Below are 54,254 nucleotides of genomic sequence, written 5' to 3'. Positions count from 1 at the left end.
CACATTTTTTTCCCATTATTTGGTGAACCCTGGTCGTGTAAATGTCAGCCTTTGGACTTTTTTAAGGTAAAAATATATGTGCATAACAGGCCATTTATTATCAGTTCCATGGAATTTACCAAATCCTTTATATTTCACATTGAAAGATTTCGGGTATAAATGAAATTCAGCAAACTTTTGACTATTAATCATAAACCTCGTATTGGAAAGAAGTCAGTTCCTATCAAACCCGTTCTAAACTGCGGGGGCGATTTATCTCAAGTCGATTGGCTGAAGTTCTTGTCAATCAAAATATATTATCTATGATTGGCCGCTGCTCTTGAGTCTCGGAAGTGTATTTTAGATGTGCAACATTTCGGTCTATTTAACGGCAGTGTGAGTTAGCACTCTCGAATTGTTTCAAAACTTTGGTGAAGAAATGACCGACAAAAAGCACTGAAACGGGTAAGCGTTTGAATGAGTCCTCGAAGAATCAAGGCGTGTCATGTTGCGTGTTAACTGTTACTTTAGGCCGTTAAACTTGCTCGTCGAAGCATGTCCGAGTGTCATTATCTTATGGCCACTAGCTAAAATATAGCTTTCCCTCCGGTTCCAAGAGACCAACTTAACGGTAAACTGCAAGGTTTTTGTGGAGTCAGTTTTGATCATTGGAGAATTTTTAACCCAATCACTTTTATCGACAACTTTATTTACAACTAATATTGTTATTATTATTATTTTTGTGTGTGTGTGTGTGTGCTAGTTTGCGTCTCAACATCCTCAATTAAAGTGCACCCGAATGGAGGGCGAGATATTTTTTTAGGTTGACTTGCACAAGGACGTTGTTATGGTGGGCAGTTTTGTACGCTTGTTTCGTCTTTAGCTAATATCCGTGGATCTTCGTTGTTTTCATCATCTAATGTCAAGATCTGAGGGTCCAACAAAATAGAAGTGAGATATTTTCAAACAGTTCTGCAGTCAGACCCTGACTGGTTTTCCAAGTAAGCCCTCTGTGACACAGTTGAACTCTCGAATATAAGCAAATCTGCAGCCTGACTCTTTCGCTATTTTTTTTTTTTTTTTCAATTTTACTCTTTTCTGGAATATTTAATTGTGGCAGCGGGTGAAGGGGAAATACTTGAAGATTGAAAAGAAAATATGGACTCTGTGAGCTAGTGAAGACATGTCTGGTGTTGTCATGTCAGTGGCCAGACTAATAATAATAACTATGGTTTGCGACTGAATTCCTTCCATAACGTTCTTGTTAGTCAGAGTTTGTCGAGATGCATTCAGCTGTTTAAAATGCTTGCAGCTCTTATCCATACTGAGATGTTTTCTTGTCATTCTGGCTCTTAAATGTCAAAAAAATAAATATGTAAATGTATGAGTTTTAAAGGTTTATGTTGCAGCTCCTTTTACAATTGTCTGTAAGAACAAGAAAACAGAAAAATCTAAAAACACTTGTAAAAAAAGGCACCTAAGACACACCTAACATACTTAAGCTGTGATAATTTCCCTTGCTTACTATTACATATTGATCAATGAACGCTGTAAGAAACGTATTGGTTCTAATAAGGGTTTTATGAAACTTATGTGATGACTTCTTTTTTCATCCCTAACTTTATTCATGTATGACTATTTGTCCATAGATATTTGTCAAATTTACTCTTGCACTGTAAATTAAATGGAATCACTAAACTTAAAAAGCAAATTTTCCATATTTGTGTGGCTGCAGTTGTCAAAACCTAAACAATAGATATTTGCAGATGTATCAGTAGACATCATTAAACTTATGATTTATAATATAGTCGCTCCTTATTTTGATTACATTAGGAATAGATATAAAAACATTAATTTAAAAACTTAACTGACAAATTAAGACAAAGAATTAATCACCACCTAACCAATGCTTGTAGTATTTGATTTAATCTTTGTTACAAACTGCAATTTGAAAATAACAATTTGAAAATAATTGTGTTGAAAAATGCCTTGCAAACTAGGGGTGATGATGAAGAGATTCAGAATTAGGTGTTAAAGAAAAGTTAAATTGCAGTGGACATGCATCATTCACAGCTTTCACACATTGATTTGAATTCTCCACATGCAAATTGGGTGACCTAATATTCCCAGCTTTCCCACCTTATGCAATATTCCCAGCATGCTTTCCTATCTTGCCATGACTTGCATGCACATTGTTCGGAAACACACTTCATACACAGTGCACTGCCTGTCAGATGGCAGGTCATCTTCCCATGCAGGTTGACCTAAATACTCAGAAAACACACTGCCTACTATTATCTGCCTGCTTGTTTACTCTTGAATCATGAAACAAGAGAAAACGTACCGGGGAGTGCTGTACGTTTGTTGCACCCTTACTGGTATTATAGATTTCATCATGTAGGACTAGTGGCTAAATGTGGGCTTGGCAATGTGCCCTGTGTTCGCTGTCGTCCCAAACAGATTTTGGAGTGAAGGCATTATAAACTGCAGTATTAAAGAGCAAGAGAGGACAAGAGCTCTTTTTAGAGGTTTATTCAGAAAAAATATGTACAGTGGCTGGACTCGGAGGATTAAATGAGTTTGAGAGAAGGGATCATTGTTAATTGTGGGTGTTGTTGATGTCACTATGAGAGTGCATTCCTGAATACTTCTGCTTATTAGTACCCCCGTATCAATGTGTGTGTCCTTCAATTAAGAGCATGCATTGCCTAAAATATCGTTTGACCCATCACAAAATGCAAATCCATCTCTAAAAATGCAACTCTAGATCACTTCCTGTCTCAGAAGATGCTTTTGTAGCTAAGAGGAGATAAAAATATCAGTTCAGAAGCACTGCTCTTTTCAACAAAGTATACAAAGTGTGGAGCTCACGGGTAGAAAAGGGAATGTTTCATCCAAGTTTTTTCAGAACCAAAAGTGAAGTGATGACTTATTGAGAATAATTACTGTTATTGTGCAAATAAAGTAGCGATGAAATTTCAAAATAGATCTGACAAAGACTCAACAATGCAACCGTTTATTGAAAAATAGATGTATTCAAATAAGATAAATTTATAATGTTAAAAATGCTTAGTGAACATGTTTTTCCTAAATGCAATTTTAACTTTTAATAACAAACTGTGGTGTCCATAGTTTTGTTTTTTTCTCCTCAACAGACCTGCTCTGTTTATGCATATTTGTTACCCAGTAACTGAAGAGGCTGTTGTCAAGTATTCAGTTCCAGTGTGTGCTGCTATGTCTCTGAGACTGTCTGCAATGCATACGTCTTGAGGCTGTTTAAGCAGAAGGAAACAAAATGTGTGTGAATTGTGAAAATGATCACATAGCTAAGCATCCAGAGGCCTTTACATGCATCTTACTAGCCTCAAGAACGCCCGAAGGTCTCCTGAACCTGAGCTGAGACCCCATGTTAAGAAATGTAAGAAATCCATCTCAACCACATGCTGCAAGTGATGAAGTCTCTTCGTTAAGTTCCTCTTTAGATGCTACTCAGGAAATGAAACCACAGAAAAGAGGCTGATTGTGGTATAGGCTCTAAGAAGAAGTGTCAGCTGAGAGAGCATAAATTAATACACGTTCACATTATTCATTGGCATTATTCATGTGGCATCACCGACCACTAGTACAAGTCGGTAACAATGGTTTTGCTGTCAGATAATATCAATGGTTCTTTTCAACGTGATTCACAATTGATGCCAAAATAACCCAATTATCACAGTGTCCTTTTTATATTACTTCCAGTTGTTTGTGTACAAGTTTTCTGTGTACATCACAGACCATTAAGCATCAAAAGAAAGGCAGGCATGAGAGAAAAGACTTCCACATGAAAAAAATCCAAAGTGAATAAATCAATTTGCACAATTTTTAACCAAGTGTTTGTTTTTATATCAGAGTAGCAACGGTTTTAATGGAAGCCTGTTATTTTCTTATTGACATGAGAAATGGCATGCAAAATAGGAATAGTTCATAACTGACTCATATTCTAATTCACCCATCTTCGCTTCAATGGGAATTGTGTCATTAAGGTGGTTGATTGTTACACCAAACATTCATTTTAACTTCAGTTCTTTTGGTAATTCACTCGGCTCATATACCTTGATATTGGTGTAATAAAATCATTGAAATTTATTTTTTAAATGTTTTTTTTTTACTTTTTATTTGAATGATTTTTATCTCGATCATGAAGTTTTCTTGAGGTGTGCATGTCATACCATTTGGAGCTAAATCACAGTATGTAGTCTCTGACTGCAGTGACGTTCACTCTGACGTTAATGCTGTTTTTCTAACATCAGACTTGTTGATGTAACTTTGTTCTGTGCTATCAGTTTCCCTCAGCTCAAACGTTGTAAAACATTAACATGCAGCCAAAATAACCAAAGCGTAGAACAACAATTACATTATTATAGGTATCTATGTTAATAGATAGCAGGTCACAGGAAAGCATCGTCAAACTCGGTCTATTATATTTAGTTTATCTAACTGGGCAATCAGAGAGGGTTCACTGTTTGCTCTGGGATCACCATAGTTTGACACTTTATCACCACATCTACACGTCTAGTAACTTTTTATAATACTGTATGGAATCTGAGATATAATTTATGCTGTATATTTAGTCCAGGGTGTATCCTGCTTTTCGCCTGATGACAGCTGGAATAGGCTCCAGCATCCCCTGCGACCCTGACTGCACGATAGGCGGCAGAAGATGGATGGATGATTCTGATGTAGTGTAGTTTTAAGTGGTTACAAATGTGAAAAATTGACATTTTATACACTATATATTTGATAAAGTATTATACAGTGTATGTATTTGTCTGGCATTTGTCTGGACATCAATATGGGTGGGACATTGGTTTCAGGACATCTAACAAAACCAGAATACTGACGATGACTAGTATTTATTTTCAGTGTCAAAATGTTTAAATCCTCATATATCATGTTTTTTCATCAGAAAACATGATATAAAGTTTTTTGTACACTTCCCTCATAGTACTTATTTGATATCTTGAAAGAATATCAGCGCATATATACCTGTGCTTTTTTTTTAAATCCTTAAATGCCATTATCAGAAATACCATTATTGGCATGAGGTCCATTAGGCTGTATTTGTACAGCTCATACATTATTATTGATTGGAATGACTACAATTCATATACAGTGATACAGACTTGACACAGTAAAGGTTTTTGGCTACCCAGTGAGGTAATGACAATGGTCAGCTGGTGGGTAGATATAAATGAATACATTTGGATCACGCTGACATACTGGGTTCTCCCCAGGGCCCAGAGGCTTCATTGGAAAAATATTTCGGAAAATCCCTTCCCAACTTTTTCCATAAACCAGCTAACAGACAGAAATTTCCTGGAGCCCAGAGCGATGCTTTCAGCCATCTTGTTTGATGCCCTCACCAGCTGTAATTAAATATTGATATGTAATTGTCCCTCATTTGATGAAACTGAAAAATAGCACGAGGAAAATGTTGCGATACACGATCCTTTATCTTAGGCTCATTTATAATCTGCTAGTTGGTCAATATTCTGCTCGATCGCTGTTTGCAGCTGAATTTCTGTAAGAGCTTCGTTGTTGATTGCTGTCTGGTGGGAAGTGGTTTCCATGTTGACACACATCCTCTGTCAAACAGCTTACTTAGTTACCGTTATATTGTGCAGTGCAGGATGCAGATGAGTAAGACTCGTGGTTGGCATGCCTAAATTACTGTCTGTTTTTATTGTAAAACAGTCCCACTGTGGTGATTTGATTATCCTCTTATTGAGGAAAAAGTTAAGCTGAAGCTTCAGCTCACATTTCACTCATGATGTGACCCAATTTAATGTTTCACCCTCCATGGGATCTCTCAAATCTATGCCCTGATATTGCTTGTCATTTTTATATATTTTTTTTTTTTTCGGCAAACCAAGGAATGGTAGACAAGTCACTTAATAAAATGCAGAACCCAGATGATGATTAAAATTTTCATTAAAAAAAACAGCAACTGTCAATTATAACCGATTGGCATTTCCGTTCTGCCCTGTGTGCTTGCATCAGGAGGTACAAGGATGTCTGTGGAAGTGGACATGCTGCTGCAGGAGGCGAAAGAAAGCATCGAGGCAGCCCAGAACTATCGCAGTGAACTCCAGCAGCGCCTGAATGGCCTCAACCAAGCCCAGAAACAGGTACCACATCCTCAGCACCCATATAGGATTTATAAATTACGCTTCAAGAATTTCCAAACCTCCACTGAATTTTAAATACTCGGGAGACAGACTAATAATAACCATAATAATTTAGCCTTTATTAATCCCTGCGTTCTCTGCAATTAACCCATCATGGATGAACCGTGAGCAATAGCCTGCGTCCATCAGCGCCAGTGGAGCGGTTAGGGGTTCAGTGTCTTGAATGAGTGACCACAACCATGAAGTTTGTGTGAAACCATATCACTCCAATATCTAATATACAGAGACTTTGGATTTCATTGGCAATACAATGTGTTGTTGTGGTGTAAAGGAATGTGGTCTAAGAAATTTGAAGTCACCATAATTTTCAGCATAGATTTTCTGATAGTCTCAAATAATTGTGTAACCCTTCATCCCGTAGAGATCGACATCCACCCTGGGTCTTACCTGGATCAGTGTCTGTATGGAACTTAGTTCAGATCTGTTGAAGTCGTACATTGTATTTGTTCATACTCTAGTGAAAATAAAGATAAACCAGAATTTGGAGGTTATCTCACATTATCTTTGTCTGCTGTTTGTGAGTATTATGGTTGGTCCATTAATGATAATCAACAATGAAGGTCATCAACGTTAATATTCCTGCATTATGTTTTTCATTTGTGGTTGCACTGGAGCTGCTGTACATTGAACTTGTGGTTTGAGAATATATTCTTGTGGTATGAATATGTCGAGGCCAATCCGGGTCTTTTGTGGCTTTCCAGATGTTCATATAGAAATCATTCTGCTTGTCCACCAATTTTTTTTTTTTTTCAAGCTGCAGACTGTTGTGGTGGTGATTTGAATTGACTTTGGATTGATCCCATTTACCAAGTTCAATTTATATCAGTTTTTTAAATGGTCTTATGTTATTTAGAGACCACTTTACAACAATATCACTAACACATTCACAGCACTAAATTGGGGGCTACATAAGGCGTCAACCTACACTGTCACACATGTTCATACACTGATAATGAAGCATTAGAAGTAATTAGAGGGTGAGTATTTTCAAAACAGCCTCTTAAGCAGGAGATCAAACCAGTGACCTTTTAAATTAGACCATCTTTCTACATACTGAGCAATCCTTTGGGGAAAAATCAATGGTTGACTTACCACTTTTAAATTTGTTTATGGTTGTAAGTAAAAGTAATTTTCGTATCAGTGGATTGACACTTGGATCCAGCCTATGAAATTTTGATCATTTCTGCAAATGCCCTCACACAAGTTTGTCATGATTGGTGGGATAGCGCTAAATTCTTCCTGATTACATTCTTGTTTGCAGTCCTATTTTGGGAAACGATCCTGTTCGACTTAAACTTACACAGGTTTATCTCTTGTTCAGTCTTGTTCAGTCGACAATTTGAAATGACAGAGCAGTAAATTTGATATGATTTACTTATTGGCTGATTGTATGTGCTCTCAGGACAGCATATTCTGTCTCAGCTATCTTATCCTTCCTCCCGCTGTCTAATTTCCCCGTCCAGCTGCTTGCAGTAAACAATGCTGCTGTTTCCTGTTGTATTGGCCTCAGAGGCGGCCTCATAGCAGAGAAGGCCAGACTCTGCTTTAAAAAAACAACACATTTTAAGATATCATTTAATATTTGTAGAACAGAATCAACCAGAATTCTGCCATGAATGCATTGGTTTCAAACACATTAACAATACAAGCACATCCAAACACTCATTTCTGTGGCAGGCAGGAGAGAATGCTACTTGTTGACTTTTGATTGAAGAGATGGAGAGGACAGATTCTCAAGGCCTCTGAACAAGAACGGATTCCCCTTGAAGAAATAATTTGAACTGAAAACGGTTAAAATGAGATATTTCTCTTAGAAAAGCTAAAGGTAGGCACTTAAGAGACCCTTTTAATATATCTAAAAACCCAGGAGTCAAAAGTAATTTTTAATATTAAGATAATCTTTTCTTCAGCTTGCATGGAACTATAAGTTGGTATGACTTGTAGAAACTGGGAAAATATGGGTCCACAGTCAGAAATGTTTAGATCTTGAGTTGATGTCTGAAAAACAAAAACGATTAAAAAATGACATTTTTGCATGAAATCTTAGTGATTGGTTGAACACATTTTCCCTGCAGAATATTATTACATTGGCCACAGTAATTGCTCGGATTTTTGTGCCTCCCCTTTCTCTTTCTCAGCTGGTTTGTCATACATTCTCTGTCATCAAGTATGTAGTGGGGTCTCTTACATGACCTCCAATCCCACAGCATGGTAAAATTCACAGAATCAGAGTTTAGGAATCATAGAAGCTTCACAGGCACATTTACACACCCTAAAACTAAGTAAATAATGGAGAAGACTGCACACTGTTTTTGTTATCCTGGACAATAGTATCACTGCAGCATCTATCAAACAAGCCCAAACATTAGCTGAAACTGTCTGATGTTCTATTTTTAGGTTGACGGGGCCCAAAATTTTGATCCCAGGTCCGTTTTGTTGGACAGATTGTCATCAGGAAATGATGAGTTGTTTCCAACGGAAAATGTCCTCCGTTCACCTTGCATGATAAGAGGAGGTCGGACTGTATTCTGTTCAAATCCCAGTGTGTTTTTTGTTCCGTCCCCAGCTTTATCAGTACCGCAGTTGTCAATCGGCCTTCCGCTTCCTGCCGTATCGCTTTCGCTAGCTACACATTGTAATATCGTACATTATCTGTGTGTATGCGTGAGCGGCCTACTTTGCAAAGAGGAACAGAAAACAGTTCGCTTCCTGACGAGCCTCTTGCAAGTATAGTAGCGGTAGTGATGAAAACTCCTATTTCTATGAAAACACAGAAAACTCCTATTCAGCAAATAGGTGCCTAGCAAAACTAATGTAGATGGCAACATCAAGTTTTACAGGTGAGGATGGCTTCACCTTTGAGGCGCTGAACGTTTGGTGAGCTTTTAGGGGTGTTTGGAGGCTTGACACTTTTCTATCAGTGGTTGTATCTCAATGGAGCTGGTGCTTCACAGAACCTTTGCAGTGCATCAGCGGAGCTCTGGAGAGAGCGCCCTCTTTTGGTGGATACTCTGCATTACAATACATCGCTGTATGGCAGCAGTTTGAACAATTCAATTGAGGAGGAGCACCTTGATATCTGATGAAGATAAAAAACGCTCTTTGAGATTCTGTCACGGATTCACCGGTCCGTCAGCAAGCTAAGATTAAGGATTAAAAAGGCAGTGAGAAAAATGAAGTCCGATCTCCGTTATAATCTTTGTTCTCTGGCTCCCAAGGTCAGGGGCAGCTCAGGTCAGGCTCGGGAGGTCCTCCGGAGGCACTTTGCAGAGTTGCAGGCAGCTGTGAGTCTGCTGCTGACAGAGCGACTGAATGCCCTGCTGGCCGAGGTGGACAGTATCGAGACAGACAGCATTAAACCACTGGATGACTGCCAAAGCCTCATCGAGCATGGGGTGAGCCAGGCGGATGAGCTGCTGAGAGAGGGTGGGTCTCTGTGCACATACAGTCATATTTCATAATTTCTCATGCTTATTATTTGATGATTTATATTCCTCAGTAATTATAAAGCTATTCGGTTGCTGATTGTTCCAAGTCTTGAATTCACAGGTAATATTCAATGGTTTTCCCCAAATTTCCACTTTTGTAATTACCCAGTTCCTAATGACTCAATCAATGAAGCCGGAACCGGAGGCATCATGTGTCGTTCGATATGAATATGTATAATTCAAGATTTCTTCAAGTTTTACCTTTTTGTGAAACCATTTGTGATTAAGTCCCTTTTTTTGGTTTTCAGACATTGAAGAATAGCTTTTTTAGCCATTTACTTGCTATTGAAAATGACATTCTTATACTACTGTAGAACTTACAAATTCTTAAAAATTACAGCAATCAATAACCAATACTTGTGAAGGTGTCTCTGTCTCTCTCTGCCCCCCCACCCCTTTTTATTTCCCTCTCCACATCCCTCCTGTGTTGGGTTCAACAAAACATCCTTTGTTCGTCTCACAAAGTCCTTGCCTGGATGTATTTTAGCAGCGGGGCTTCTTCCCGATGTCTCCGAAACAGTGTTTGGGTTGTGTGTGACGTGAAAGTTCATCTCTCCGCAGGGGAAGCTGCTCTGCGTTGTGGTCTCGGGGAAAAGGAGGACAAACTCGGCAGTTTCACGAAGAAGGCTTTGCATATCCAGCTGGACAGGTAGGCTAGAGGCGCTCTAGCGAGAGCTCTCAAATCGAAGCCTTTCATGAGCCGCTGCTCGGTAACCCTCTTATTTCTCATCGGCTTACCAGTCTACCAGAGGTACCGGCGCTAGTGGACGTCCCTTGCGTTTCTGCTCAGCTTGACGACTCGCTGCTTGGACTCCTGAGGGAACGGGTGCCTCGCCACGGCTCCGTCTCCTCCCACCCACCAGTCCAGATCGAGGAGCTCCAGGAGCGACCGGGCAGCATTCTTGTTCGCTGGTGTAAGGTTAGCTGTCACTCATCTATGAGTCATAATAAACATTAATCAGAGGGTTGCTTTAAGTGCTTTCCATTATGATTAAAAATGGAGGTCAAAATAAAGTACTGTAGTACTAAAGCACAGAAGTGATAAAATAATATGCTTCAAGGTAAATATGTCATGACAATGTGACAATCATTAATCTTAGGAGTTGTACTATATCCGTTGATCAGGTGGATGAGGACTTTGCCGCCGTAGATTACCGGCTGCAGTACCGGCGGTCTGGCAGTGGGGGAGGCCAGTATGAGGACGCCTATATTGGTCGGGACTCTGACTTCCTGGTTCTCCATGTGGACCCTCACACAGACTACTTGTTCAGGGTGTGTGCACGTGGGGAGGGTCGTACAGAATGGAGCCCCTGGAGCATCCCACAGACAGGATACACAACGCTGGCTCCGCACGGTAGGTATAGGATCTGCTGACCCGTGTGGCCCGCATGGCTTTTTGGTGGTCTTCACTTGGATCAAACATTCTTGTTGTTAATCTCTTTCCAACGGGCAGAATAAAGGTTTTTTTTAATTTGCTTGGTCTGAACTTTTTTTGTCAGTCTATCTATCTTCGTTTGGATGACAGTCATCATTTCTATGCAAACACCAACTTTGTTAATGAGTTGTGTGTGTGTGTGTGTGTGTGTGTGTGTGACAGAGTGGTGTCCTGGTACTGAGGGCTACATTTTAAGCAGTAGAAGAAACATGACGCTGCGCAATGACTCATCTCAATCCCGATGCCCTGTGCTCTACTCCAATGCCCCCACCTATTTCTGTGGACAGACCCTTACCTTCAAGTAAGAATAAAGGAAATTATACTTGCAGTTTTTAAGCTTCAAATGTCAGAAATATTTACTTTTACATTTTTATCCAAAACTGATAATGATTTGTGTGCCTATGCAGGATCTCTGCCGCCGGTCCAATGGATCAGCGGGATAGTCTAGGCGTTTGCGTGGACTGTGACAGAGGGGCAGAGTCTCTCCAGAGGGACCAGGCTGTCTGCATCTCCACCAATGGTATACAGACAATGATTGTTTGTTTTTGCCACAGAAAACAGTTCAGACTTCACGATAAATAAGGAAAAACCAAACAGGACATACAAATTATATCGAAGAGTAGATTCAACAACACAAGAATGAATAACACAAAAGAAAGCATCCAAGTATTTTTACTTGTTTTCGACAATCTGCATTAATTGATTTGACTTATTATTCTTGTTTTCCTATCCATTTAAGTGCATTTATTTTCCCATTTCACAACTAGAGCGGGTAGAATGATTGTGTTTTCAGATCATTTTTCAGTTGACACAGTAAAAAAACATGACCGTATTTTCTGCACTATAAGGCGCGTCAGATTATAAGGCGCACCTTCAATGAATGGCCTGTTTTAAAACAGTTTTCCTATATAGGGCGCTCCGTATTATAAGGCGCATAGAATAGAAACTACTGTAGTGGCTGGGGTTGCGTTATGCATCCACTAGATGAAACTGCGCAGGAAATTAAAAAAAAACACTCAGATAAGTCAGTTAAACTTCATTAATGGAATATAAACCAACGTTCTGACAACTCCGTTCACTCCAAAAAAAAGTTAGTGCATTCACAATACGATACTGTATGTAACAGTAGCTCTTACCGGTATTTGCATCGCCTTCGTTGAAAACAATTTATTTCCAACTCCATTTGTCACAGTTCAAAGCGTTTTCATAAAACGAAAGCACCAAGAATGACCGCCTCTAAATTCACTGATGTTCATGTCGCTTGCTTGCGCTGTTGCCGTCATTCGAATAGTGACAGTAGAGACGCTTCTACTTGCCGCTCTCTTATCAACAACACACTGTTCCAGTTTATCCTCCAACTGCGGCCGTCTCGCTTTGTTTTCTCGGAAACTCTGTTTAGTCTTCTTTACTCGACGCAGGTCATCTTGTCGCCTCCTCCACTTCCGTACCATTGATTCATTAATTTTGAATTCTCTCGCTGCTGCTCTATTCCTGTGTTCTATTGCGTGACCGATCGCCTAGAGTTTGAACTCTGCGTTGTAAGCGTGTCTCGGGAAAGGTGCCATTTTTGGGTCTTTATACACACAAAAGCTGTGGGACTGGAATTCCCATTTACTGTTTTTACTGCAGCTACTTCAGCGACGCCCCCTGACACCCCCAAGATTGATATATGTACAAGGTGCATTGGATTATAAGGCACACTGTCGGTTTATGAGAAATTCAAAGGCTTTTAGGTGCGCCTCATAGTGCGGAAAATACGGTAATCCTATTGTTAATTCAACGTAACACCCTCTAATATATCTGCTTCTTCTGGTAATGACAGTGCTGCTGCACAATTGAGCTAATGATGGGCTTGCGTTTTGCTGCAGAATTTCTTAAATTGAAGCTACAGCTAGTGAGACTGCCACCCTTAGTTAATTTTTAGTGTCCAAATTTGATGTGTACTTTGTCTTGATAGGCTTCTCTGCAGTTTCCTCTCACACACAAATATGATGTGGCAAAAGAAGACGGTATTGTCACGGCTCTTCTGCCCGGCAGTTTGTAGTCATTTCTACTCTTTCCACTCTCTGTAATCTGAACGCAACCAATGTCTTTGAGTTAAACGGCAGCCTCTGCTGAATCAGTAGCTGCATAAATATTTTTTCCTCTTCTACAGTGCTGAAGTTTGTTGCAGGCACTGAACTGAGGGGTTCACTTTCAGTCGTATCCTGCACAGGGAAAAATCTCTGGATATGTTTTTGTAGTGCAGAGATGTGTCTTTTGATACATGGGATTACTGTGTTTTGCAGCATGTTGTCCTCACTGGATAATTTCAAGCTCTCAAATGAGTCTATATTATCCCCTGCCACGCATTTCCCTCACATTGCTACCTTTCTTGTGAATGATGGGATTTTTTAATGCCTGCTGTGAAAGGTGTGTTGTGCTTCACTGAGTTTTCCCCAAATTTAATCGAGCTATTAAAGTTTCCTGAGAGAGTTGTTGTTAAACTTGTGAGCAGGTTTTTTCAAGAAGATTCTGGTTTCTCCCCGCAGTTTGACACCCTGTATAAACCGTTATCACATGACAGCTGTTGGGTCTAGCTAGGAAAAAACAAAACAGCTGTGTGGGCGGGTACTATTTCCTCAGAGAGCTACGCAAATCCAGAACGGGTCTTTTTCACCAGCAGTGATAGCAGGCATTAATTTACATAGCATGGGACTCAGCTGTTTAGACACTGTCACTTCTCGGTTTATCATACATCGTGTCCACTGCACATTCGGAGAAACGTGTCTGACGAACGCTCGCAGCCCTTATTGTTTCCCCGGCGCCGTGCAGATTCGCCATGTAGTCCTCTCATATTGTGAGAACGGTAGTGCGGCGAGCGATCGGCTCTGTCTTTCACGTTTCCCGAAAAGCAAATCCTCCGAGGCGTCAGCATCGGCGAACTTGACATATGATATAAATCGACATTCTTTGTTACAGGCAGTTGCTTCATCCACCTGCAGGGCCAAACAGCTGCCTCTAATTTTGTCATGAAGCTGTTGCTATCTGTCTTTAGACATGTCTCGTATGCGCCTCCCTTATTATTTGGCAGAAAAAAAGCCGACAGTTTATTTTTTTGTCTGCAGTTTCATCAATCATGGTTGCAAACCTGTCAAGATCAGTGTAGTATTTGTGCTACTTCCTCAGAAAGTGTTTCACTTTCTGTACTTAGCAACTATGTAGGCCATTTTTCTAGGAGGCAAATTGAGCATTTGCAGGTTTAGATGCCTCTTTAGTGTAGCAAATGTGTCGTGTGTGTGTGAGAAAGCGGAGTTATTTGTTTTATTTGGAAAAAAAAAAAGGTATTTGCTTTTCTCTGTGTTCAGGATCTGCAGGCTCTAAATGCCGTATTATCTTGTTCGGCTTCCTGCTGTGAGAAACTCATATTTTGCGACATAAAATGCCGTGGCATCTCTTCACAACTCACAAATGTATTTGTAAAAATGAACGGCGAGACACGCCTTGTCCTATTTTCTTGTCATTGTTTTGCCAGTTGTAATGTTGGTTTAAACTCTGTTAGCAGGGTTGCCAGAGCTGCATCTTTACTGCTGGAATTAGATATTTCTTTTATGTGCTTCAGCAGGATGATTTTGTGTCCTCAGTTGTTTGGAAAGGGCTCTTTTAAATGAAAATTCCATTCATACAATTATTGAATGTATGATGAATACATGGCCATAACTGAAGTAAGCTAATTTTTTCTACCTAAGTGATGCCAAACTCCAGATTTTACTTAAGGAAGTTTTTGCAGGACTCTTCAGAAAAGACTTCAGTTTTCTTGGTGCTTTGCAAAGCTGAATTTAATGATCACCGTGGTAATTCTTCGCCGGCGTCGCACCTGATAGCAAAGCATCCGATTGATGTGAAAGAAACAGGACGGCTCCGTCAGCTGACTCTTCAGCAGTGCGAGAGGGACGCCGCTTTCCAGGCAAACTAACGACAAACTAGAGCGCACCATTACAAATCAGCATCCAAAGTTGACATGTATCAGTGCCCATTGGAACTGTTATCAAAAAATTAAAGACTCTTGCACGCGAATCTCTTTCAACACCTTCAACCACTCGAGCCTGTGAAGGACCTGCCTCACTCTCAGACCACATTAAGAAAATAAGAGCTGCTATTCTGTCCTCTAGTAATGTGGAAAGACTGGTGCGTCTCTGCAGCCGAAAGTAGAGGGGCAATAATGATGAGTATCCGAGCAGACCGGATATTTTTAAAGTTTCCGTTGTACTCAGTAAGTCTAACAAAGTGATATTTTAGTGAATTTTCGGAACTACAGAGCAGATGTATTCACTTCAAAATTCCAGTTCAGTTATCGTGGTTTAATTATTATGTTTATTATTCGAAATGGACTAACCTTTTCTAGAGCTTTTCTAATCTATTAATTATGTAGTCCAAGTGTGTCATCAAATACATATATATATACATATATATATATGCAGGACTGTCTCAAAAAATTTGAATATTGCGATAAAGTTTTTTATCTTCTGTAATGCAATTACAAAAACAAAAATGTCATACATTCTGGATTCGTTACAAATCGACTGAACTATTGCAAGCCTTTTATTATTTTAATATTGCTGATTATGGCTTACATCTTAACAAAACTCAACAATCCTACCTCAAAATATAAGAAAAACATCATGGAAAAGTAATTTTTCTTTTTTTAATTGCATTACAGAAGATAAGGAACTTCATCACAATATTCTAATTTTCTGAGACAGTCCCGTGTATATATATATATATGTGTGTGATATCTAGCTGTTTTAATCGCATTTGTCTTGTTATTTTTATCCCCATTTATTTGATGATTCGCGCTTTACTTTTCGCTCTCCTCAGGCGCCGTGTTTGTTAACGGCAAAGAGATGACCAACCAGCTCCCTGGCATCGCCGTGGGCTCAGCAGTGACCTTTGACATGGAGCTGGTGAGTCTGTTCCCCCTCAGCAACAACAACAACAACCTGAGCGAGGGCGGCAGCATCAAGCTGCGGGTCACCATCGGCTCCGGCATGAGGGAGGTGGTGTTCGACTGGCTGCTGGACCAAGCTGTGGAGTGCCTCTTCTTCGGCTGCTCTTTTGCCCACGCCGGCTGGAAGGTGCTCGTCTTCTAAATACCCGATTCTCACCTTCCACGAGAGAGGTTCTCGTGGCCACGGTGGAGAGTCCGGATGCTTGTCATTCCTTTTTTTTTTTTTTTTTTTTTGAACAGCTGTTCATCACAGAGACGTCAGAAAACTTAATTTCCGTCTTAAGAACCGACAGAAATAATGCAATTTAGTATTTTTGAGGGGGGAGGGGGGTCTGATCTTGTCGTTCCTGAAGCGACAGAGTACCTTTGCTTAAACAAAGTGGTTTCATTGCGTTTTTTTTTTTTTTTTTGTCCTCATTTAGCAGCCCCGAACTGCAAACCCTCAGACGTTTTTCCGAGTAAGTTCAATCTATTGAGTGAGCAGAATAGCTGATGGGGATCAGACAAAAGTGTCATAATCCTGCTATATTTTATTTACTCTTTATTTATCATTTTTCCTTTCTTTCAACCTTTTAACGGCCACAGGATATCAAATGAAAGCACAAATACCCAGAACAATTTGCCCTCGATTAATATACAAATGAGTTAGGAAGTACTTAAAACAATTTCAAGAAATTGGGCTTCCATATAACGCACCTTTCATATAATGTATCTTGGAGTCGTTTGTGTCAGAACGTAACACACACTTTCTAGGACTGTAAGAGACGAATGCTAACTATTACCATTAGCTGTTCAACTCCGGAATCTTCATACCACAATCAAACAGTGGGAAAACACATCATTTTCGATTCCAATCTAGTGTCAGTGTTCCATACTTTTCTTGACAACTTTTACTTATTTTAAGCCTCTAAAAGGGGGCTATAAATGGATAAATGGTGTTGTGATTTTTTTTTTTTTTTTTTTTTTTTTTTTTTGCAAAAAAAGCCCTGCAAGAAATACCTTTATTTGGTATTAAAAAAAAAAAAAAAAAAAAAAGGAATCCGATGTTTAAACAGAGTTATTCCATGCCGGGGTAAAAATGACCACCAATGGTAACCTTTGCTAGAAAGTTACCATAACATTAAAACAACAATTCACTAAAGAAGGAATCCAGAAAAAATATTTGGCTCGGAAAGAATTGAACCCAGTCAAAAAAAAAAAAAATCCCACTATTGAGTTGAAAATGTTTTCCGCTTCGTCCCAAAGAGGGAAACGTGAGCGGGTTTCTTTTGGGGACTTTATTCAGTCAGTCAGTGTCTGATTGAAACAGAAAATCAAGCATGTTGTTCTGTTTCCGCTCGGGACGTGTTGTTATAGTCTCATGTTTGTTGTTGTCGAGTTGACTTCCTGTTTATGATGACACCTGATCAACAAGGAAGACTCCGGAGTTCCATAACCCTCTGTCACTTGCCACATCTTCTCCCAGAGGAGGGTTTCTACTGTTTACAGTTTTGTTTTTTTTTTTTCCCCCACACAGACGCACAGAAAGTGTATCTATGCAAATATCTTGACATCCTGAGCAATGGAAGGCCGCAGCTTTGCTTTCAGCTGTTTTGATCAGGAAATCAAACATGCTGCCTCTCGAAAAGGTTTGATCTCCCAAACCTGCTGGACACTGTGAAAAGTCTCACATCACTTTTTTTTTTTATTTTTTATTTTTTTTATTTTATTTTTTTATGAAATGAAACTATTAGGTCATAACAAAATCACAGGAGAGGTCAAAAAATTGGAATCCTCTTTAATGACCCCCCCGAAAAAGCTACATGTGCTTTGATGTAAAAAGTTCAGCATTGTATTGAAGTCATTAAGAGTCAGATATATGGTACAGTAAGCCATTATTAGCACTTAGGTTTGATGATATGCACCAGTATTGAGAAGTACATGGAAAAAAGAAAAAGTGTCCACACGGCCTTAAGTAACCAAGCTCAAAGATTGATGAATCATTGCCTTTTTGCTCTGACAATCGGAACTCCCAGTGGTTTTATTGATAAATGGGAGTCATGGCTGCTGTGATAAGAGTCAGCCCAGGTCAATCTGAATGTGACTGTTGAAATACTTTTTTTTTTTTTTTTTAAGCCTTGCTATTTAATTTTTTTCAGCATTTGAGATTCATTTCTATCCTCCTAAGAGGTGCACCCATTTTTTTTTCCCCCAATATTTATTTATGTATATTATTTTCAAGATTACATAAGAAATTCACTTTGATCTACAATACTGACAAAAAACGAACTGGAAAATTAACGCAATATGGCATGACATTTGGAGAACTCCAATACAGTACTTGAAAATTAATAGGATATTTTCTGACATTATTTTGGTCATTCTTTGGTCATTTTTACACTCCTGTGTGTTGGAAAAGTACTCAATTGGTTTTATGATTTGAAAAAAAAAATCTGTGGAGGATAGAAATGAATAAAAAAGCAAATGCGAAATGGTGTTCTGTTACAACCAACATTTTCAAGTGAATTTTTATTTTATTTTTGTCCTGTGTATCTGAACTAGGGCGGCGCGGCGGCGCGGAAGTTGGCGTTTCCACAGTACGAAATACCCCGGTTCGATTCCCAATTTTGGGGCCTTTTCAGCTTGCATGTTCTCACTGTGTCCACGTGGGTTTCCGCCAGGTTGTTCACTTTCCTCCCACAGTCCAAAAATATGCAGGCGAGTTGGAAAAAAAACTTTGGAAAAATTGCCCAAATGTGTGAAAGACAGTGAAAGGTTTTATGTCTATATGTTGCTGTGCGATCGACCGGCGACCCGCCTCTCGCGCAATGATAGCCGGGATAGAGGCTCGCGCCCCTGAGTGCGATAGATAATCGATGGATGGATTTGAACTCTTGAAAAATAATTTAAAAAAAAAAGTTAATGAATGAAATATGCTTGCTTTTTTTTTTTTTTGTTTTTTAAATCTTGTTGACCAACATTAAACCTTTTAAAAGTGCAGCTTTTCTAGCGTTCATTTGTGTTGTTGTTTTTTTTTTTTTTCATTTTCAAGTGCAAACAATATAAACTTTGAGGAATATTCATCACATTGTGCTCTCAGTTGTGAAAGAACATCGGAGTTTCACCGCTGCTTAGAGGTTTTGTTTTTAGAATCTCCAGTTTGATCTCTGTGGAACATCTCACCACTTGGAGGCTTAATGTAGCACATAGAGCAGAATTTAAATGTCCTCCTGAAAGAGACAAAAGTGGTCATTCAACCACAAAAATGGAAACCTCCGTCTTATTTATGCTATTTGTTCTCTGGTTTACTTTGCGTTTCAACGAAGATTTGCTCATAATCTTGGCGAAACCATGACACAAACAAAAAGGTCAGCAACCGTTGTGGACCCCCATCTAAGGTGGATTTTGCATTTTCTTTTTTTTTTTTTTTCCATTCTTTAATCACATCACAGACCTTAGGTTTTAGGACCTCCCAAGAAAATGGACCAAAATATTTATTAAAAAAATCTGAAGAATTGTAGTTTTAATTAAGATTGTGACATTAGCGATGGAGAATATATAAACACACTTACATCCGGTATGTTTATTCGGAGTCACCTCGCATGCAATTTGAAGTACAGTCAGTTTTTTTTCTTCATCTTTATCCAGCTTTGCAATGAGGATTTCAGGTACTTGGGGTCAAAAGTCCAGACCAGCAGAGTGAAGAGACGGTGTGAGGGAGTAATTCTAATTCAGGCTGGTCTAAGTTGAAGCCTGTAAAGAGGAGACTGAGGGTATCATAAGAAATAACACAGATAAGCGTCTATTTCTGAGCTCTGCAGAAGGGGAGACTCAGCGCGTTCTGTGGAGGAAACATCCAGAGCAGTGGTTCTTAACCTTGTTGGAGGTACTGAACCCCACCTGTTTTACATGCGCATTCACCGAACCCTTCTTTATTGGATGGAGGATCGTTTCATTGATGGGTACAAAGAACAGGCAGAGTAGCCCTTTCATCGAATCTGGCTCCCTTCACCTTGAATTCAGCAAGCGCTATGTTCTTGTAGTTCCCATCTCCATGCAGCTGAAGGAAGCCTTCCCTTAGTTTTGCCGGTGCCGGACTAGAATTGCTCATCTTGTCTTTGCAAATCATGCAGTTAGGACATCGATTCCAATCGCGTTCCGTCATACATGTGAATCCGTATCGTACGTATTCTTCCGACCGCTTTCTTTTTTTGCCCGACATAATCAATATGAAGGGATTAAAATATGAAGAAAGAAATCACATGACGTACCGTCACGACAGTCACAAGTTACTACAACTGAGCGCGCCAAAATCCCCGCAGCACGGATAGGCCGAGCTATGTAGCGTGATCACCTGCGGCCGGTGATGTCATCACCAATGTGTGTCTTGACCTCCGCCGAACCCCTGAGACTGACTCACCGAACCCCCGGGGTTCGATCGAACCCAGGTTAAGAACCACTGATCCAGAGAATCCCACCGAGTTCCTCCTCGCTCGGCCTTATATTGTGTGAAAGTGTATTGGTGGTGTTGACAAGTTCATATACAGGGAGAGGGTAATTCCTGTTTACATTCAGCGGGGGTAGGTTCCTCATCAGGGGGTAGGTTCCTCATCAGGGGGTAGGTTCCCATTTGCTTTGCAGTCATTTGGCAGACGCTTTCATCCAAAGCGACTTCGAGTGGAGGTGGCGGGGATTGAACCCAGGACCTCATGCATGCGCTCTACCACTGAGCTGCGACACCTTTATGCTTATTTGAATTTACGATCACGCGGGTAGATTCCTGTTTAAGGGCGAAGGCCATTTGTGCTCACGCGTCCTGCTGTCTTCATGTGAGTAGTCGAAATAATATAGCTTTGAATTTAGCGAGGAAACTCTTAACAGATGAGTTCAAGCAGGTCGGAATGGATGGAGAAATTGTCTGGGAGATAGAAGACTATCAGCCAGAATGAAAGGAAAGGTGGACAAGACAGTGGTGAAACCAGCGATGCTGTGTGGACTAGAAGCCGTTTCAGATGCTGAGGTTCTCTTTGGGAGCGACCAGGATGGATAGGATCAGGAATGAGTCTATCAGAGGAACAGCACATGTTAGATGTTTTGGAGAGAAGGTCAGAGAAGCCGGACTGAGATGGTTGGGTCATTTACAGAGGAGGGATAGTAAATATACTGCTCAAAAAAATAAAGGGAACACTTGAACAACACAATGTAACTCCAAGTCAATCACACTTGTGTGAAATCATAGTGTCCACTCAGGAAGCAACACAGATTCATTTTGACTTGTTTTAAGGACATTACATCAAAGTTGGATCAGCCTGGAGTTTGTTTTTACACTTAAATTTGGAGTGTGATTCCTAATCCAGACCTCCATGGGTTGATACAATTGATTTCCATTGATCATTTTTGTGTGATTTTGTTGTCAGCACATTCAACTGTGTAAAGAGCAAAGTATTTCATAAGAATATTTCATTCATTTAGATCTAGGATGTGTTTTTTAAGTGTTCCCTTTATTTTTTTGAGCAGTGTATATTGGTAGACGGATGCCGGATTGGAGGTCTTGAGCAGGGGCGGGCAATTTATTTTGACTGGTGGGCCACATTTCTTAATTTTTATGCGCGGGCCAACTAGCTATCATGTAAACTGATGAAAATTGCAATTAAAATATTTGAAATAATTTGGCATTTTATTTCAACTTAAAAATCATTCATGATCACATAAATGTCCCGACATTATTCTGTATGTGATCATCCATACAAAATTAAACAAAAAGGAAAAAAAAAAAAAAAGGTGTTTCTAAGTTCAATATTGATTGAAAATACTTGTGAAAATATTCAAAGAAAATAGTTTGGCGGGCTGGATAAAAAAAAAAAAAAAAAGCAAAACAGGCCGGATGTGGCCCGCAAGGTCTGGTTTAGAGGAAGACCAAAGAGAAGATTTATGGATGTAGTGAGAGAGGATATGAAGGTAGTTGGTTTGAGGGACGAGAATGCAGAGAATAAGGTTAGATGGGACTGTCTCTCGGCCGGCTGGATCCCCTCTCTTTGGCTGCTGCATAAGCTGCGAAAACGAGTATATTTGAGTAAATCAACATTCATTTCATAAACTGAGCAACTCCATTTATTGCAACTTAGTCTTTCACAAGGAGGAAAATTTCAACACCGCAAAATGTAAGGACTTTGATGATTATCTTTCTCTCAGGTTGAGTGTTTATTTTTTTTAAATTGCCGTTACTATCAGTAGTTTTAAACTCTGGAAACACTCACAGGCGTCTTTTTGACATCCGCACTAATGCACATTTGAAAGTCACCAAGCTCAGGGCAGCACTGCAGTTCACTGATAAAAGTATTAGAGATTAATTTTTCTGTGATTTTTAAATTAAAATCAAAACTAAGCATAGCTTCAAAATTCAAACTGGAATGTAGAAATATGCTTAAACGGTCAAAAAAAAAAAAAAAAAAAAAAAAGGTTTCGATCATCAAAGGTGCAAAAGTTATTTTAATAGAAAGCCATTCAAATTCAAAGGTTTCACAACATCCAGCTGGTTGGACAATGATGAAGAAAAGTCTGTCAACATCTTGTGCAAAATTCTGCTGGTGTTGTCTGGAGAGAAAATCCTGACAGACAAAAGTTCTTCTACGCATGAAGCCACAGCAACTTCAGAGAACTTGAAGCTTTTGAGAAACAGCGATGTCACATCTAAAGGTCCGTTCACGTGTACAGCAGTCTGTATATTTTAGTCGTGGGAGGGAAAACAGTTCATGGCATTTGAAGCGTCAGATATCAGCCGTGGATGAAAACTGCAGAAAAGGCTCAGAAAAAAAAAAAAAAAAAAAAACTCAGCAAATTCATCCCTTTTGTCCTATAAACTAAAAAAAAAAAAAAGGATGAAAATCCAACCGGTGCTTATTTCACATAAGAGTTCAAAGTAATTCATCACTCCTGGAATTTTATGTACCGACACCCAGCTGAAAAATAAAGATAGCGGGAGACGTTTCCCAAAAAGCATCAACGAATCGGGCTTTTCATAGTTAATTGAATTCTGAATCTGGGCCACTGCTGCCTGTATTTTTAGGAAAATGAGACATCTTGATACCTGAATTAGAATGAGACATGGTTGCCATGGCTGCAAGATCAACCATATCTAAAAGATACCCTGTGTTTTCTCCAGCTCTGAATAAAGAGCGCATTTTAGTGATTGACCTCTGTGCAACACAGACGCAGACTTTAAACAAGCAACTTAGTGTGCAAACATGATGTGAAATACAAACTTTCCCCTTAAGAATGTCTATAACCGCAAAGTCATCCCCTGCTGGTTGTTGCAAAAAAAAAAAAAAAAAAAAAAATCTACTTTATCGGTTTTTCCAACCACTTTACCACTTTTTTTTTTTTTTTTTTTCTTTTTTTGCTGGTGTGTTTCGTGTCATCGTTTTTCTTACTTTTAATTTCACCATATCTCATGCCTTGCTTTGGTTCGGTTGAATCCAACCCTGGAATGTTTAACTGCTTGCATTTTTCTGATTTTTTTTTTTACTGAGCATCACATAAAGGTTACTATGCATGAACTTGGCGTAACATGGGGAAGGAATTTTAAAGCCTAGTCCTGGTACAGTATGAATGAAGTCTGGTTTGCTATATTTATGGAAACCCCACTGTGACCCCAAGTGCAGGTTAAGCAATTCAATTAATTCATGGAAATAGGGGAGGAAAAAAAATTAAAAGCAAAAAACTAATCTGGACCTTTATGTATTTACAGTCCCTTCACCCATGCCCTCAATACTCAAGAAACTAAGCATCCTCATTTGCAGAGATACACGTTGGTTCGCTTTGGTCTAAAAAGCAACAAACCAAACAAGTGGATGAACTTTTTCTAATAGCATCTTATTCTCAGATTTAAAAAAAAAAAGCAGCCCTGGAGGAAGTCTGGTTTGGAAAAGAAATCATGTCTGGCAGTCATTGTAAGGTCTCTGTTCACTTAAAGGAATAGAGAAGTTGGGTATTAATGGGTCCGTTTTTACTTTTGCATTGTTGCTCTTTGTGAGTTGTGATTATTAAGTTATAAATTAAACTAGATTAAACCTCTGTGCGCTCAATGATGAAATCATCGGGCTCGGAGGTCATTATGCAGCTGATCGGCTAAATCGGACATCGGCAGGCGTCCCAGCGATACCTCAGGGGAAAAAACTCAGTATATCAATAAATAAATAAACTGACGGGGGGAAATTGGGTTGATATATAATTATCTTGACCAAAAAAAAAAAAAAAAAAAAAAAAAATCCCCTGAATTTGTTATTTCTGTTCTTCCTTATTCAACGTTTTGCACGTGTGATATTTTTGACATTTAGGTAATGAGTTATTCGTTAAAGCGGCATTGCAATCGCTTCGAATTTCCTTTCGCTGGGCAGTAACAAGGCATCTTCCTTCAGGAGGCCTCACGCGTCACCTGGTGGCAGTAGATCATAAAAAAAAGTAGCATTTGATTAAAATAAATAAGGACAATAAGATTTTCCATCATACTTTGCGGGGTGACCTCAGCGTTAAAAATCGGAAGTGCGGCGGCTCATGACGCAGACGCTGTGACTCAGAAAACAGACACTAGTTATTGTGTTGAAGGCCGTCTATAAATGTTTATAATGTCATTAAAACTGCAAGTCAAAAGTCGCTGAGTCAATTTGCCTGAGAAAGAGAGCAAGCTTGTAAAATACTGCCCTTCACCTGAGGTTTGGGGAAAAACTTGGGACGTTGTAGTGAAAGAGGTCGGTTTATACTAAAATATCATCTACAGAAAGGTTGGAGATTTATGGACAAAACAGGACCTAGATTATAATTCGGAGGACATAATCCTTAAAACTCTGTTGGATGATTGAATTCAGCTGACTGGCTGAAGAGGCTTCCAAGCGGGTCGGATGCTTTGCGGTCGGACGATCGAGATCCACGTCGACGCCGTTTTCCACGACCGGATCGGATCATGCAGGCGGGGAGAAGTGGAACTAGAAAAGACCTTTGGTGGAGCAAGACGTTTCTCAGTTTTCACAGGGGAAGACAAAAGTGCAGTCTGACATCTGCTAACAAAAAGAAGAATCCGTCAGTCAAACAACCGAATCCGATGAGCGACATCGAAACCATCCAGTCTTATTTTTTTTTTTTTTCACCCCTCAGTCCGACAAGCCCGGACTGAGGATTGGAACCGAACAGAAAGTGAAGGTGAAGATGCTTGGAGCTGAGCTGTAAGGATCTATGATGCGAAATAAGAAAATCCAAAAACCAGTCCAAGTTTCCTAAACGCCCTTCTTTCCCACGAATGTGAAATCCTCTGAAGCGTCTCTTCCAGGTCAATACGGTGAAAGGTTTTCCCTCGAAACTTCGGGTATCAGAGGCCGACGGAGCAGTTTATTAAAGGGGCTCCTCGCTGGTCCCCGTTTTCCAGGGATCCACCGCCGGTTTTAGCGCTACAAGTATCAAACAAGGCTCTATCGGGATCCGGCCCGGAATCGAGAGCCGTCTCCCAGTGTTCCTCCTCTTCCGCCTCCCTGGATGTGTAACTCTGCGTGGCCTGGTTCTGCAGAAGGCGGAGGCGTGCCATGGCCCGGTCGATGGTGAGCGTGCTGACCAGGTTAAAGTCGTGCATGCTGATCAGATGCAGTAGGAAGTTGCGGCAGAGGTTGTGCCGGATCATGTGGGTGCTGTGCTGCTCCGCAAACAGCAAGCAAGCCTCGTTCATCTGGTTATCGGCTATGAATCTGCGTGGAGAAAAGAAAATAGATGTTTGTTTTTTTTTTCTTTTCTAGAGATCAGATCAGATCTTACGCAAGGGCGTTGGATTTCTACAGATCCAAATCTGGCGAAGCACGACAACAACTAACAGAACCACTCGCTCGAAAGGAAAACAGCGTTTTTCGGTAAATCGTTCTTTAATTTGGGCTAAATAGGTAATATGTAGTCATATACCGTATTTTCACGACCATAAGGCGCACCGTACTAAAAGGCGCAGTCTCAATTATGTGTGTCATTACTGTATTTAACTCACACATAAGGCGCGCCTGATTATAAGGCGCAGGTTTTATATACAATCCACGCCTACACTTCCCCCTTTAACGTTCTCACGGTGTCCACTACTACGTCCGCCTTGCAACAACAACACACACACCTGCATACAAGTGTGCGTATTTAAAAAGAGAGCGGGAGCAAAACTGAGTCTGGCGTTCGTATTTTTTACCGGTAATCGTCATCAATCGAACCCGTCAAAGTCCTCATCCTCTGTTTCTGGTTTGAACAGCTGCGCTAAATCTCCGTCAAACACGCCGGGTTTACTTTCTTCACCGTCGGAGTCACTTTCCGCGCCGCGCGGCTCCTCGGAAATGATGCCGGCTTTTTGCGAAAGCTCGAAAAACAGTGCCGGCGGACACGTTAGCCCGAGCGTCTACAATACATTCGCAAATTGTGGCGTAACTCACCCTTCCTCTCTTAGTGAAACCGTGGTCTCCAAGAGGACTTTTCGTGCCCCTTTGTGCGCATCGCTACCGTGTAACTCGAAAGTGAGCGGCGCCTCGTCCATATTTGTGACGTGGCTGAGCTGGATGTGTTTGACGGCGATGTTTTCAGGGTTGTTAAAACAACGATGTTCTGCATAACGCACATACCCGTTCTTTTATATACAATCGACGCCCACACTTCCCCTTTTTAACGTTCACATTATGTTCTTTACTACGTCCGCCTTACAGCAACAACACACACAGGACGCACTGCACTATAGGGCGCGCCGCACATTTTGAAGAAAATCTAAGACTTTTATGCGCGCCTTATAGTCGTGAAAATACGGTAAAATGAAAACAGTAACATAATTTACCATCCCTGTATCGAAGCCCCTTACTTTGTGAACCCCCCAATGACATCGCCAAGAGTTTTAAACAGACCCGTGCTTCATGACGTGAAGGTTCCACATCTTCATGATCTCCTTCTCCCCCTCGTTGACGTCGGTGAACTCCTCGATTTGCTGGAGTGAACATCGGGAGAGTCAAAGAGCGTGATCGGATTCAACAACGCTGCCGGCTCTCTAACAAAAGTTGAAATATATAAACATCATTTTCGTGTGTCTGTAGCCTCGCACTCAGACGGGCAAGGGGGGGCTCGGGAACAGAACCGGGAACTTTCGGTTCAGAGACAGAGAGGTGAGGATTTATACGGGAAGAAAACATAGCGGAGGTCTTAAGAAATAAAGATCGCTGCACAGAAATGGGGGAAAAAAAAAAAATCTTGGAATTGTCCTTTTACTTTTCAACCCGCGGAGAGACGGCACCAAAAATGGCAATTAGAGTAAAGGAAATCAAAAAGACGCCTTAATCGATTTCTCAACGCCTTTGCGCTGATATCTGCCCGATCCACAAAATCTTCCATAACGCCGCCCCACCTCCTCTTAAGACCTTCATCAAGCGTCGCTCCCGACTCACAAGTCGAGTGCTGAGGTCGGTGTCTAGAGGAGACTGCAATGTTCCTAAAAGAAAGTCTGCCTTTTGACAATCTGCCTTTTCCTGTAAAGCCATAAAAGAATGGAATGGGCTTCCAGACAATCTTAAGAACGTGACTGATTTTCACACCTTTACACGGGCCGTTAAAAATTGGATTCTGGAGCACCAAACATGCTCACGCTAACAATACCAGACGGGTATTTTGAGTATTTTGCCCAGATGACCAAAGTAACACTATCACAACAATAGCACTTTTAACTTGCAAAATACATATTTTATTGTCTGTTTATATATTGTATAGTTATTTTATTGCCTATCTGTATATTTTATATATACTGCTCAAAAAAATAAAGGGAACACTTGAACAACACAATGTAACTCCAAGTCAATCACACTTGTGTGAAATCATAGTGTCCACTCAGGAAGCAACACAGATTCATTTTGACTTGTTTTAAGGACATTACATCAAAGTTGGATCAGCCTGGAGTTTGTTTTTACACTTTAATTTTGAGTGTGATTCTTAATCCAGACCTCCATGGGTTGATACAATTGATTTCCATTGATCATTTTAGTGTGATTTTGTTGTCAGCACATTCAACTGTGTAAAGAGCAAAGTATTTCATAAGAATATTTCATTCATTTAGATTTAGGATGTGTTTTTTAAGTGTTCCCTTTATTTTTTTGAGCAGTGTATATTGTCTATTTTATACAGTTTTATATTTGTATTGTCCAGGACTAACAGATGGAAATTAGCTATGAGCTATAATCTGGTACAAACATCTCTGCCTCTGTGCTTTATGTATTTGTCTTCTTCTTCTTCTTCTTTCGGCTTTTCCCGTCAGGTGTCGCCACAGCGAATCAACCCTCTCCATCTAACCCTATTCTCTGTATCCTCCTCTCTCACACCAACTAACTTCATATCCTCTCTCACTACATCCATAAATCTTCTCTTTGGTCTTCCTCGAGACCTCTTGCCTGGCAGCTGCAATTCCAGCATCCATCTACCAATATATTCTCTATCCCTCCTCTGTACATGACTGTTCACTGTCCTAATAAACCTCTAAACAAACAAAACAAACAAACGTTGTAAAATACTCTGCAAAATAAATTGAGTGATAATTTTTCCCTTAATCAAACAATAAGCCAATCGCGTTCATACGATGTATTGATACGACTATAACATTAAAAGCTACACTGAAATTTTACGGAGGGTGAATACGATGAAAGCGAGCTGCCGTCCTCACCTTGCTGGTCTTCTCTTTGAGCCAGTCGGGGTCCTTCTCGTCCTCGCTGTCCACGTCCATCTCTTGTGCCCGCAATGGGATGCAGCTGTCGCTGTGGAAGTACAAGCGGTTGTGTCCGCTGATGTAGGTCCGCTGCTGCTCCCGATCACCGTCCTCGGACTCTAGATACTCGGACAGACTCAGTTTTGTCCTCTTGGGCCTGAAAAGAAAAGCAGGGCTCGGGAGTCGAAGCTCATATATTTAAAATGGCGTGTTAGGGTATAAATGAGGTGGAGGCGGGATATGAATCTTCGTCACCTGCAGACAAGAATGTGGGTGACGGTAGCTCTCTTGACGGGGCCGTTCCTGCTGAAGGCAAAACCCGGCTGGCTGTGGATGTCCTGAGGGTTTCCTGCGTACGAACCATCATAACACTCATTGATGGACACTTCGATCTTCGCTCCTTTGGGGTGCGGCTGCCAAAAGTCACAGAGAGGAATTGTTACAAATCCTAAAGTTGTTCCTGGGAAGGCTCCCCTAAAAAATAAAAAAATGTGTCAATACCTATAATAGCGACTGACAGAGAAAGGGGTCAAACAATAAATGCTGACAAATTCCAACCGCATGATGAATAATAAGCATTAGGAAAGAGGATAAACTGCCAGATGAATAACCGCTGGATTTGAATTTCTCCCTCCCCCTGCACTTTTCCAGATCTATGCTATAATGGCTCGCTAAAGTATGCATACCCCATCGACTTTTCCACATTTTGTCATGTTACGACCACAAACATAATATATTTTGTTGGATCTTTATGTGGAAGACAAACGCAAAGTGGCGACAATTGTGAAGTGCAAAGAAAATAATACATGATTTTATTTATTTATCTTTTTACAAGTTAAAACCTTCTGTTTACAGTGTCCCCCCCCAAATGGTTTCAGGTAAACTGCAAACAGGATTTCTTATGGTTTACTTTTAACTACGTCCTTCTTCTTGCTACTCTCTACTCTACTCTGATAAGTTAAGGTGGACGTTCGTGCCCTGGAAGATTTGCAGTTGTGCACTCGGAGAAAAGGGGGCTAAACATTTTTGCATGCCGCACTTTTTTAATTGTGCAACTTTCTTTGTACTTCATAATTGCGTGGCACTCTGTGTTGGTCTTTCATATAAAGTTTCAATCAAATATATTTTGTGTTTATAACATGACAAAATGTGGATAAGTAACTGTATATACATTCAGTTTTTCTTTACAATTTGGTTAAGCGCAGATGACAATCCTACATAATTAGGGGCAGTCGACTTCATGCTAGTTATGTTTAGGTTAATAAAGTCCCTCTTATATTTGGAAACAACAGGATGAGCAAAACCACTTTCAGACTGCTTTGGGGGAGACCTGAAGGAGACGAGAGCTCGAGAAAATGTAAAAAAAAAAAAAAAAATTCAAATAACAAGATTAAGTAAAGTCAACAAGGTAATTTTTCTGTTTTTCCATGTTGAATATGCAAATCCCCTCATAGTGGTGAAGGGCTTTACGCATAGGAGCGATGTTATCGTGGAGCTTATGCCCCTGATAGGTTCGGACTACGACGTCGGCCAAAAGGATCAGAATGCAAAACTTGATTTCTCAGCATATGAAAATCCTTTTGATGTGTAAAATAAAGGAGAGAAAAAAAAAAAAACAAGCAGCAGAACTGAAAGGAAATTCAAAATTCAAAGCGCCTTTTGTCGTCTCACACTGTCGATGGACGGATAGATGGACCATCAACGTGCTTTTTCAGATTTCTTCAGTTCAAGTCAGGCGAGAAATCTAATGCAACATTACTGTCTGATTGCAATACTATTAATTACTACATCTTGTATTTTGTTGCAGCGACCAATGCCGACATCTTACCACGTAGTTGAAGATGAAGCGTGAATGAGACAGTTTAAGGTGTTTTAGCAGACTGTAAAGCTTCCTGCAGTTAAGCGTACACCAGGGACAGTGCAGGTCATCTCTGGCCTCTGTCTGTTGCCGAGTGTTGTTGTTATACTGAAACTATACAGAAAGACGCAGACAGCAGTACAATATTAATACTGGGTTGTTATTATTATGCAAAAGCGCTATTTATATATTTTTTTAAAACAGTGGATATCAAGCTGATTCTGAAGTTGCCATCCTCATTATTGGAGCTGTGTGTTATCCCTCCTACTTCCATTCCTAAGATGTTGTGTCACTATCTCTGACGGATGAAAGTACACATTGAACTTGCTCGCCGATCATAAAAATAATGATAGTTGTGAAAATAACGACTTTTTTTTTCCCCTCCATTCTGTTCTTATCCTTATTGTTGTTGTTCTCTCTGCTGTATTTATTCGTGGATGTCTTTTGCTATCTTCTGATTGTCTCTCTATTTTTATTCATATTTATTGATACTATAACTGTTAGCTGCTGTGCCAAAAAAAAAAAAAAAAAAAAAAAATCCTCTATGGGCATCAATAAAATTTATCTTATCTTATACTCACTTCTTAACCATTAGGATGTTTTTGTAAAAACCAGTGGAACTAAAATGTCATTAGCATCTACTGTTTCATCAGCCAGTCTGAACAGCACAAGTTACTGATGTAACTGCATCAATGTCCTGATATATTGTTGAGTAGTTGAGAGCAATATGTCAGTTATTGCACTAAATCATGTCAGTATCCTTTTCAGAAGAATGAGTTACGGATTTTATTCCTTGGACAGATCAATTTTCTCAAAGCCCCAACAGCTGACAAAAGTAGACGGTGGCACGTTCATCTTTTCACCTTCACTATTCAAAATTGTCGCTCCTCAAAGTAATAGAATTACGATCGAGGTTTTTGAGATATTTATGTCTTCAATAAATAAATAAAGGATTCTCACAGCCACAAAATCAGAATCCAGTCTGAACCACTCGACTCAAAAGCATGTGAAACTTTGCAAGATTTTTTAACACAAAGCGGTCCTTGACTTGAGAATACCAACAGTGATTTCCACCCGGTCTGAAGGCGGTGTATTTCGTCAGCTGTGAAACTGACCTGATCCGCTTGAATTGAACAGGATTTTTCAAACCTGTGATAAGCTATGTTTCCTCTAAGCTGTGCGTTTGCGCAATCGCGCACCGCTCCGGCGTACTCTGCGCACAACAAAGCTGAAATGTAAATAAATTAAACACATTTATTTATTCTTTTTTTATTTTATTTTCATTTCTTTTTTACAGCTCAGCTTGGATTTTATTTCATGCGCAGCATAGACTTGCTGTGCGCGGAGAACGCTGGAGCGGCGTGCGATTGCGCAAAAGCGCGACTTAGCGGGAACAGAGGTGAGAAGTACAAATCCTGACTCGTGGGTGGAGGTTTGTAAAAGTACCTGGTAGAAGATTCGCAATTTTTGTCGATGTTCTGATGAGAGCTGTTCTCGTCTGGTTTGAACTTCCACGTTCATGGATTCTTTAACTGCAGCAAGACAGATGGAGAGCCGAGAACAAGCGTTTTTTTTCTCTTTAATACTTAGAACCGGCTTGCTTTCGCCGGTCTCGCAATTAACATGCAATTAATCAGCCGGCTTAATTGACAAAACTTAGTAAGGCCATGCTTGTCTATGGAGGTTTTTAAAAGCCTTGCTTCATAAATGTTCATTTCAGACTATTGAAATGAGCCCTAAAGTGTGGTGTTATGTTTTATTTGAATGAATTCATCATCAGCTTACCCACTGTGTGCAGAGTCCTCAGCGTACTAGGCCTTGTCTCCAGGTTGATGTCGGAATTACGGGTAGCCAGAGGTTTGGCGACAGGCGCCGTGGAGTGATCCGAGGTCGCATGAGTCCAGCGAAGAGTGAAGTGAAGGGTTGGGCCTTGAGAGAAACTCTCCAATGGGGGCACACACTAAAAAACAAAAAAACAACAAAAACTTGACTGCACATGACAGAATACATCCGTGCATCGCGTGGAAGCGGGCAACTTCCGACACAAAAACCTTTCCAGTTGCTGCCAGATGATCTAAAATATTACATTTAACAAACCAAGTACTGCTAAAATTTCAAGTAGCTTTTTAAAGACAGATAGAATATAAATAGGATAAAAAATACAGAGTGCTTTACAAAAAAAGCCTAGATTGGATATTTACTTGGCTGATTAAAAAACCTTGAGCTGGTAAGTCCTGTGGTACGAATTCCACCAGTCTTATATTATGAAATAAAAGGTTGTAGCGTTGCTTTTGTTTTCAAGTTAAGAGCACTTGGTAGGAAAAATGGATTATAAATGGATTATTAAGCAAGCTGACACGCAGAAGAATCTTTTTTCAAACTCATTTCACAGGTTACAACTTTAAAATCCGCAAAGCCTGTGTACACATCGGGTAATGTAGGGAAAAATGTCCCAATATCTATTGTAATTATCCTGTGTCACTAAAAAAGCTAACATTAGCCTTATCTCACTAACACAGAACTACACAACATTGGTAAGTCATTTGAGCAGGGCTGCATTTTGTACCTCGCCTTTTGAATTTATTGTGCGGTGACTTGCAAAAAATTATTACAATGACAAAGTTGAGATTCAAAAACGCAGACAATCTCGGAGTTGCACAACAGCGGATGAATTAAGGACAATAATTTAATTAAAATTACAGACAAAGCCCTTTGAATTGCAAAATAATAAAAAAAAAATGACTGACTGATGGTTGCAATGCTAATTTAGCCATGTTTGTTTTGGTGTGTGTGCATCTCACTCGCGTTATTACTACTTTTATTGGATAGAAGCTAGTTTAAGATTGCACAAAAAGTTGCTTGTCACTGATTTCTTCTCTTCTCTCTGTACACAGGAGTTATTTCAATACAGATGATTTCCCATTTGGTTATTCACTCTTTTATTTCTCTTGTCAGACTGGAATGGGTGTGAAATCCTGAGCGGCACAGGGTGTGTATTTTACTTATGCACCATTCAGAAGGAAGATATTTGATTCAAGATTTTGTACTTCACCTGCCGTACATTCATATTTAAATTGGTGTTGAGAGTACATCCATGCAACGAGAACTCTCCTCAGAAAAAGGGTAGAACTAAAGTAATGGCTGAGGTGCATGTGTAACAGGTGAAACGCTTTGGGTGATTATATAATGGTATTTTAGAGAAAACCTGAAATACTGTGATATACAGGCACTGTTCGCACTTCAAATAATATCATGAGATTAATTTCAGGCCAAACCATTCTGCTATAAATACAATTACAATCACCTTTCCATCCAGTATGGTCTCCCAGGTCGCTCTTTTGTTGTTGACAGGACATTCCTCAATCTGTTGCATTGATACCTCATATTCCCCATCTAACAACTGAAGACATCTGCGAAGAAATATACACTTAATATTCAAGCTATTATAGCAACAGGTTTGTGTGAAAAGGCATGTGATCACCTGTTTTTATCAAAGACCATCATTTGAGCCACAAAAGTGGCTTCCTCCTCCTCTATGAGTGAAGAGTTCCTCCTCTTCCTGTTGATCGCCTCCTCTGTGTAATCTGAAAATGACAAACTCTATCATATAATGTAAAATAAAGCAGAAAGTATCAATATAGGATGCATAGAAAAAAACTTCCTCATGACACAGAGCTTTTTACCAGATAATTCATAAAAGGATCATAAAGGGCACATGACCACATCAGTAGGTTTGGGCTGAAAGTTCCTCTGATTGAATCTCGTGAATTACAATCAACTTTCAAATACGCCCGGGGTGCAAAAAAAAATGTGGCATACATCTTCTCTAGATAACTAATCTATGCTCCGGTTAACAGAAGCTCGGCCACTTCGGGGCTACAGCGGGCTCGTGGCAATCTGCTAGTGCTTTCGGGTTATCAAACAAGGCACATACTTGAGCTTTTAGACATCCTTAGATCCGCCGTGACCTTTTCAAGACGTTCGCATCCAAACAAGAGCACCTTGTTGATCAGATGATCTTTCTTACCTCTTGCGTGGCGGCCTTCTCCACTTGCCAGGCTGTTGATCTGTGTGTGGGGATATCCAGGTCTTGACACTCTGAAGAGCAGTGAGTAGGACTTGACCATGTGAGAGTTACTGGATTCAAACTCACTGCTGGGAACCAGCAGGGAGGGGAAGGATCCTGGCTTGGCCTGACCTCCAGTGTTTGTGTCTGGGTTTAGTGGAACCTGCTTTTTCCCTGTAGGCACCTGCTTTATTGGACAGCTCACGTCCTGGACATGACACGGGAACGTTGCAGTCTACTAATTGAACTTTATGTTACGGATGAAACTGTGATGAAACAAAGCGTATTTGTTATATGTGTACAGGGTGCACACACCTTCCTTTTCTTGTGACAGACTTTAACCAGCAGCACTTCCAGAGATACAAAGTTTTGCTCATTCTCACAATCCTGAGATGGCTTTCCTGAAAACAATAACAAGGGGCATTGCATTAGCAGAGATTCTGTACCTAAATAATACATTAGATAGAGAGGGACTGTTGTAAAAGGCTAACTCACCAGTTTTATGAAAGAAGCCATTGAAGGTGAGTTGCAGATTAGAGGCTACACTGTTCAAAAAGACCAAAAATGTAATTTTTCCCCCAAATTTTTTTTTAGAAACTATTAATAAACATCACATTTTCCTCTTCTAACACAACACACCAAGACCTTTGCCAACACCAAACACAAGGGTTCATTTACATCATCTAGAAACTTGGTATTGCAGCAATGTAACTTTGACAAAACAAGGATGTATTTTTCAATGACAGAATACCTATTTATGAATGAATTTTAGTACGAAGGTAGCTCATGGTGAACGCTCTATCAAACACAACTCCAGCACAATGATTCTTATTAAACATCTGATTAAAGAAAAAAAAAAAAAAAAGATAGTTTATCATTCATCAAGTGCAAATCACGGAAGAAACCCAATCTGAAGTATTCTATCCTTTCTCATACAAACTTCCAACCAACTAACTCTGGCTAAGTGAGTATCTCTCACCAAGGAGTCTGTTAACAATCGCCTTGTACAAATAATCATCCAACCAGGTTCCCCAAACGAGTATGTTCTTACATTCTTAATAAAGTAAAAAAAATAATTCATTGAAATATCAAATCTTCAGATTCAGTAAAGAAAGCCGTTTCAATGGAGACCTGACAATCAAAAGAAAGCAGCAAGGTGGACCAATTGTTTACCTGTGAGTTTCCTGTTCCCCCTTCATTTTTTCCACTTTGTACAGCAGATTGTCAACCTTGGAGTTTTTCCTTCACATGCAAACAAACGTGTTAGCATAATCATCCCAACCATGTTAAACTTACACCTTATAGACCACTTTTGGTTCTGAAAAGTAAACAGTCCAAACTACTTTTGAGCAAGTGGGAGAAAAGGTCTGCCTTTTTATGATTAGGAGAAATAAGTGACCAGCCTGAACATGTTTAAGAGAAAAGGCCCTTGAGAATATATCCAAAGATATGGGGTTGTAGATTATATATGACTAGATATAGTGCACAAATCCAATTATACTCCACGGTATGAATAAAGGGAGCAAGCCACTCTTCATGTATCATAAGTGTAGTGTCTAAATTAGAGCTAAAATCAAAAAGTTTAATGTTGAACTATCAGATTAAAATTAAGACGCTAATAAAATTAAGTTTGAAGTCAATAGGACTCTCTACAGCATCACAATGATTAATTGAATTAAATTATTAATTTTATATGTTGTGTCTGGATGATGCCTCTGTGTACTGCTCAGTCATATCACATCAGTAGTATAACTGAAACATGCAGCCCAAAGTGCAATTGCGTAACACCTGGTTTTCTGCCTGCACTTAAAGGAACCAAGAGAAAATTTCTACCAACTACCTTTAAGATCATTACTAAGCTCAGAGGCATGCATTCAAAAAGTACATAGGCATAATTCAGTTTGCTTTTATATCTAAAGTGGTGTATTTTGTGAGTAATAACCCCTCCTCCCCCCCAAAACATCATTTATTCAGATTACAGAAGAGATGTTCTGCATATTGAACTCATTTAACCAGACCCCGCCAACAGCAACAAGTGCATTTGCTAACTTTCACCCAAGATAACAGTATAGTTGCTTTCTAGGAGGCAGGTCATTTAACATTCGTTGTTAAAGACAACATACAGACTATGAGCCAAAACAGAGAAAATTTACTATCAGGAGAAATTTCCTTTCGACAAAACAGCACAGATTTGTGACTAATAAGTTTAGAAATAGCTGTTTTATTTATTAAAAATGTAATCACAGAAAAATATACAGCGCTTTTCTTTACCTTTTGCAATTATTCCTTGAGTTTCTGTGGGACATGTAGGTCAGTGTCCTGTGCAAGAATATAGGCTAAAAAGGGGAGTGATAGCTCAGTGTTACAATGTTACTCAAATGAGTCTCGTGTTACTAAAAATGATCTTGATTGAAATGATTGCGATAGATCGATCAACATGAATGAAAAAGTACACTCACAGCGATCAGGTTCCTTGTGCGGAGGAACCTGTAGATTTGTGTTGGCTCTGAAAAGACATCAGGTTTGATCAGTCCTAAACTAAACATGTGAAGACAGTGAACATGGCACTAAATACATGCCATATAATGAAATTAATCATTTATTAATCAACTAAAAGTTCTACGAAGATTAAGTGATTTGTTGCCAGGAGGTGGGTGTTTCCTCAATCGTATTGGTTTCATCTGAATATATTAGAAATCACATTTTGAAGAAACAGGCCTTTGAGTGGGATATGTGAAATATATACTTTAAACCAAGTGTTTGTGAAAAAAATCGCATGCCACAATTGTGAGGTGGAAATGTGATCCTTTCAATCAGAAACAAAAATTCAGTTTCCAGCAGTTCCCTTTGCATGAGATATATTTGAATATCAATATAATGCTTTTTTTTTTTAATCAAGAATGAGGAGATGACATTAGATGACAAAAAATATGATAAGAAATGACTATTAGTTAAAAATGTATTTTTCTTAATTTGTCTGAATATTGATTTTCTGATTGTCTAAAATTAGCATTCCTCGATGAGGAAGCTCTGATGACACTGAAAAAGTGTTGAGAATGTCTAATATGTTTTGGGGGCTTTAAGAACGTCCTTTATGTTTTACTCTTCTTTACATCTTAAAATGTGACAGTACTGGTTGATAGATGACTTGATTAAATGAAGAAACTGTCAAGTTTCAAGTTTGCTTGATATTTTAATTGTAATAGTTTATTACCGTATACATTACTCATTTATACCTCAACAAATTGTGTGTTGGAACTGGATTGAGCAAAAACATAAACTATCTAATGCACTTTTATTGCGATCATACAGTTGACTGTGACAACAAGAATACACTTTTTGAAAGTGCGTGTGCTCGTGTGTGAGGGAGCATTATTTACATCTATTATTAACATCTGTGTCCGATATATTTTCTTTTCCTAAATAAGCTTTGACTGGAAATCGCGCACAAACAGTTCATGCAAACATTACACAATGTGTTTAAATAACGAAGCGAAGTATGGAATGATAACAGTTTCTGTTGGGAAAACTCGGCAGCTTTAAATGGATTTTAAGACCCCACATCCCACTGTATACGTATGTCACTAAATGTAATTAACTGAAATGGATATACAGGACTGTCTCGGAAAATTAGATTATTGTGATAAAGTTCTTTATCTTCTGTAATGCAATTAAAAAAACAAAAATTACTTTTTCATGATATCCTAATATTTTGAGATAGGATTTTTGAGTTTTCTTAAGATGTAAGCCATAATCAGCGATGATAAAATAATAAAAGGCTTGATATATTTCAGTTGATTTGTAATGAATCCAGAATGTATGACATTTTTGTTTTTGTGATTGCATTACAGAAGATAAAGAACTTTATCACAATATTCTAATTTTCTGAGACAGACCTGTATTTTAAATAAACAATTTTGTTGAGGCCATAACTCACTCTCGAAGGCCTGCAGAAACAACTCGTGGTCGGCTTGAACATGTTGCACGTTGGGCTTCTTGGATGCAGTCATCATATTGGAGGACGGCGGGTGGTAAAACCCATTGGCTTTTCCATCCGGGACGAAACCAACCGGGTTGCCTACACCCGAAGAGCTCTGCTTATGCGGAGCCATTTCAGAAAACAAAATAAAACAAAAAAACAAAACAAACGAAGTGTCCCACCACCCCGAGAGGGAAAAACTGCTGTTAAAAATATTGAACTCAGCTCGTACCTCTTTGTCAAAACAAAGGAGTAGCGTTGCCCAAAAACTACCGATTAGGAGAGTGTTAATTGTATAATTTTAAAAGGAAAGACATTTCGGGTTGCCATAATTGTAACTGCGATAAAAAGGTTTTGTTTGAGAACCGGCTTCACGACGAAAGGTCGGCGGATAAGCTTTCAAATGCGCGACACAAGAGCTGCCCCCGGGCAAGCTGACGCGGCTGTAAGGCTAACTGTTAGCTAACTTCCTTAGCCATCTAAGAAGAATCACGGGCTAACTAGCTAATGCTATTCCGAATATTTGACTTCGCAGGTGAAGAGCTCGTAATTATTTTTTGCCCATATAGCAGATGTGTAAAAATAGAAACGCCATATGATTAAATCGGGCACAATGCCATCGTTTCACTTAATTTCAAATATCATCAAGCGCCTGTTTGCAACTTGATTTAGCGGCACTGCAAAGTGTTACCACGTGAGATTCACAATATCCGGTCAGTATTTTTCAAAATAAAAGTAAATGGAAATGCAAAAATAATGGACCGCCCCTTTAAATTACCTTTGAACATTTCAAAAGATAGGACTGTTACATTAAATGTATTAGTTGACATAGCTACAACTTAAAACACAATGATCGAGAGCCACAAATTTCGCATAATAAAATCCCTTTATTTTAACCCCGAAATATCAACTTCCGTCATGTGTGGACTAAATTCAAAAACTTAACATAACAAGGCTATGTCAAGGCACAGCTCTATTTGTGTTCAAAGATCCCGCCTTCTAACAGCTTTAGCCAATCAGTGTGCGTGTTTGTGGAAATTACAGCAGTGATTGGTGGGTTCGGCGAGCTAATTTTATTAACTGAATTGCGCATGACTAGTTTTACTTAAACGCATCGTTGTGACTCGATTGTCTCGAGAAAGGTAATTAAATACTTCTAAGGCAGCTAATAAGAATATTTAATACGAGTAAGAAAACAAAGGTGAAAATGATGTTTTATTTTATTTAATGTTTTTAAAATTATGTTTTTAAAACACGAATTGAAAAAAAAGCACTGAGAATTTTTATTTAGTTTTTAAATTTCCATCAAAGTTATTTTCATTGGTTTGGATTCGAGACAGTTTACATCAGACTTCTTCAATAAAAACTGTAAGAGCAAAATAATAAATTATCATCACAGTTAATTTAGGTTTGCATTTTGAAAAAATATTGATATGTCCATAGGAAGTATTGCTTTCACTATTCCCACTAACTGTTCCTTGTCATATCCTGTCATGGCAACTGGACTCGATTTCTTTTCTCAAAGACCGAGAACCTCCATAGACATCTTTAACAGTTATGGTCTCGGATGGTGTGGATTAAAAATGTAATGAATAATCTGTTGTCATTACCTTTAAATATATATATATATGTATATATATGTATATATATATATATATACATATGCTAAATTATAACATAGTTATTTACTTATGATTAGATGTCTTCTTGTCTGTAGCTTAAAACACAAAATAATATGAAAATAGACAGCTCTGCATGAAAACCATTTATTCCCAACCTCCCCTTCATGATGGCTTGGTAATGGTTTGCCAGACAATATACACACGTGAAGATTAAACTGACAGTAAATTTCAAAATGTTAAACAAATAAACTAATTAAGACCATATTAATAACATAAAAAAACAAACAACTGTCTATGGGACAACATACATGATAGTAAAGCCTTTTTGTCATATCAACACACACAGGGAACATTTCTTCCATAAAAAAAAAAGATGTGTGTTTAAATGTCTTTGCTTTTACTTACAAACAATAAAATAAAAAAAAACAATAGTTCAAAATAATTCCCAAGATGTGAAATTCCTCCCTACCCCTGACAGTGTGCAAATAATTAAAGTAGACTAGTTGACAGGTCATAAAGGATTTATAAGTGTATTACAAATAAACAGACAGAGACACCCCTGGACCATGACCTGACCCTTTGTCTCCCTTTGAAATGTGAACCTGTTTGATTCAGCCAGACAGGTGTTCATCTTGACTCACCATTTCAGTTTAAACCAAATTCAAATTTCAGGATTTTCACCACTGTATTACTGTAAGTGATTTAGCATCAAGAAATTCCCCAAAACCAGACATTAAATGTTGTAAAATCAACAAGCCCCTTCAAAATCTGAGCAGCTATTTATGAGAGGACAAAAATAGATACATTAGTGTTTGGCATCTTGATGTGTCAAAAACTGTGCATTTCCATTAGGACTATATATTTTTTATTTTTTGAAAAAAAGAAAAAAAATGACATCACAACATGTAATTCATTAAATTCAAAATTATTTTTCAAAAATAAGCTACATATATCCTGGGACAGATATTCTTTTCTTCAGTGGAGATTAATGTCTCATTATCTGAGGCATTTATGAAAAAAGTTTCAGTAAGGACATGTGCAGTTGAATATTTTTCCAAGATAGAAATAATTAATTTGTGTTACAAAAATGTTTTATGATTTTGCGAAATTAATCAGCAGTACTACATCATCAAGCAATAAAGGCCATGTTCATGGTAAGAGCCATATTTAAGAACTGAGTAGTCACTGCTGACTTCAGAAACTCATCATATTTGGATGCAAACATCTAATCTCTTCATCAGAGGATTTTTCTGAACAGTGATGTCTCAACAAAAAATAGTGTTAAGATGATGTTTTTATGAGCAAAAACAAAGATCTTCATTGAGCTCTGTTGCTCACCAGAGCTCCTTGCCTTGTTTTGGACATACTGACAGATTTCAGGATGAACGGTCAGCGTGACCGACTCATCGAATGCAGGCTGGAAGAAATCCTCAGACAAAATATGCAGCACATATGCGGAATGGTCAGTGTTTTCTCCACAATATGTATGTCATGAGCAGGATTAGACCTGCTGAAAGCCCTGCGATCACCACCTGGTGGATTGATAAGACGTTCTCCAGTGTATGGATCCTCTCCTCCATAGCGCTGGTGTGGAAGTAGTCATAGATACCAGCTGTGATGCTCCACAGTGCCCACACTGCATCTACTACAAGTGGCATAGTTGAGCAGACAGGGAAGGCAGTGCTGTGCTCTTAGTCAGGCAGGATCTGTAGTTGGTATGAGAGAGGAGCATTCAGAGAACGGGGTTAAATGGAGAAGATTGATTCGCTGTGGCGAACCCTGAAGGGAAAAGCCAAAAGGAGAAGAAGTTCTTGTTAATATAAATGTAGCGTAAATGGGTATATACAAACGTGTTTTCTTGAAATGAATCAAATCAAAACCCCATTATCACAATTTGTGATGCAGGCACATATTCCTAAAAGAGTTGTAGTTGCTTTAGATATATTATGGTAACCACATATATTATTTCATTAAGCCTTAAATCTTTAGTTTTCGTTATCAGCGATCACTACCCTTTTTTAAACCAGCTCCACCTACGGATAAAAACAGTCAAGAAGATAATGGTGCTGATTAAGAAAACTGCATTCTTTTATTTATGACAGTGGGCCAACTGATTAATGCGGTGATCTGGATGAAGTCTACATCTGGAAAAACATCATGATATTGTACAATGCAAACAAATGTCCATTACATACAGTGTGAAGTTGAGACTTCCAAACAATGAAACGTATTCTACAGTCTGGAAGTTTTTAATTAAAATTAATTTTGGATATTAAATTGGTTAGTATCACAAATCAACATCAAATCATTATTTCCTTATAATTACTTCAAGGTGTGTTTCAGAAATAAATGTACAACTATCAGAGCTCAAACATCATCCATAGTCGTGCATTTTTCAATCAGCAAATCTCTTCTGCAAATGTTTGGAATGCAATTCAGCATGTCTTCCACGCCCCAATTAAATGCTAGGTTTAAATAAGAAGATAAAAACTCAATCTGCAAAGAGCAGTGAGCTAAAACCACAGCTGGCTGAAACTCTTGAGTCATAATGTTCCTTGCCAGAAAAAGTGACCCCTTACAGAAATACAATCCCTGTTTACAAGCTAGCATTAGCTTAAGACAGGCTAATGACATTTCAACCAGGCTAGCAGCAATTCTGACGATACGCCCGACTTACCGCATTCGCTACCCACACTTGCAAAACTTTCCAAGCCGTCCCACCGACGGATGGGAGGAACATGAAATAATCACATTTTTTTGTCATTTATCCCGAAGCTACCATGTTTGACATAAAGGTTGCCATTAAGTATGTGGTGAGCTACCTCACATCCGGTGCCCTCATCGAGTGTGGCTATTGTGCTACCACAAGCTCCATCCTTATATTATGTTAGAAACAAAATCACCGCCTCATGATAAAAGCTTCACGCCAGGCAGGATAATATTCAAGACATTTTTTTTTTATTTCAACTCTTATCGAAAAACGGTTCAGTAGAAAAAATGTAGAGAAAATATAGTGATTTCTAAACAGTTTCCAGGAGTATTATAGTCGCTAGACTTTGATTCCATCGTTTACTGTCAAATATAGTCAAGTTGAGTCAGCGTTTATTGTCAATTTCTTTCACATGCACTGGACATTCAAAGGAGTTTAAATTACGTATCTTAAATTACGTTTCGTAGAAAGAGACGGAGCAGACATCAAATGCAAGACAACATATAGAACACATAGATAACACAGGGCAACGTATAGTAATGAGAAGAATTGTGTTTTGACCTAACATGTAGCAATTGTAACATAAAGGTTAATTAATAACATTAATGCCTGGTAATTTATACAACTGTAACCAGAAATAAGACTAAAAAAGAGAAATTATTGTGTTGAAGTAATAAGCTAGTCTTGTAGCATTATTGACCGTTAACTAAGAGACCGGCGACAACATTAAGCTAGTTGGTGTGAGAGAAGAGATTTGAAGAAGGACCACTGAGGCGGACTGATTTTGTCGTTATTTACAAATGTAACCGAATATATCATCATAACAAACACAAATGACATTGAATATGTTTGAATAAACACATAATCTCCACGCCTATCGTCAGGCGCGGTGGCCAAGTGGTAAGGCGTCGGTCTCGTAAACCGAAGATCGCGGGTTCGAACCCCGTCCGTGCCTTACGGAATTGCGGATGCCGATTCCCTTTAAATTTGCACGACGTATTTTATAATTGTCTGCTTTTTATCAAATTTTACGAACTGTATTAGACAGAAAAATAAACGTATTAACCGTACAACGTCTATCGTTTGAAACTATTTTTTTCCGTCCAACATTTAGTGACATTTCGGACCAAGGAGTCCAACTCAATAGGCGATAGGACCCTGAGCACAAGAGGCTGCCAGTCATCATGGCGGACCAGAAGAAACCAGAAGGAAAGTTCTACAGTGAATTTTTAAGGTATGTTGTCGAACATTCAAGTATATTTCGCTGCTAATAGGAAGACGGGGAATTTATAGGTCGCCATTGATGCTTATAAGTTGTTTAGTACTTATTATTTGCTTTATCAAGTGTTGTCCGGCTGCCCTGCGGGGTTTAATCCTCCCAACCTACCTGCTCTGTTGGGAGAGAGGAGTGAGAGGGGACGTCGGAGGTCTCATAAAATCCACTTTCTCTGAATTATTTTAGTTCATTATAGCAAGAATCTGGGATAAGAATTTCATGAAAAAAAGCACAATATTCTTTCACTAAAAAAAAAAAAAAAACACTAACACATTTTACTTAATGCGGTTTCTGGATCATTTGGATCTTCCAGTGGCATATTTTCTGGCCTTTCTATGACAAGCTAGTCCAGAGCCAAGTCCAGCCTATGTGGTGTCAGAAGTTTACTAAAACTTGAGATTTTAGCATTTGAACTTCATATTTACCAGAATGAAAGGAAAGGTGTACAAGATAGTGGTGAGACCAGCGATGCTGTATGGACTAGAAACAGTGACAATGACAAAAAGACAGGAGTCAAAGCTGGAGGTCGCAGAGATGAAGATGTTGGGGTCCTCTTTGGGAGTGACCAGGATGGATAGGATCAGGAATGAGTCCATCAGAGAAACAGCACATGTTAGATGTTTTGCAGAGAAGGTCAGAGGTGATTCTGTCATGTGCAGAAGAGGGATAGTCAATATATTGGTAGGAAGATGATGGAATTGGAGCTGCCAGGCAGGAGGTCTAGAGGAAGACCAAGGACTGGGGTTAGATGGAGAGGGTTGATTCACTGCGGCGACCTCTGAGGGAAGAAGCCAAAAGGTGAAGAAGAAGAATTTGAACTTCATATTTAAGATTTTAAAACTTCGAAATGTTTTATTTTTGTGAATCTAAACCATAGGTGTCAAACTCTGGCCTGCGGGCCAAATTTTCTGCTGGTCTTTTGGCACGAAAATCACAACTGGGCCCATAAAAGCCCTCTCCTCTATGTACAGTAGTCATAGTGACTTTATGCTAATACTGGCACCGTGCTACTTAGGCAGAAAACAGGAATTTGCATGTGTGCAATATTAAGTTATATTTTGTATAGTATTAAGCTATGCTTGTTCCATATTTAGTTTTTAAGCAAAACTTGTTTGGGTCCATATGAAAAGGTTTATTGTTCTATCTTCAGGAAGATTTTTTTCCATAAATAACATTGTTGACCCGCTACTTTGTCCCAGTTTTGAATTTTAGCCCACTGTGTATTTGAGTTTGACACCTCTGATCTAAACCTTTATATTCTTGCATGAGGTTTGTGGTTTTTCATCTGCCGGGATGCATATATGTGAAGAAAAAAAGCAAATTGTAATCTGTTTGCTTGTACTTTAACAAATAGAAACAAAAGGGTTTATAGATTGTAGTTTTTGAAGAATATGTGGTCAATCTTGCTCTTGGCTTGAATCAAAATATTCTAAAGATCAAAAAACAAAACAAAACAATGTAATGAAAGACATTAGATTGTTGTACTTGACCTCTTTACCCTCGCTGCCCTTCTAACAAGGAGTGCAGAATCTGTTTTGAGAGACCTTGAGAGAAGAGTTGTTGTTGCATCATGATGGTAGTGATGCTTGGCATATTCCTCTTCTCAAGAATGCTCATGTTGGTGGGTCTGTCCTCCTGTTTTCTCCTCGGGATCTTCCACAGAGCTCTTTGGTGGAATAATTCCAAATGCTTTTAGATGTTTGATGTCTGATTCTGCCTCATACAGGAGGGTTGGTAGAATCCCAGCTTTGTAGACCAAAAGCTTCGTTTGAGCCCGCAGGTCACGGTCGGCAGAGTCTTGTTCTGAGTTTAGCATAGGCCCCACTGGCACTACTCAATCGATGGTTTACCTCAGAGCTTTGGAGGAGAGAAGACTTCCAAGGTATGGGAAATGGTCCACATATTCCAGAGTGGTGGTGTCCACTTTAATAATGGGCTTGTATGGTGACTGGTTGGTTCAGAACCTGGGTCTTCTTTATGTTCAAGGTCAGACCCAGGCCTCTGTATGCCTTAACAAAGGCATTTAGAATGCTCTGGAGGTCTTCTGACAATGGCATTGTCATCAGTGTCCTGCAGTTCCATGATGGTGATATGTCTGACTTTACCCCTGGCTTTGAGGCTGTTAAAGTTGAAGAGCCAGCTATCAGTACTGTGAGGGATTGGGATCCCCCGTGGCAGATCTTGCAATGAGATGGAGTATGGCTGCAAAGAACAGGGTGGGTGCAATGATGCAACCCTGTTTGAAACCTGTTTCTAGACTAATCATCTCAGATTCCGAGCCACTGTTGCTGAGCACTTTTCAGCATTTTTAAGTAGTGTTCTGCTTCTTGTTTTTCCAGCCCATCAGAGTTGTTTGCCGCCCGGTGCAGGGGTCACAAGATCCCAGTGCGAGGACAGAAGGACTTCTTCCCAGATGATTCAGATGAGCAACAACAACGTCTAAAAGAGAGTTTAGATGAGCACTGGAGCCTCATATCAGAAGAGAGGGTGGAAAGGCTGTAAGTGCATACTCTTAAATCAATCACATCTTTCAACACGGCCTGTATAGACATTTTTTTTTTTTAAATTATATCCGTTGTCATAAGAATTTGACTTGCACATTAAATAGAAAAATTCCTCTGACCCTGGAATTTTATTGTATTCTTTGTTTTTATAACATTCATGAGTAGTATTTATGTGATTGCAGAGGAAACCTTGTCAAGGCCACATGGATCCCAAGTGACCAGGTTGTTGAGCTTCAATCCCCAGCTGTGAGTCCTGCAGACTAGTCACTCAGTTTATAATTCTCCATCATTTAAACTTTACTAATACTTGATTTTGACATCAAAATATCTATCCATTACTTTCTATCATTATTATGTCATTTTATAGAAAATGTAATATAACAGTTTTTTAGTTCAGCATTTAATCCTTCTACATTTTTCATTTTATAATTTTCAATGTATGTTTCTTGAGCTAATCCAGCATCATACTATTTAATAGTTAAACTGAAAGTCAGTTTAACATCAGACAGGCATCAAATCACAATCATCTAATGTTGGATTTGAACCAAAAAATGTGTCAATTTTACAACCAATTAAATTTCACACCGTGGAGATATTTGAATGATTGATATTGGCTGGTAAAACAACTCAGTTTCAACATAGACTAGCAGTGTTGTAAGTGTATATGGTAGCATTTGATGTCTTGATACGGAGCATCATATCCAGCATCCAACAGAATTTCATTGTCAAAATAGCCTTGGCGTGCAGCTTGGTGCCTGCTGGGAATGATGATGTTAGAAACTGATGAGAAATTTTTCGAATGATATTTCAAACAGGGCAAGTTCTGGCAGACAATGGGGTTTTCTGCTAATGGGAAGCAATACCTCCTCCCTGAAGAGGCTCTTTACCTGATGGAATGCGTGAGTGTCTCAGACAGTTTGGACAGTTTGGACATGATAGCAATTTAATGTGCAACAAATTTCCTAATTACATGATTTTTTTTTTAAAAGGGAACGGTGCAGGTTTTCTTCCACAACCTACCGTTGTCCATCCAGGATGGATACGAGAAATTTCTGTCCTCAAGCACCGTGAGCCTCCAGCAGTATCAGGTATGATGAGATTATTAGTCCGGAGAAGGGCACTCCTGACAGCATCTTATTCCACTTCTTTCTTATATAAGGTATATGGACATTTGAAGAGGCTTGGATATGTGGTGCACAGATTTGACCCCAGGTATTTGTTATGACTTGAAATCATTTATCTGTAAAAGTCAAGAAATTATTTCAACTTTTGATGTAAATGTCAGGTTTTAAGTTTATTCTTGTGTATGTTTTTTTCCCATATCATTTATGTGTTCCTGTTTTTACTATTCTTACTATATATCCATAATTTGCATTCAATTTAATTCATACATTAACTCTGTACTCGCACTTTTCTTTGTGACTGGGAATTTTATTTGTGGTTGATCAAATGTTTGACAAAACCTCTGTCACATTTCAGAAACTCTGAATTACCTTCATCCCTTCAACTTGTCTCAGCTAAATGCTGAGTATGCTGAATTGTAATCGCTACAATAATACAGATGAAAAAGAGTCTTGTTGAACAAATGTAAGTGATTCTCTAAAGACTATTTATGTGTGTTGTTTACCAGTTTGAAGTCATCCTCATATGCCAGACAGCTCAATCTGCCTGAGTCATATGACCGAAAAGGGGGAAATCTGAAGAGGAAGCGCTCTGCTAGTCCTAAACCAACATGTAGGTCAGTACTGGCTCTTTCCAAAAAAAAAAAAAACAGGTGTCTGTGTTGTTATTTATATTGAGTTCTTTTAAATTTTGAGATCTTTTAAATAGATGTTTTTGCTAAAGGCCACCTGATCATGGTAATCAACCAGAGCCCTTGTGGCCCCTGGGGATGCTTTTAACCTCAGTAAAAACTTGTTCATTTCTGCCAGAAACGTTTCTAAACGTGACAACTTTAATTTGCAGTGACTGGGTCTGAATTTTTTTTTATATGCTGAGTTACTGAGACTCAGACTGTTCAAAAGGCCAAACAGGTTTGAGAAGCCAAACCACTGTTGCGTAACCCCCGTTTCAAATGTTCAAATTTTGCCCAATTGAGCAGCTATTTGGCTAAAGTTTTATTCTGCAAAACACTCCTTTTTCCCAGAATGGCTTCAGAAGTTTTCTAGTTGGATTACCAACTCAGTGTTCTCTTTTGTGAATCCAGTAATTGACTACGAATTGCTTTTGTTGTTGTCTCATTAACATTACTGCAACCTCAGCCGCGAGTGCTCCTAAGTTCATTATTTGAGCCTGAGTTTGTATGAAATTAAGGTCTGCAAGTATATTGTGCTGCTGATCCAAGCACTGTTGTTGCACAGCCCTTCGACTTTCCTTTTCTTCTTCTTCTACAGTTTTATTTATGATTACTCTTTTAGTGTTTCCATGCTATCAGACTCAGATGATCTGAATAACCATCTATGAATGAACTTCTTGTGTCTTAAAAGAGGCAGAAAAGAGAAAAAAACAAGAAAGGTTTTTGGGTAAATCCAAGAAAACAAAGCTGCTCTTCAAATAGTGCAGCAGATGTTGCAAAGCAGCATAAACAGTGGGAACAGGTGCCCCCATGTGTATTAACCTGTTTTTATGTATTTTCAAACTGCAAGCAAAATGCCCTAAATAGAAATGTTGCATGTATGGAACAAGGGTCAAATACTTTGACAAGGTGGTAAAGTTGTTGCGACAATACATGTCAAATGAATTATTTGAGATTTATGTAAAAGAAAAAATTGTTTGCTCAAAAATCCAGTTATTTTTCTGAGAAAACCATCACTTATTTGCAGCTTGAACGAAGCAGAGGAAACATCCCTTGCTGAGAAGACAGAGGATGTCTCAGAATCAGCACCGGCATTTCAAGATTTTGTCGGGGAAAGCAAGGAAGCTAAATGTCAGGGTCGGAACTGGTGGATGATTGATGGTCAGATGGACCATCAGGCACCTCATTTGACTGTCTCTGGGTCCCGCCGCTGGGACGACTTCATCCTGTTCCCTGATCTTGGCTCCAAGAATCTTCCCTCTTGTGGCCTGGCCTCTCCCGACCCGTCTTTACTGCCTGGTGGTCTGAAAGTGGGTGTCTGTGACATTTCCCACTGGAAGCAGAGGATCAACCTGCAAAAGGGTAATATGTCACAAAAGGAGAAGCAGAGGGAGAAGAACATGCACAGGCAGAGGGACGTCAGAAGAGAAACAGAGGTTTGTAGACACTTCAACATAAAAAGTCGAGTTCTTATGGACATTTGGAACTACTCTCACACATTATGGTGGATCACATTCCTTTCAGATTCGGCAATGCAAAAACTGGGCAGAGTATCGGGGGCTGGTGCTGAAACGGCACGGACAGCATTCTAGGCGTCCATATCACCTGTGGAACAAGGAAGTCACTCCGTTACATGACTCAACAAAACCCTGCCCATCTAGTAAGATGTCAAAGTTAATATAGTCTGTTACCTCCACTTTCATGGTCATCTGAAATTTTGAAAGAAAATGAGCCCGGTAAAGTGGATTTTTTTGGAACAGGTCTAGCTCAAGTGACATTTTGGGGTTTCAACCTCTTGAAAGCCCACAATTTTTTTTTTTTTTTTGAAATTCTGAAAATAAATTAGTATTTGGTCAATGGGATCAGGAAATAGTTGTAAATGTAGATGTAAAGATTTAACAAAAGGGTGGCATTGGAGTCAACAAGGGATATGTGTAACTTTTTTTAACACAGCACAAAATTAGCCAAAATTTTTTAAGTTAATTGTATGTATATCTCAGACCATGACTCCCCTAGATCTCATATAAATGAATAATCTCTTTCTCTCTCTCACTCTGTCAAAAAAATACAAGTGTTGTGCAGCAAATATTAGTTTTAAATGTACCACCAAGAAAAACAGCACTGAATTTTATTAAACAGGTTTATTATCTATTTGTCTATGAAAAAAATGGTCAATCATATTCAGTAAAAATTGTATTTGATCCTGAGCAACCTGCTAGTGTTACCCCAGTGTTTGGATTCTGTGCATCAGTCCACGTTAGCTCAGAATCAAGGCACCCGTCCACTGGCCTGAGGAACATTTCAGTCTTCTATAAAATCCTGCAAGATAGGAGATAGGCCCTTTTACTTTATCTCTTTGCTGATCCTGCAGCAGTATCAAACACCATTAAGTTCTGAGGATCACCTAAAATATGTAGAGTTTAAAAAGAGAAAATAATGCTTGTGTAACATAACATGACGGAAGGAATGTGCCTGTGAGGGTTTTCAGTCATCCAGGTCAGGTGATTCATTGTTGTCATCTCATTGTGGCAACTGGAATTGTGTAAAACAGAAGAAATCTGTTAGTTCACCTTGGTTGAGGCTTGAGCGGTTGTTGTTAGACCCTGGTTTGGGTTTTTGATCACCCTGAGTGGTTTGCAGAGAGCAGACGGATCTGGCATGTTTGTATTGATTTGTCTAGCTTAGTGATAGGTTATTCTTCTTTTTTTCCCATTTTAAGCAGTTCCTTGCTGATTTGGAGCTCAAGGACTCTGTGCATTTTTAATCTGATTCTTGTCTGTTCACTTGCACTTAAAACCTTATCACTGGGTTATTTTTTTTATCTCACTGGTAAAATTGAGTTTTCCATAATCTTAAAGTCAAACATGAACTGATCTTTCAAATGTCTTTATATTAAAACCATTTTTCATGTATTTCAGGTGAGCTGCAGGAAAAAATTAGCATAATCAAATCCACCCATCTCCTGGAGAGCGCGGACAGGTATCACTTCCAGTTTGTTTCCTATTTAATGATTTGACATGACTGGTTGTTAACAGACTTTTCAGCAGTGCTTTCTATCAAGCATTAAATATACTACATTTAATGTTGACTCTGCACATTTATGTGATAATACCATGACAACGATGATACATATATAGAATATCAGCTAAATGTCTCTTAGCATTTCATGACAGTTTCAAAGGTACTTCTTTTGAAACTTGAAACTTCTACTTCAGTACTTCTTCATCTTACTTGCATTCTAATAAGTAAAAAAGCAGTGTTCTATTCTCAAACTAGGTTAATATCTCTCGTACTTTTTAAGCTGAACATTAAGTGCACTGACCGTTAACATTCAGTGAAACATTTCTATCACATTGCTGCCATGAATAAAACTATTGATGGTAATAAATGGGAGCCGTTGAACAAAAGTTAAACAAAAAGCAGTTGATTGAACTGATTGGAAATTTGACTCTGCAGTCACTTCTGGTGACATTGTATAAAATTACCCGTCATTTCGACTTTGAAAAGACTGGGGAACAAAAGGACAGTTAGCCATTTTTTGATCTATTAAAATCAGGCACCACACACACACAAAGAAAAAACGTCACTTTGCTTGCCGGTTCAGGTTACAAGCCTCAGACGAGTGGAAGATTTGCTTCATTGTTTACCAACCAGATACGGTGGCTGAGTTTAAGAAGACCAGCCCGGGGAAGCCTCACTGTCACATGTGTGTTTGCAGGTAAGCAGAGCTCAGTCACTTTAGAGCCTGTGTACTCAAGATCGACTTACAGGAAGCAACTGATAGTCAACAGATGATGGCTTTGTTTGAAATGAATGGGACTATTGTGTTGTCAGTCTTTTCATGCTGCCTGTCAGATACAGCAATTAACTAACCCGTGGTACATTTTTGATTAAAGACTGAGCTGAAAATATACTTATAGCCAACAAGAACCAAAAGGCCACTGTATGTTGATTTGAAAACTGGAGTTTTCTTTTTGAGACAAACAGATAAATAAGAAATGTGACATACTTTGCAAAAATGTGCTTCAGAGAATGTAGTAATTGTAAATTAGCTTCAGTTAAAGTGTGTACTGCTCTTCTGCACTAACAGCTGTATTTAGTTATTTTCAATCAAACAACAGGGGTTAATAGCCAAGTTCAATCTCTGGCCACTTTCATACTGTTGGATATTGAGGTTTATTCTATAGGGATCATGTCTGTGAATTCTTGTCAAAATCTTCTTATCGTAGCAACCGAACTTGATTTTCTTCCTCTGAAGATCTTTCACCTCTCATCCGAGAGGCTTCTTCAGTTCTGAACTGAAGAAGATTTTGACAAGAATTGACCGTGACGTGGATGACTGAGAGCCTCCACAGATATATGTCTGTAAACGTTTAGCCTGTTGTCATTTCACAAACATTTATGTATGACCCTTGGATATTTTAACACAGTGTGAAAATATTATTGTGAATCATTTTGTTTTGTTTTTTGGTGATTTTTTTTTTTTTTTAATACTGTTGCTCCTTTTTATTTGTATATTGCTTTTATTATGCTTTTTTATTCGTATATCCTTCCCTGTTATTTCAGTTTTGACGGCCCGGTGCCGGACTTGCAAGTCATCAAGATGCTGGCCTTTCAGAGTGGAAATATCCCAGTGGTGTTTGCAGTGGTTGACCATGGAGACATCTCTTTTTATAGCTTTAAAGATTTCCAGCTTCCCACTGACGTCTTCCCCTAATTGCTTGATGCTCTCCAGTCTGCACTGCAACTTATGAACCAATGTAACCTTAACATGCACAGACCAGTCAGCGGTAAGGAGGGTGACTTTTACAGTTTTGCAATTTTGAACTCGGTGGCTTGAATGCAATCATAAGGGTCAACTCTAAACGTTTTCACCAGTTCTGCGAGGTGTTGCTCATAAACTTATTTTCTGGAGATAAATTTTATTTTCTCATTTACACCATTTTATTAAGGCCTAATTTGGGAAAACACATTGTCAAACATTTTCGTATTAATGAAAAAATCAGTTAAATTCATGTGAATGTGGCTTTAATTTTGGCTAAAAGGCTATTTATTGAAAGGTGCAATGATATCATAGCGAATGATAACAATGATTCAAGATCACTGTGGAATCCACAAAACTTTCAGTCCTTGATTTGTGTAATTGGTGCTTCATACTTTCATTTATCAACAATAAATGTTGAATGTTTTCTATATACCAGTGTGCATTAATATGTGCTTCTACATAAAATAATGTGCATACAATGCAGCCTCAAGGGGCCATAAGTCAGTGTCCTTTTAAGATTGTCCCAAGCCAGGATAAATGCAGAGGTTTCCGCCAAGGATGGCATCAGGCATGAAACTCATGCCAGAACCCAATATGCAAATCAAACCTATGACTTCCATACCGGATCATTGAGGCCCGGGTTAACAACGATAACCTACTGTGGGTCGAGGAAGGACAGGACACATGTACAGTGGGGTAATGTGATATTCTGGAATTTTATTTTCGCATTCTGTCTCTCATAGTTGAAGTGTACCTATGAGGAAAATCACAGGCCTTTATCATCTTTTTAAGTGGGGGAATTTGCACAATATGTGGCTGACTAAATACTTTTTTGCCCC

General features: G+C 39.0%; 3 protein-coding genes, 1 long non-coding RNA gene and 1 other non-coding gene across 6 annotated transcripts; 3 read left to right on the top strand and 2 right to left on the bottom strand.

Annotated features, from left to right (window-relative positions):
• Nucleotides 1-343: 343 nt before the first annotated feature.
• Nucleotides 344-19,098, top strand: crlf3 (cytokine receptor-like factor 3). 2 transcript variants are annotated; one of them, XM_086154084.1, is made up of 9 exons: nucleotides 344-444; nucleotides 6,022-6,149; nucleotides 9,428-9,635; nucleotides 10,259-10,346; nucleotides 10,439-10,611; nucleotides 10,956-11,051; nucleotides 11,295-11,433; nucleotides 11,540-11,652; nucleotides 15,990-19,098. In XM_086154084.1, exons 2-9 carry the CDS (start codon nucleotides 6,033-6,035, stop codon nucleotides 16,259-16,261), a joined length of 1,206 nt encoding a protein of 401 aa, XP_086010210.1. In that variant the 5' UTR covers nucleotides 344-444; nucleotides 6,022-6,032; the 3' UTR covers nucleotides 16,262-19,098. The 2 variants fall into 2 exon arrangements, with proteins under 2 accessions (XP_086010210.1, XP_086010209.1); XM_086154083.1 differs by having other exon boundaries at nucleotides 10,439-10,616; nucleotides 10,823-11,051.
• A 3,740-nt stretch (nucleotides 19,099-22,838) lies between these two features.
• On the bottom strand, nucleotides 22,839-39,293 carry LOC147230637 (polycomb protein suz12-B-like). Its single transcript, XM_086154082.1, has 16 exons — nucleotides 38,702-39,293; nucleotides 37,224-37,270; nucleotides 37,036-37,100; nucleotides 35,938-36,006; nucleotides 35,260-35,309; nucleotides 35,080-35,165; nucleotides 34,726-34,972; nucleotides 34,180-34,282; nucleotides 34,003-34,108; nucleotides 32,484-32,658; nucleotides 32,145-32,230; nucleotides 30,669-30,812; nucleotides 29,096-29,253; nucleotides 28,799-28,997; nucleotides 27,003-27,082; nucleotides 22,839-25,829 (listed from the first exon to the last, which is right to left on the bottom strand). Exons 1-16 carry the CDS (start codon nucleotides 38,874-38,876, stop codon nucleotides 25,460-25,462), a joined length of 2,160 nt encoding a protein of 719 aa, XP_086010208.1. The 5' UTR covers nucleotides 38,877-39,293; the 3' UTR covers nucleotides 22,839-25,459.
• Nucleotides 39,294-40,495: 1,202 nt separating this feature from the next.
• LOC147230636 (uncharacterized) lies at nucleotides 40,496-43,196 on the bottom strand. Its single transcript, XR_015106756.1, has 2 exons — nucleotides 43,043-43,196; nucleotides 40,496-42,144 (listed from the first exon to the last, which is right to left on the bottom strand). It is a non-coding gene; the product is annotated as an uncharacterized LOC147230636 (long non-coding RNA).
• Nucleotides 43,197-43,958: 762 nt separating this feature from the next.
• trnat-cgu (transfer RNA threonine (anticodon CGU)) lies at nucleotides 43,959-44,030 on the top strand. Its single transcript has one exon. It is a non-coding gene; the product is annotated as a tRNA-Thr (tRNA).
• On the top strand, nucleotides 43,981-53,845 carry tsen54 (TSEN54 tRNA splicing endonuclease subunit). Its single transcript, XM_086154480.1, has 12 exons — nucleotides 43,981-44,309; nucleotides 46,691-46,849; nucleotides 47,038-47,101; nucleotides 47,671-47,754; nucleotides 47,845-47,943; nucleotides 48,015-48,067; nucleotides 48,486-48,593; nucleotides 49,678-50,086; nucleotides 50,175-50,310; nucleotides 51,569-51,629; nucleotides 52,255-52,368; nucleotides 53,217-53,845. The coding sequence occupies exons 1-12, from the start codon at nucleotides 44,260-44,262 to the stop codon at nucleotides 53,365-53,367; spliced, it is 1,488 nt and encodes a 495-aa protein (XP_086010606.1). The 5' UTR covers nucleotides 43,981-44,259; the 3' UTR covers nucleotides 53,368-53,845.
• Nucleotides 53,846-54,254: the final 409 nt, after the last annotated feature.

Source organism: Fistularia commersonii, chromosome 10 (assembly GCF_037954325.1).
Source record: "Fistularia commersonii isolate RoL2024-O1a breed Wild chromosome 10, RoL_Fcom_v1.0, whole genome shotgun sequence".
Lineage (NCBI taxonomy): Eukaryota > Metazoa > Chordata > Actinopteri > Syngnathiformes > Fistulariidae > Fistularia > Fistularia commersonii.
Note: the sequence above shows the minus strand (reverse complement) of the source record. Positions and strands in the feature narration are given on the sequence as shown.

What these genes read in the sequence shown, in the direction of transcription:
- tsen54 (XM_086154480.1), top strand. Translation starts at nt 44,260, where the DNA reads ATGGCGGACCAGAAGAAACCAGAAGGAAAGTTCTACAGTGAATTTTTA. An exon ending in ACGTCAGAAGAGAAACAGAG is followed by an intron (nt 50,087 to 50,174) that starts GTTTGTAGACAC and finishes CATTCCTTTCAG; the next exon opens with ATTCGGCAATGCAAAAACTG. An exon ending in AACAAAACCCTGCCCATCTA is followed by an intron (nt 50,311 to 51,568) that starts GTAAGATGTCAA and finishes CATGTATTTCAG; the next exon opens with GTGAGCTGCAGGAAAAAATT.
- LOC147230637 (XM_086154082.1), bottom strand. Translation starts at nt 38,876, where the DNA reads ATGGCTCCGCATAAGCAGAGCTCTTCGGGTGTAGGCAACCCGGTTGGT. An exon ending in GCACAAGGAACCTGATCGCT is followed by an intron (nt 37,101 to 37,223) that starts GTGAGTGTACTT and finishes TCCCCTTTTTAG; the next exon opens with CCTATATTCTTGCACAGGAC. An exon ending in GAGGACTCTGCACACAGTGG is followed by an intron (nt 32,231 to 32,483) that starts GTAAGCTGATGA and finishes GTCTTGCTGCAG; the next exon opens with TTAAAGAATCCATGAACGTG.
- crlf3 (XM_086154083.1), top strand. Translation starts at nt 6,033, where the DNA reads ATGTCTGTGGAAGTGGACATGCTGCTGCAGGAGGCGAAAGAAAGCATC. An exon ending in TTCTTGTTCGCTGGTGTAAG is followed by an intron (nt 10,617 to 10,822) that starts GTTAGCTGTCAC and finishes TCCGTTGATCAG; the next exon opens with GTGGATGAGGACTTTGCCGC. An exon ending in CACAACGCTGGCTCCGCACG is followed by an intron (nt 11,052 to 11,294) that starts GTAGGTATAGGA and finishes TGTGTGTGACAG; the next exon opens with AGTGGTGTCCTGGTACTGAG.